This window comes from Miniopterus natalensis, chromosome 6, assembly GCF_054644295.1.
Source record: "Miniopterus natalensis isolate mMinNat1 chromosome 6, mMinNat1.hap1, whole genome shotgun sequence".
NCBI classification, from domain to species: Eukaryota; Metazoa; Chordata; class Mammalia; order Chiroptera; family Miniopteridae; genus Miniopterus; species Miniopterus natalensis.
Window position 1 is genome coordinate 91,530,666 of NC_142086.1, and position 72,089 is coordinate 91,602,754.

At 47.7% G+C, this 72,089-nt stretch overlaps 1 protein-coding gene across 3 annotated transcripts; it reads right to left on the reverse strand.

Annotated features, from left to right (window-relative positions):
- Positions 1-21,975: 21,975 nt before the first annotated feature.
- BACH1 (BTB domain and CNC homolog 1) lies at positions 21,976-53,669 on the reverse strand. 3 transcript variants are annotated; one of them, XM_087818496.1, is made up of 5 exons: positions 53,586-53,669; positions 35,834-36,127; positions 31,785-33,122; positions 30,048-30,254; positions 21,976-25,496 (listed from the first exon to the last, which is right to left on the reverse strand). In XM_087818496.1, exons 2-5 carry the CDS (start codon positions 36,065-36,067, stop codon positions 25,056-25,058), a joined length of 2,220 nt encoding a protein of 739 aa, XP_087674622.1. In that variant the 5' UTR covers positions 36,068-36,127; positions 53,586-53,669; the 3' UTR covers positions 21,976-25,055. The 3 variants fall into 3 exon arrangements, with proteins under 3 accessions (XP_087674622.1, XP_087674621.1, XP_016071986.2); XM_087818495.1 differs by having other exon boundaries at positions 21,976-25,499; XM_016216500.2 differs by lacking the exon at positions 53,586-53,669 and adding an exon at positions 39,063-39,079 and having other exon boundaries at positions 21,976-25,499.
- Positions 53,670-72,089: the final 18,420 nt, after the last annotated feature.

Below are 72,089 nucleotides of genomic sequence, written 5' to 3' on the forward strand. Positions count from 1 at the left end.
CGGCCACTGGTGTCCCCCACACTCCCCATCGCTGCCTGGGCCTCGCTGCTCAGCTCTCGCCCCCACCTCTGCTCCAGCCTCCAGGCCTTTCCTCCCATCCTCAGGCACACCAGCTCGTCCCGGCTTCACCTCTCACCACAGCGTCCCCCTCTCCACCCACTGCCCTGACCCTGGCTCATGTCGATGTGCTTTCAGATTCCACCGTAAGTCCAGCTCCTTGGGGAGAGGCCTGGCCTGACCACCAGCCTCGGCCAGGTCCCGCTGTGAATTGTTTACTGTGTTTCTCCTGAGGACTGACCTCTCCGGAGGCTGTTTCCTCTGAGGTCATGCTGTTTCCTGCACTCACCTGCTGGTGTGGGGCTCGGGGACCACACCTGGCTGTGCTCCTCACGTCGCTTGCTCAGCACAGGGCCTGCCAGACAGACAGTGTTGCCTGAATGAATGATCTTATCTAAGATTCAGGGCAAACCTAATTGCTGTGCCTGAGGACACACAGCAAGTGTAGCTGCAAGCGCGGACCCGGCAGAGTAACCAGCTCGCTCAGACCCCAGCAGCACCCAGGCGACAGTGGTGGTCGCTTCCGGAGAATCGCAGAAAGGCAGCTGGGCTGCAGGATCCATTCCCTTCTGAGTGCTAAAGAGAACGCTCACATGGCTAACGGAATTTGGTATTAAAGAAATAAACCAATTAGAAAAGGTTACCTTTGGTAGATTTTAATGCAGGAAGTTTCCTTGCCCCTCCATATATATATGATCTCACACCACCTGGAACAAATCCTGAGAACACTCACCTGCTGAGGACCCCTGCAAACGGCAACAGTGAGGACTCGGGAGAGCAAGCCTCTGCCCGGCGTGTTCAGTCTGCATCGTCTGAGAAACCGTTTCCAGGGGACGGTAAGAGCTGCTTTTCATTCCCAGTGTGTCCCCGGTGTTTGAATTAAATGAGAGGACAGGAGAAAAGCCTCCAAACCAACAGCGATTTCAAAGGGTAACTTTCCTCCAAGCGGCACTGACACGAACTGAACCAGAACACGCGACATTCAGGGCGTCGCAGGGGTTGGCCTCGCCGAGCTGACCAACAGGGCGCAACTGGAAAACAAACACTGTCGGGAAAGCAGCAGTTTTCAGGGAAAACAGGGGCCCAGAGACAAAACCTGCGATTTACACAGAAACAGGGTTCCCAGGGGCGCGAGCAGGATGCTGCTTCCGCGACACCTGCCACCACACGGCCGCTGCAAGAATTACAGCTGCTGGAGTCTTAATTTCAAAGATTTGATCCCCGCGACCCCAAAAAAACTACCCGTGAAATCTAGAGTCTAGAGATCACGGCCTGCACACACGTTTTTGTAAATACATTACGGCTTTAGTGGGAGATTGCTTATCTACGCCTCTGCCCATGAAAGCCTGAGATACTCAGCTTCCTCCAAACATTAGCAGTTAAACCAAGTTCCACTCAGATAATTGCTGTCTTCCAGAAAACAGACCACGAAGGAAAACTCAGGCCTCTCCATCATGTGCTATGCCATGTAATCCGTAATGAACAGAACTGGGGGTGTGGAGATGAGATGTCCGTCCCCAGTAGGAAACGCGTGGCCCTGGGAGCCAGCGTCCGGCCTGTTCTCTTCCTAACGGCCCCTGAGAGCTGCACACACGGAAACCGTCCTCTGACTGACGATGCCCCAGTGATCAGGTCACCACCACGCTCCCCCCTATTGTCTAATTACTGCCCTGAGCCTCCCACATCCACTCAGCTCATTACAGATTCCTGGGGCGCCCGCCTGGGCTGGCTTTTCTTTCCAGCATCTAGGGGGTGGACATTCATCACCAGGCCGCCTGCTGCTCTGCCCTCAGCCTCCACAGGCTCTGTGCTCATGGGGTCGAAATTCACTCACGGGGCTCAAAGTCCACCCTGCACCCTTCTCTGTCCCAATGAAACATATTCGATTCCCTCGCTCTAGCTTCTTCAGTCCAGTTACTTCCTTTTTATTGAATTTATTGGGGTGGCACTGCTTAACAAAATTATATAGGTTTTAGGTGCACGATTCTACAGCACATCATCCGTACACAGTATTGTGTGTTCACCGCCCCAAAAGATGCTCAACGGGTGCTAATCATCAGAGATGCAAATTAAAACCACAATGAGGTGTCACCTCACCTGTCAGAATGTCCGCTGTCCACAAATCAACAAACACCACGTGCTGGGGAGGGTGTGGGGAAGGGGACCCTGCGCGCGGCTGGTGGGAATGCAGACCAGGGCAGCCACTGTGAAAAACAGTTTGGAGATTCCTCAAAAAGTTAAAAATGGAACTGCCTTTAGACCCAGTGATCCCACTTCTGGGAATATATCCAAAGAAATCAAAACACTAATTCAAAAGAATCTATGTCCCCCGATGTTCGCTGCAGTGTTATTTACAATAGCTAAGATCTAGAAGCAGCCCACGTGCCTATCAGCAGGTGATGGATAGAAAAGCCGTCTAGTTACTTATCTACCCCCCCTCCCCCGGGGCCAATGACTCACCCGCCCCCTTTAATACCAGCGTCAACTGTCTCCTAACAGTCTCCTCCCTCACCTAGGGCTCGATTCTAAAACTGCCTTCATCAAGCCCGGCCGGCGAGGCTCAGCACTTGAGCATCAACCTAGGATCCAGGAGATGGAGGTTTGATTCCCGGTCGGGGCACATGCCAGGGTTTCGGGCTTTATTCCCAGTGGGGGTGTGCAGGAGGCGGCCGATCAATGACTTTCATCACTGATGTTTCTCTCTCTCTCCCTCTCCCTTCCTCTCTCTGAGATCAATAAAGATATATATTTTTAATAAATAAATAAAACTGCCTTCATTGAAATTCCACATTCACCTGTTCAGACAGCATCTGTCCTATTTCATAAATATTTATAAAACCGGAGAGATTTGTGACATTTATACAACTGGCCCTCACTATAACAGTGGAACAGTAAAGGATCATTTTAAAGAAATTGATTTAAAAGCGAACAATAGGCAACCTTAGTCTGATGAGTTTAATAAAAGGCTCATGATTTTAAATTCATGGTTTTACTATAAACTCATGACTTTATGAGGAATCATAACCAACTGTTTCCTTTTTTCCTGACAAGCAGAGGAGTCACCTCAGGTCCACTGTTTGTGAGAGAAGTTAAGACCCTGACAGAAAGTGTCGTTAGGTGTTAACAGTAGTTACCAAGGAGACTGACGCTCTGGGCCTTTCGGGATGAATTCGAAGAGAATTCTCATGGCCTGGAAGGGAGCAGGAAGGTTTCCATGACCTCTGAGTCTGATTCTATCCAATAGTATTATGCCCGAGTTGTATACAGGTTTGTTTTTCCTTAAGAATCAAAATGTGCAGCAGGAAACACAAAAGCAACTGAATATAAATGTCAACTGTTCAGAGAACATGGCTCCCGATCAACCGCCCAAAGGACTCACGTGACCCTCGTTGCATCTCACTCGGACTTCGTCTGAGATTAATTCTGGTTACGCATCCCTGAGGGGCAGTGCCGCCTACTCAGGGAGCTGATAAAAACTTAACAACCACTTCTCATTCCATTGGAGGGAAAGATCATTAAATCCTTATCGGACACGATTGCAAAGACTTAAGCCAGTTAACGACATATCCCCCTGTCGCTCATCTGCAAGTACATTCCACCTTCCTGGGGAATGTTTATCTCGCTTAACGAAACAGCCAATGAAGATTCGAAACTACTTATAATCAACAAGCAGCAATTTGGGATTAAGGAAGATTCCTGCGCGGGAGTGTAGGAAAAAACAGAGAATACCTGATGGTGAAAACTCAGAATGAGGGGAAACCGACGGAATCAGAACTCGCTATGTGGAAGGCAAGCTCTCGCTCAGCCGCCGACGTGTACTCACCCGAAATCACTTGTTTAGAGTCTAGAGCCCGTTTCTAATTCCCACGCAGCCAGAGGCCATCGGCTGGAACGAGCCTCAAAGATCATCTAAGTCAAGCTCTGCTCTGAGATTTAATCATCTCTTACGCCATCCCTGCCAGGCAAGTAATGTTATCAATGGCCATTAAGTCCCCAAATACGTTGCAGGACTGTGTTGACACCCTAAGTACCTTAACACATAGTAGGACGGCACCTCTCCACTCCGCAGCGTAGTGTTTCTCTGACAGCAGTGGGGCCTGACCGCAGCTCAGTTGCTCTGCCAGGACGCAGGCCCGAGCAGGGGCATTCGCGCCCACACCCTGTGCCCAGGCACCGGGGAGAGGGTGGGGCACAAGGAGCAAGGGCAGGGTTGGGAGTAGCAGGACCAGGGTCTGTGCTGTGGGGTAGGCGACGGATGGGCCGAGGGCGAGAGCGGAGGTGAGAGACCCCGATGCTGCAGCGTGAGGGGATCTGCGACTCCCCCTTCTCCCTCTGTCTTTCCTCGCTTGCCTTCAAACTCGTCACGGCCAAGAAGAAAAGCCGCCCCTCACAGGCCCTCCCCTCCTCACGCAAGGTGTCCATCGGTTGCTACTTCATAAAATGTTGAACATTAAATGAGTTCGTTGTTGTCCAGCAGACAGAACAATTCCTGGAATAAATACAGCAAGTGCTTGGTAAGTGCTGGGGAGCCCACAAAACAGGTTGAGGTCACATCTCCTGGTCTTCACGGGCATTCGGGGGGAAAGTCTCCTGTGCAGATATGCTTTATAACTCACGATTTTACATAACATAAGACAGAAGAGAAGCTACCTGCAACGTCGCCATCTATTTCTGTATTTCACAGGAACGGTGCTTTGCTTCTGCCCAAGGTGCTTAACATATCTCCTCTTTATATTAGAATCTAAAGCATAAAGCTCCCTCACTCTAAAGGCTTCATGAAAATCCATAGATTTAGGCTCAGAAGGGATTTTCTTTATTCCCAGGTAGTGTTTGCAAACCACGCTGATGCATTTCATCAGGAGTCACGCTGGCTCAAAGGACAGCGATAAAAACAATTTTAAAATAAAAACCTCATTTTTCAAGGTCTTAGCTTTAAATATGCATCCCCGGGATGGGAGCTGTTATTCTCTCCGCACCAGCCTTAAGCACCGTGCTCCGCGCAAGCTGCGTTACCCTGAGACGTGGGCCTGGCCACCGTCATCCGCTCTCTCACCACAGTTCTCTCTCTTTCATCTGCCTGGCGTTCCCCCTGCTACTCTCCGGGGCAGTCCAGAGCCCTGACCAGTTACAGCCATTGTGTTAATGAGAAAGATGGATGTTGTCATATTAGCAATATCTTCTCTCTTCTTTTTTTAAAAAATATGTTTTTATTGATTTCAGAGAGAGGAAGGGAGAGGGAGGGAGAGAAACATCAGTGATGAGAGTCATTGATCGGCTGCCTCCTGCACGCCTCCGACTGGGGGTCGAGCCACAACCCAAGCATGTGCCCTGACCGGGAATCGAACCCTGACCTCCTGGATCCTAGGCCGACGCTCAACTGCTGAGCCACGCCGGCCAGACTCTTCTCTCTTCTTGACCTTGCCCGCCCATCCCACCCGAGAATCAGATGCTGGGTTGTTGCTGAGAGTCTCTGTCACTGTTGGAATGTCCAACAACCAAATCGCCTCATGGGAAACATTGCTTTCTCCCTTGTCTCAGGCACATACACACAGGGGTGTCCTGGTGCACTGGCTGCTATCACAGAATCCCACAGACTGTGGTATTAATTCCGCACAGTCCTGGAGGCTGGAAGCCTGAGGTCAGGGCGCCGCCGTGGTGGGTGAGGGCCATCATCCAGGTGGCAGACTTCTCGCCGTGTCCTCGAGTGGCAGAAGGCAAAGGGTTTCTTCCTGATCCTCACCTATCAGACCATCATCCTGTTCACGAGGCTCCACCCTCATGGCTTAAGCACCTCCCAGAGGCCCCACCTCCCAAAACCATCGCCTGTGGGGTTAGGATTTCCAACAGATGAATTCTGAGAGAACACACACATGCGGACCAGCAGCAGGACATGATGGGATGTACTTGTGTACAGGACGGCAATTTGCTCCACTCAAAACGTGCCCCTTCCTTCTTGCCCTCACCAGCCATCGGAACACCATGTCCTAGACGATCAGCACTTTTCTAGCTGCGAGGAACAGCCCTGCTGATTAACAAGCACAGTCTCACTTGTCTGTGGTCCCAGGTGTCGATCAATATGCGAGGAACAGCAGCTGGAGAAACACGGGGCACAGAGACCTCGGGGCAGCCGAGAGCCGTGTGGCCTGGATGGGGGGGCACAGAGCCGGGCACAGAGCAGATAGTCAGTAAGTGGTACTGATACTGATGTTTTTATTTAGCCAGGAGAAGCCTTCATTTTCCAGAACAGCACTTACGAAGAATTCCTACAGGTAGAATTTAAGGTACGATGGGAGACAGGAAGGGGTTTCCTTGTTTTTGTTTTGGACCCATCCGATCGCATCATGTAGCAACCCCTTAACTGTGACTAAACGCAACTTTGACCTTAGGTTTGTCTGTATGAGTCATCTAATGGAGACAATGCTGGGATTAAGTGAGGTGGGTTCTCAGACCGATCGGGTCTGAGTCGGTGCTGGAGTAAAGCATTCCCGGGCCGCTGTGGGGCAGGAAGGGTCTGAGGTTCTCATTGCTCCACTGGACCTCGACGGGGATGGAGAGCTGGCAACACCCGCTCCACAGTTCATCACAAGCTCCCCAGAAGACGGCCCCACGATTTGGCAAAAGGCAGATATATTTCTTCACAAGCCTGAGTTTTCCTGACTCTCGTCAACCAAAGGAAAGAACAACAAGGTCAGAAATGCAAAGAATGAAGAGAGAACTGATGAGAAAACAAGGCTAACCGGATCTCTGCAGGAAATGGTTTTTTCCAAAGATGTTCAGAAAGAGTACAGTATGGGTATCTGTCTGTGCACGCACACGCACACGCACACGCACACACACGGAGACACACGCACACACACGGAGACACACGCACACACACGGAGACACACGTGCACGTTTCCATAAACGCCGAGGTTAATTATGCCTTTGGAAACTATCGACCTGGGTGAAAGTCAATACATCCTGATGTCGCCACAACAGATCAATTATTCTTAATAATTTACCAGGACGCGTGGGATTTAATGACTCTAATGACTGTGACGTCGGGTAAAACCATGACATGCTCTTCTGGGGACACCTGGTAAAGGACAGAACCCCAGCATCAAACGTCTGTAACCAAACTTGCAAACTCCTCTAAAGTAAAGCATCACCTTTCCCAGGACTGCCGACAACGACTCTGAAATTTGAGCAGAGAGAAAAGTCACAGGAAAGACCCTCAGGGAAGACAACACTTGTAAGGAACCTAACTCAGTGTTCAGACCAATGTGGGCATCCGTGCCTATGAATTAACCAGCAGCCCTCCTGATAAATACAATGTCATCCACCTTCTTAGACCCTGAACTGGCCTGATGTTGATTGTGTGCATCTTTTCCAAGTTTCTCATTTATCTCCAGAAAGTAATAAGCACCGGCAATCCAGGTGCCTGGATGATCTTAACCCCAATGCAAAGGGCCTGAGTGACAGACTTAGGAAAACCAGCCCAGCTGATTTCACATCCTTAACATCCCCTTAGTGTGCTTTCCACTTGGGGAAGGCAGAAATAAACACACGGCCAACACTCTGTAGAGCAAACATTGTGAGAAACTGGGCCAGCGTGGCCAGTCCTCGCAGTCATTCAGGCTCAACCCAGAACGGAGAAGCTCTCGCTGAACTGTGAGAACATGTGATGTGAACTGTCCGATAAACCACTGAGTGAGTTTAGTTTCCCAGTGCCTCTGGTGGTATCCGTACATCGAGCTCTGGAAATGAAAGCGGATGGAGGTCAAAGCAACCAATAGAGTAAGCAGAAAGCGGGCTCCCTACAGAATAAATGTCTAAGGATGAATTTCCCTAGAAAATCGCCAAACTACCTTTTGCTGAAACTATAGAAAAGAGCTCTGGCTCCCATCGTGTAAGATCCACACAGGGATATAAACAAATGTGGGCTCCAGAAAAGAGCGGCCGATGATGTTCCCCTGGAGAGAACAGAGATGAGCTGTTCTTTGCAGACTTGGCCAATAGACAAGGCAGGACATGCAAGAAAAGGGTGAGAAGACCAGATGCAGCTACAAGATTGAAGATGCCAAATTAACCACCCCATGTGACCCCAGTTTACCAATCACTGAAATGGTCCTAAAACAAGATTGTCACATGTGCCCTGAATTCACAGCAGGGACCATCGGTGATGGTGAAACTCTCCAATGTGTTGCAATGTATGTTTTTCAGAGATATTGCCCATGAATCATTATTATTGAGCCTTACACACACACACACACACACACACACACCTTTTAAATGCCTGGAAAGACATTATTACCCCCTCCGAATAAACAAGAAAATCTACAAGTAGAAACATGTAACTAGTCCAAGGTCACACAGTTATACGGGACAGAGCTAAATTTGGACCCAGGTCTTTTAACTCCAAACCCAAGGCAGGTCTTCAGATGTCAACAGAAGCTTTTGTGGAACAAAAACAAAATGTATCGGGTTTTTTGGTCAAGGTTATCCAAAGGAGCAGAACAGTAGGGAATATATTTATGTAATGAGAAAGATGGGGAGAGGTTTTAAGTCTGCAGAGCAGCCCAGCAGGCTGGAAACTCAGGCTGAATTCACATGTTTCAGCCTCCCCTGCACCACGGAAAGTGCTCTCCCACCCACTTCTGAGGACCCTGGAAAGGACACCTCTGATAGGTAACATGCCTCCTTGCTGGGTGCATGGAACATGTATATTTAATAGCATCTCAGAGGCAGAACAGATCCTCTGCTGACCTCTCCTCTGCCCTGTTTTCTCTTTACTTAAAAATGGGTAGAAGACAGAAAAAACCTTGGCTTTCTACTGTAGCTTGGAGAGGAAAACCAACGCTCCTCAAACGTGATGAGAAGAGGGTTGAGAAGTCACTGGCTCTATCTTAGGTCAAATGCAGTGTCAGCTCAGGGAAGATGAAATGCAACAGCCAGCAGTTCTGCAAACATGAGCACAAAAGGTGGGAGCGTAGAAGGTGCGGGATTTCAAAAAGACAGAGCAGGCCTAGAAGGAAGAGTCATACAGTGAGCAGAGGGAAGTTCCCCAACAGACTGTTATGATACGAAACAACATATTGAACTGATACAGTGAGATGATACCGGGAGAAAATGAGATGAAAGAAGCTCGTGCAGCTAAGATAAGAAACAGGCTCAAGTCAAGGTAATTTCTGAAACAAAAAATACAGGGTGTTGCCCAAATGGACACGCAATTCAGCAGCTGACAGCTCACTTAATTTTCACTCCTGTTCAGGTTTGACCGATTTGAAATAATGGGTGAAGCCAGACTAAGCTTTGAATAAAGAACAATTATCCTAAAGGGACACTAGGTATTTTTTATGGAGACACATAAGAAATAAAGTTTATGGTATAAAACCAGCAACAGGTGACGCATTGAGGGAACACAAACACCGCACAAAATGATCCTTGATGCTGGTGATTCCGCTGCTTCATGTTATCAGCAGGGCCTGGACCAGAACAGTTATCAGCTTGAAAACAGGCGTTGACAAAAATTATTCATTTCTGCAGATTCTTTTAAATTTTGAAAATGAACCTTATATTAATAAACACTGACTTTATAATCATTCAAAGTGCATATACATTTTTGAGGGGATGCCCTGTATATTAGAACTAGCAAGGAACTGAACAGGCAATGCTACACAGCAAGTCCCTGGCAGGTGGAAAGTTGAAAGTAAAGGCAATGAATGCAGATAAAAAAGATACAGACATTTGAACAACTGGAGAAAAACTCAATCTTATGGAGAACAAAGTTGATCCATTCCAATAAGAATCAATGCCCCTCAGATAGAGAATCCAACAAACTGACCTGAAAAACATGTTGTAAGTTACAGCACAAGAAAAAATAAACCCTGAAATTAAAAACAAACAAACAAACAAAAAACCTGACACATCCCAGTGAAAGAGCATATTGTGATTGAGCACCTCAAATGTGAGAGAAGTCCCTCAACACTGATAGGATATCAAACGTCAAGAATAAAAATTACACAGGCATCAGGCAAGTCACAAAAATCACCCACAGGAATTAAAGACTGTTCCTTTGATTTATCCACTAGGCCAATGAAAGCCAGATGACGATGGAATAACATTTACTGTGTTCTTAGGGATAGAAAATGTTTTCCCCAGGGTATTATCTCCAGCTAAGAGGTTGTTCACAATTAAAAGTATCAGGCAGACATTCTTGAACATAAAAGAAATATAGAATAAAAAAAACCACAAAGTCCTTCATAATCACAATAAAATCTGGTCAATTAACAGATGAATCACATTTAAAAGCTTGAGAATGAAGAAGCCACAGTATAAAAAGTGGTGTTAAGCCTTGTATTCATTGTACTATTTTTGTCAACATCCTTGTATGTTAGAAAATGTTCATATTAAAAAATTGGAGAAAAAGACTGAGATACCACATGTGATAATGTGTATTTTAAGTACCATGTTTTGCAAAGACGGTTGAGCTGGGCCTCTGTCACTGTCATGATTTGTATGTCAATATTACAAAATAAACACCAAGGACATACAACGTTCCGTTCCATGTTTAACACTTCAAAGACATAAACACAAACCTTGAGCAAAAATAGATCTGGGTTCTATTTCTGATATCACACCTCAACCTGAGTTTCCCGTTGATGAAAATGTGACAACAGCACCACTAAGATTTCTGGGAAGGTTAAATATGAGAATGATGCCTCTAAGTGCCTAGCACTTCATAAGACACAAAATAGATTTCACTACCTGTTTTCTCTCCCCTTCCTGCTGTCCCCACAAAACACACACATGAACATATACACACATAAACGTGAACGCACATGTACATGTACAAACACACACATACATGAAAATTCAGGGATATAATTTAATCAAACAAAGCCCAGCGCCACTGAGAGCTGAGGGGAAATGGCAGGTTGTGCTGCAATGTGCCTGAGCATTGAAAGGGGTTGGGAGTTCTCCAGCTACGAACCACCGATGTGAGGAAGATGGAAGATGGCACTGAGGGCAGATCCAAGGACCAGCCCAAACCAGCTGCACCCATTGCCAAGGACAGGCAGCCTCCTCCGAGCACCCGGGCTCCATTGTAGAGAAGCTTAGCACACTGACAACCACTTCTAGCAGCGTCTGGAGTTGCTTAGGACTATTTGATTCACCCAGCGGGTCTGAGCTTTTCACTGACTTGCACCTTTAGGCCATTTGTTTCCCACTAACCAGAAGATAAGCTCTCAAGAGGAAAACCAGATCAGTCGTAGGAAAAAGTAATTCTTTTCCTCTGCACGCCACAGCAGTAGAATGAGATAAAATCTGTAGATGTTGCATGTGAAAGCTCTCAGAAAAACCTAACAGACAAGCTGATTTCAGATATTTTTAGACTTATTCTCACTGCTAATAGCTGTTTGTTATTATTCTTGAAATGGCAGCAAAGATTATTTCTCGAGCTCCTCACTTATCTTCTCTTACTGTTCATGAAACCAGATGTCTGACCACCACACCAACCTTCGTGATGGGCGTCTCCTTTCTCTCTGCGCACAGAGGCCCTCACAGTATAGTCAGAGCTCCCATTTCGAATCCCTGGCTGAGGTTTTCTAGCCTCTGCTGTTGCCTTCATTGTGCTCCTGTTTCCTAATTGCCACTTGTTTCTGCATCCTATTTATAGCTCCATTTTCCCCAAATGGTTGGAATGATCTCCAGCTGCCAAATTCACTCTTTCAAATATTTGTGTGGGGGGGAATCTCATCTTCAGAAATAACCAACCTCCCAGCAACTCACTTTATTGTCCAGGCCTTTGTACAATTAAAAGGCCTTTTCATTTTTTCATGAATCTAAATGGATTCATCCCCATAATCTAGATTTTCAGCTTTTGAGTTAAGGACCACAATTTCCCCGTGACATTTTCAGTGCTAGGGAGCGAGGCTGCCCTGAAACGGCTCTTTCATAAAAAGGAAATGTTAGCACTTGCCCGGCCTCGCAGCTTAGGCTGCAGAGCGAGGGGAAGGGGGGGCTCTGTAAGGCGGGAAGGACGCGGTGACCGCCTGACGTGACTAAAGATGACACGGGTTTGGGCGCTAATGGATTTCTGCTTGATGAAACCAGCCCTGGGGCAGCGCTTGGTGCGGGGTACCCCTCTTTAAAACTCTGTCTCGACCATTCTGAGGTAATTGGTGCTCGTTACGGAAAATAACAAGGGGACAAAAATCCACTTGACTCCCCCCCACTACACAAAACGGTGTTAATGTAACATCTGGCGATTGATTTTCTTCCTTTTTTTTAATCTAAATAGAATTTGGGGTCAGTTTTGCCCTTTTTTACATTTTCATTTTACAAAATAGAGCTTATTCTGTGCGTGGAACTTAATAAATGCACGCTTATATTTACGGAAACGTACGCCTTGCTCCGGGCACTGTCTGCACAATCAGCGATTGATTTCTAAAGACTTAGCTCATCAACAACAGCTGTTCCTCAGGAGTCGATTAGCAGGGCTGCCTCCTGCGGGCTCCTGCGGGCTCCTGCTGCTATTAGGTCCCGGGCCTCGCCACGGCGGCCCTGCCATGAAGACCCGTCCCGGTGGGTTGCCGTAGGGTGGCGGCAGCTCTGCCCACGGGGTCGCCTTCCCGGGGCCACGCGCTGGGCAGCCGGCGGCCTCCTGCTCTGGCTGTGTCCCTCTCTGGAAACCTCTGCAGTTTAACGGGCACCACATTTCCTTCGGGCCTGGCATCCATTTTTAAGCTGATTCCCATGCCATCCGCTCTTAGACCTGGGGAGAATTTGGCAAGTGGGGCTATCGACCGGCTCTCGCCTGAGGCATCCAGAGTGTCGTCCGTCCCCTCTTCCCGCAGACGGAGGGCAGTTCGTTCCCCCGGAGTGTCCCTTCAGTGACCGCATCCATCACCCCTGCTGCAGCCCCGCCCCTCGCTCCTGCTCCCCGAATCCCTCCTGTGGGCAAGGAGAGGGTGCAGGCCATGACCAGCGGCCTCCGGGAGGGCAAAGGCCACTCCTCCGAGAAAGGGTGACGAGAATTCACTGTGCCAGGCCGGAGGGACCTGTATGCTGAGGTGACGACCAGACGACACACACCAGGCAGGATCCACACGACGCCTCATGGCCTGGGCCTGAGCAGCAGCAGCTCACGGATTCATTCAAATCAGGACACACTCTGACCTCTCCTCTGTCCCGCTGCCCTCCCGTCTCTGTCTCTGTCTCTGTCTCTGTCTCTGTCTCTGTCTCTCTCTCTCTCTCTCTCTCTCTCTCTCTCTCTCTCCACAAACCTGTGAACGACTGGATAAGACAAGGCAGCATACAAATGACTCGTTTTATGTGCAGAAAGAGACAGCCAGCAAGCTATTTTCCCTGGCCAGTTAATTGCTCAATAACTGAGTACTGTGCAAATAGAATTGCTGCGAAAAGATTGTTCAAGAGGTAATAACAGTTATTGGTTACGATGGGCAGAAAAATTCACCTGTGTAGGTCTGAAATCAATGCTGGTGGAAGGTGAGCTCAGCTATCAGGAATCACATCCTAAAGGAGTATTTATGGGACCGCGATGTGCCATCACCGCGCCCCATCAGAACAGCCGCGTGAAAGCAAGACGAGGGTGTGGGAACACTCACGCCTTCTGGTGGGGAAGCAGGAGGGGATGGCCGCTCCTACATCACCTGACTTGCCATCGTTTCTTCAGAAACAAATCAAGGTAAACACATACGACCCACTCAGCACACTCCTGGAATATATACCAAAGAAATGATAACTTAGGGCCCAGAAAAACCTGCACGGTTGTTAGTGTGTACCAGCAAGCACCTGGAAACTGCCGAGCTAGCCCCCTAGGGCTGGATGGCTGAAGGCTGTGATGAGTCCCCACCACAGGCACCGCTCAGCATCGAGAAGGACTGAACGGCTGACACGTGCAGCCACAAGGATGGGGCTCAGGGCACTGTGTTGAGAGGCAGAAACAGCCAGTCTCAAAGGTCCCATGCCCCATGGCTGCATTTCTACAACAGACGCAAAGTGACAGTTATAGAGATGGGAACAAATTAGTGCTCAGCAGAGGTGAGGGATGGCAGGGCCGGGTAGCAGGTGTGACTGTAAGAGTGAGACGTTTATGGTGATGAGTGGTTCTGCGTCTTGACTGCGATGGTGGGGACACACATCTGTACCTGTGATGAAATGATATTCACACGTTGTACCGATGTCCACGTTGTACTGATGTCCACATTCTGGTCTTGACATTTATGATAGTTACGTAAGGTACAACCACAGGCAGACACTGGGTGGAGGGCACATGGGACTCCTCTTTACCTCTGTGAATAAATAATTATTACAAGACAAAAATTTAAAATGGCACTTAGTAATATGAGAAAATGCTTGCTGAAAGCAGGATACCTGGTACATATACACACATGCCACTTCCAAAGGTGGCTGAGCGGAAAATCACCTCTAAGGGTGTAATAGCGATTGTGCCCGGGAGGCAGAATTTCAATTTTATGTTTCTTTCTTGTACTTTCCATAATTTCTACATTGAACACGTGTTAATTTTATAATCAGTTCCCAAATTCCATTCCCTGTGCTTCCCCAGGACAGCACTTCCACAATGGTAAGCTATATACGCTCTGCTAAAATTAATGAGCTAGAATTTGCTCCTGGGAGAAAACTGCAAAAATAAAAGTCTTCCCCCAAGAGGATTGAGTAGTTCTGTCTTCGTGTGGGCTCCCCAAGAGGGAGACCCTGAGACAAGGCCAGGCACTCACAGGAATTAACCCCCCAAACAGAAGCAAGGGCTGGAGAACTGAGTCGGGAAAATTCTCACACATGGTGTTTGATGAGCTGGGCAGCAGCCGTGGTTCAGTCCCTGGGATGCTCTGGGCAGCAGGTGCTGAGGTATCGCCCGCTGTTCTTACCTCTAAGGGTGCTGACTCCCTGACCTTCTGGCCACACCTGGGACGCGTCAGGAGTCTGTGGCTCTTCCCTGTCTGGCTTCATCAAAGAATCCACATCACCACTCAACGGAGTCCCAGTGGCTTCACATCCAACGTTTCCCATTTGGGGAGACTGTACGTACTCGGGCCCCATCGGAAGAGGTGGGGCCTCATAAAACGGGCCCCTGCATGCTCCCTGCGCCGTCAGGCAGGAGGCAGGGTCTGCACAGAGCTTCCCTGGATCTACACATTTTCTTGCAACAAGTGACACATTTAAAGGGCAATGGGTCCCACTCCTCATCAGGAAAATGCATTTGTTGACTCTGGAACCGAGTCTGGAACTCAGGTTAACTTTTTCCTTTCTGGTCCTTTTATTTCTTTAAAGTTGTTTTATCGTTACTAGGCAAGCTTGTGCCTGAATTAAAGGCAATAACAAAGCAAATTTTATTTCTCAGATACCGTCTTCCTAGTGGAGTTATTAATCCTGCCCACTCTCCTTTCTCGGGCTTCCAGGGGAGCGTGTCAGGGGCTCCTCCAAGGGAGACGTGTCTGCAGTCGGCCACAGGGAGTGTTCACATAATTACAGGAGTGATTAACGAGGCGTTTTCTAAAACAGACAAGTGCCCTGCACTTGAATATGTTTCGTGACAACACATAAGACGAGGGCAGGTCACCAAAATAAATACCTGTGTGGAGGCACTGAAATGAATTCAGTTATGGGGACAAAGAGAAACTTCAAGGGGAAATGGGCTTTGATTCTTGACAAGAGAACTGTCTGTGACCTGAAGGAGGACAGAGGACTAGGAGAGGTGACTGAGAGCCGGGAGGGGAAGTCTCAGATGATGTGCTCTAATCCCAAACTGTAAAGCAGCTTAGCGTGAGGGCGGGGTGGGGGTGGGGGTGGGGAACTCTGATGAATTCCAAGATTGGGGCTAAACCTTATCTCATTTGACTCACGTTATCTAATCTTGTGTCTGTGCCTCCTTCATAACTCAGAGGGACTTTAATCTCACGTATGAGACACAGGCTGCTACCTGCCTCCTGCTGCTTCCTCCTTCCTAGTTTCCTGGCACCTCCTACTGCTCTTTGTATCTCCCCCTGGTCCTAGGTATATAAATGGTGTTCTAGACTGTAGGGGAATGAACGTGGTTCTAGACTGTAGGGGAATGAACACGGTTCTCTAGATTGTAGGAGAATGAGCATGGTTCTCTGGATTATAGGGGAAAGAATGTGCTTCTAGACTATAGGGGGATGAACATGGTTCTAGGCTGTAGGGGGAATGAACATGGTTCTAGACTAGAGGAATGAACATGATTCTAGATTTGTAGGGGAATGAATGCGGTTCTGGACTGTAGGGGAATGAATGTGGTTCTGGACTGTAGGGGCATGAACGTGGTTCTCTGGATTGTAGGGGAATGAATGTGGTTCTGGACTGTAGGGGAATGAACGTGGTTCTCTGGATTGTAGGGGAATGAATGTGGTTCTCTGGACTGTAGAGGAATGAACATGGTTCTAGACTGCAGGAGAATGGACATGGTTCTAGATTGTAGGGGAATAAACATGGTTCTCTGGATTATAGGGGAATAGATATGAGAATAGTGAAAATGTCCCATGTTCGACCTGTCACCTATTCCCTCATTGATTCCCTTCTCCTCAGGGGTTAACAAGCATCTGTTACGTGGCAGACAATGTTTTACAGGTTCACTCACAGCATGGACACGAGCCATCCAAGGAGGACCTTCTCACCCTTCCTGTGCTAAGCAAGCAAATGCAGGTGACCCAGGAAGACGACTCTAAAGGACCAGGTGATACCACAGGAGAGTTCTCTCTCTCTCTCAGTGACCTCAATGTGCAAACTGTTCACTGAAGAAACTCAGTCATCTGTCAGGCAATGTCTGGGTGTCCTTAGAAGATTGATAAACAGGTGATAAATTCATCAATCCAGCATCACAGGATTTCAACAACCAGACAAATGCTTTCAGTGGTGCCTGGGGCATTTTTGTGCACATTACAAAGGGCCCCAGAGGTGAGTCCCTCACCTTCGTCCCATGGACACAACTGTGAGGAGGAATATCTCTGAGAACAGGGGCAGAGAGGCTGACACAGCTCCTGCCACACATCCTGTTGCACACGGGCCACACCGCCCCCTACAGCCATGTTAGAAAGCACACATTTTAATAATGTTAATAAACTCTTCAATTCTTCAGCTTCCAAATTCAGCTTCCACAGTGGTACTAAATTGAAACGATCAACATCTGAAAAAAACCAACAGAAATCCCACAACCATGAAAAATCCTAAATTCTTAGGAACACATTTCCCTGCCACTGTGACTATTATAAAAAATGGGTTTTCAGGGGAGAGAAGCCCACTGTTAGTTTCTGAAAGACTTTCCCAGGTTGGATCCTTCTAACTTCGTGTAAATAAGGGGTGTCAGCCACCTTACTTTCCCCCCCTTCATCTTTCTCCACAAATAATGAGGCTGTGACTCGGGGCGCTGGGAAGAGGACAGGCTGTTGAAACTACACAGGAAGAGTCACATTCTGCACTCAGGTCTGTCCCGTCCACTACAACTAAAACACGGGCAAAACCCACTGAGGCAAAGGAACAAGTGACGACATCCACAGCCCAGACAGTTTCTGCTGACATCTGATGAAAACACCTCCCTCTCCAGCTGTGCTTTTCAGCTGGGACGACAAGCTCCCAGACTGCAATTTACTGCCCGTCTCCACGACCCTTTGGTCGTGCGGAGGAAAGTCCGTGCTGTGTGCCAGTTACAATTTACCCGTCAAAGGGTTTGCTCACTAAGAGCATGCTCATGAAAGTCACCCTAGAAAACAGTAAATCAAACACAACTTGTCCAACAGAGAACACTGGAAACCACAGCGACTCTGCGAAAAGAGGCATCCTGAAAGAGGCTTGTCAGGCCCGGACGGTGCCAGGGCCTCAAGAGGGCGCAGGAGAGAGGAAACTGCTTGCTGGTCAGCTGGGCAGTGGCACACCCCAGCTGCAGGCTCCCAGCCCAGCAGCTCTGGTCCGGCCTGAGCACTAAGAATAGTTTCCACGTGTTTTAGATCAAAGTGTAAATATGACTGTTCGCCTTCCAGGGAGAACAGGTGCTTGAAGAGCTGAGGGCATCTCCTCGGGGCTCAGGAAGCACAAAGCCTGGAGTGTTTACTCGGCCTCTGAGGGGAACGCTGGCCAACTCTCGTGCAGGAAATGACAGTGAATGGACTGGGCGGTCACATGTGGGATGGGCAGCAGGGAAGTGTGGGCGGGAGTCCACTTAATCCTCGCACAGGTAACTAGTCATCACCAGTTTCGGAGACTCGTCAGGTTTCCGGGAGGCCAACAGCTTCCTCCAGGTCACACCAACAGGAAGTGGTGGGATACAGACTTCCTCAGCAAACACACACATACCTGGGATTTCAGTTTCCTTCCCGTCTGCCAGCTGAGGCCCTCCCCTCCAGCCTTTGCCTCTGTCACTTGAAGGTGCTGCATACAGACCCACAGTGCATCTGCAGGGCCAGGGGGACCTAGGGGCCGACCCCAACTGCTCCGGCTGGTTGCTGGCCATGAACAAGGGATGCGACATTCCCAAGGCTCTGTTCTCCTCGGCCCCGAGTCCGGGGCTCCCCGTGAGAGTCCCTACCCTTCGCACAGACAGACCGTGACTCCCCAGCGCGGTCACGCCCAGGTGGGCGGTTCTGCTGGGTGCACTCTGACCTAGTTTATAGAGGAAGCCCTCAGTCCCTGAATGAAGACGTGAACTTGCATTCGCCTGGTCTGACTGCTCCTGAGCTCCCCACCTGCAGCCCGATTCACACAGCCTGGTTTTCTCATGGTGGGTGGTGGTGTGCTGCCACCTATGGGTAGGAAAAATAATGTGCAGCAAGTTCTGCCAGAGCCAGCACTATCTGAAAAGAGTTACAGGACCAAAAAGAAAATGGCAAAACACACCCCACAGTGCACAGCTACGGACCTTTCCCAGCTTAAAATCATTGAGAACTCAACTGACAGGTAAGCAAAATGAAACCTGGATGGCCCTGGCCAGTGTGGCTCCCTGGTTAGAGCCTTGGCCTGTGCATTGGAGGGTCCTGAGTTTGATTCCGGGCCAAGGGCATGTACCTGAGTTGCATGTTCAATCCCCAGCCCTGGTTTCAGCGTGTGCAGGAGGCAACCAATCAATGTGTCTCTCTCACATCGATGTATCAAACTCTCCCCACCTTCCCTCCCTCCACTCCACTTTCTCTAAAAAAATCAATGAAAAAATATCCTCAGGTGAAGATTAACCAAAAACAAAAAAGTGAAACCTAGATGAAGCAATCCCTGTAACGTCCCAGCGGCAAAGCCTGAACCCGGTTACTCAGTGGGCAGATGTGTGAAGATCCTGACACGGCGTCAGTGTCAGATGGTGTAAGATCTGCTGTGATCACTTCCTAAGTCAGCTGTTTCATCACCCAGAAGCCACTCTGTGAATCTCTTTCACTCTTCAGTCCTCTCCCTGCTCCAGGACGTGGCCTCAGCAACATTCAGCAAACATTTTGGAGATGCTCCTCCATTCCAGCATCATCCTGGGGACCTGAGATGTGGCATGGACCAAACAAACGTCCTGCCCTGGAGACGCTCACCTTCTAGTGGAGACGGACAATAAACAAGAGAAGCCAGCCAGATCTGCGGTTTGTGGGATGGCGACAGGTGTTACAGAAAGAGGAAATGAAGAGCAGAATCTGGGGGCAGGGCTTGCGCAGCAGGATGGAGGCATCACTCATGTGGTCACTGAAAAGGTGGCCTTGGGCAAACGTCACCTGGACACGGGTCATAGACCTGGCCAAGGCCCCATGGAGGACAGTGCCTGGTGTGTTGAGAATGGGCTGGGGACGCAGGAGAGGACTAGGGCTGGGGCACGAACCCCGTGAGGAGAGGAAGCCCATCCCGGAGGCCTGGGATTTCGGTTCTTAGTGAGACATAACTTCCTGCTGTTAGATTTCTGGCTGCTATGCAGGTAGCTTTTTTTCTTAAAACCATGTTTGACAGTTTCCTGTTTAGTGGCTGTTGTCTCAAGATTCACGTGTACTGGCGAAAGCAAATTCGAACAAATAAGAACTGTTCACCTTTGACAGACATCTTTTCAGTATTTTTTTATTCAGAGAGGTTTTAATATGCATAGTTACAACCATTTTGGATGCATAAGCGTCTCGAGTCTAGGTTTAGCATCTGTCACTAGCATGTTTCATGTTATGCCATGTTTATCCTGCAGTTTACTGAATAAAACTCTTGAAGGAGGCAACAGTACCTACCTTTGAAGATTACTTTAAAAAGTAATCTTAAGTGAAAAATTCATGGGAAGACATGAGCACAGCCTCCGCAGGCCCCTGATGATCCCAGCTCAGAGTTCACGGACAGGAAACTACCTTTCCCACCCAAGGGCTTGTTCACTAGCCGCTGCACTCACTAATGCTGTCATGAGCATCTCAGCACGTCCTGGAGTTTCTGGGATTTTCCTTTGGGATGGAGGATTCCCCCTCGGGCAACAGGCCTGTCCCCGGTAGCACGGCTGTGCCTTCTGCAGCGACAGCCATGGTGTTAGGGCCAAGGCCGGCTGATGACAAAGCCTGCCCGGCATTTCCAGAGAACTAAAGTGGAGGAACACGAAGGGAGCACCCTTCCCTCACCCGGTTTCCAGGACCTTCCCAAACTCCCTCCTGCCCCTGCGGCCCTTTTCTCCCACTGGCCCTGGGGAGGGTCCTTGGTTCTGATCAGTCAGTTGTAACAGGTGGTCATCCCCTAGTCTTGGGGTCTACCCTCCCATGGACACATCTCCCTGCTCCTCTGAGGGATCTGCCCTCCCTGGGCAGGAGCTGGGCGACTGGCTGGGGTTCAACCACATTTAGCAAATCCACTGGGCTAAGCAGCTGCACAGCCAGGTCCTCCTACCTGGCCTCCATCAGCAATGTGGACGGCACTCATTACCTTACTCTCAAATGGTCCAAAACTGGAACCAGGGTGGGGGCGCCACTTACTGGTTCCCGTTGGAGACCGAAGCATCTACCCTTCACACTTTTGTCCTCAAAGCCCGATGTCTGGCCTCAGGCCTCCCATGTAGGGTTGGTATTTGCAGGGCACTGTGTAAAATGGTGGGGAGGCCATGGTAACCATGGTAACCACACTCATGGGTGGGCACCCTCATGGAGCTGACAGTCCACTGGGTCCCCACTGTGGCACTGCCTCCTTTGACCATTTACAAGCCAAGCTTATTGGTGCCATGTGGCCTCCTCCCCCAGAGCCTGACTTATACTGCGGTCTCTCCAAGCCTGGAGAAATCCTCCCTTCACCCCCTCTCCTCGGACTCTCGCAGCCACCACCCTGCCCCACATGACTGAGCACTTTCTGTGAGTCAACCTGGCCCGAGCTGGGCTGGTGGGCGCCTCAGCAGGGCTGGCATCTCACGTGGTCAACTCTCTGCCATGAGGGCCGCCCTATCATTGCAGACATCTGGCCATGGCCCTGGCCTCTGTCCCCTCGATGCCGTATCCTATATCCTGCCCCCGCTGCTTGTCTCTCTGGAAACTGCCAAACACAGGCTGTAGTTGCCCCTTCTGAGTCAGAATTCCCGGAGAGGACAGCAGGGGATCACAGCAGCTCTACGCAGTGGAGCCTGGGACAGGGCTGGCTAGAAGCTGTCACACAGGAGAGGTGAGGCAGCAGGTGACTGTGAAACCCAGGGACTGAGGCAGTCTCCCCTCAGGAAGCCCCACATCTCTATCCAAAGAATGAAGTAAATCAGGAGCAAGGTAAAATCTGTACTCCCTCAAACCCGAGTGTTGGGAATATTGTTTTTCAGGCAGGATAGTCAAATAATGAAAGATTCCCGCAGACAAATGCCACGGTCATACTGATTACTGCTCAGAAGACTAAGACCAGTAAATTCACGTAAGAGGTGGCAAAATGGAAATGGAATAGACAACTCTATTCAATTAGAAGCAATTTTAGGGAATTTTATTTGACTGTCCAGTTATCGCCAACATCTAACATGTATCATTTTGCTACATTTGGGTAAGCACATACAGGAGAAAATATAAATTAAACACTATGGAAGTTTACCTTTAATGAAACATGGCCTTAATAGGATATGGGTATATAAATTTAGTGGTTTTATTGCATCGTTAGAAAATTATATTAAGAAAGATACAAAAAATCAATAGATGTTTATTTACAATTAGTACACCACTGTGGCTTTCCATTTTCATTTACCCAACAGGTTTCAGAGAACAGTTTATTACAAGCCTTAATAAAACACTTACAAATATTTACAAATTCAAAATAGATGTTTTATAACTGAAAAAGTTCACCTGAGAATTCATCATCACGTTGCCATGTCTGAATTTTTCCAAGTTGTTGATGGGGCCATGTGCACAGGCGCCCTGTATCGTCTACCACATCAAACATATGAAATTCCTAACTCAACATGGGCTAAGCATTAAGCTACAGAGAATGTGTTGTAAGTTACAAAGGGACAGCAAGGATTATATCCATGTTTGCTTTGAGCATAACAACCAAACAACAAATCATGTGCTACAGGTGAAGTGAAATAATAATAAATTTAAGGTAATGTTATTTTGCTGAGTTAGATACAGCAGCTTTGTAAAAGTCATCGAGCACTGGGAAGCCGGCTCACAAACCAGGGGACCGTGACTGTGTGAATACACAGCAGACATCCTGAAACACCCCCATGGACTGCTCAGGAAGGAAGCATGTGCACTATGCACACACGATACACTTGTTTTCACGCCCTCAGAACATCAACTGAAACACACGTTTAGAAAAACACTTCTTTAGAAGTTAACTTTAAAATAGGCATGTGTGTAACCCTGTGCAATATATAGAAAAATTTCCCACCTTACAGCCCAAAGACAAAGATAAAATGTTTCTTATCTTCCTGTCCCTCTGTTACAACTTGAAAATCATGGAGGTATGAGGTAGTGTAGTTTCTTGTACTACATGCTGGCTATTAAAACAATGCTATGTTTTACAAAATGTTACACTTGGCCAATAATCAGAATGTCATTAAAATAAACCCTTAATGCTAAACTGTTTATAGGTAGAGATAAATTTAAACCTAGTGCCTTAAAAAGCATGTTTAAACTCTGGCGACAATTAGGTTTTATCATAAAATAGGAAGGAAGCTTTCAAAGTCGTTACTTATAGGGGCAATTAAGCAAAGGTCATGTGACACCTGCACACACCTGCGCACACGCACACACACAGGCACATGTGCATGCACACACCGTGCATGCACACACCTGCTCACACACGCAGGCACACACTGGTATGACAGACAGCTGAGTGTCCACTGAGGTAGGAAATCAAGGATTCCATTGGCTTGTATAAGATTTTACATTTTGTAAACCAGAAAAGTTTTTATATTATTTTATATTTTGAAGTTAAAACTTAAAATCACAAGTATCAAAGAGACAGCTACGTGGGGATGTTTTTGTGTACACACGCACACTTATTTTACAGGACGGGATGCATTACCACAGAGTATCATTCTTCCTGACACATTCATGAGTATTTATAAAAGCCTCTAGAATATAAACAAGCCCAGCTAGTTTTCTCTTATAACCACTAAGTCAGAAACAGAGACAACATAGGAGCCACTGGACATACACTGGGAACACCTGCCCAACCACCACCCCATCAGAAGGGTCCATCTGACAAATGCTTCTGAAACATGCAGTGGTCCCCGCAGCCTCACAGCAAAGGCCTCCGTGTTCAGACTCGCTCCCACAGGACTGCAGCATCTCCCACACAGGCCACACAGGCCTTCGCAAGCTTCAGGACTCACCTAGGAAGCTCCCAGGTGAAGCACTTTCTAAACCAAACACCCTAAATTACTCCTTTGTACCCTTTAAAACTGGGCTCTGCAAATGTTTCTGTGAATGAGAATATATGCTTTTCTTCTCTTAATTGTAGGAGGTCAAGTCTAGTTTTTATTTTCAAACAAGTCTGTAACAGCAGGCTGCCTAACCTGTTATGGGGGAGCACACAGATGATGAAAGCGGTCCTTTAAACAGCACTGAATGAACACAAAGATGACTGTAAAATGCCCTGTGTGCCTGATATGCCAGACTTGGAAGACAGCAAGATTTGATCTGGTTTCCAAATTCAAACACACAATGAAACAAGATCAAGTATCATCCTGTTTCACAAACCTACACAGTTGTTCTAGAGGCATTTTATCCACAACAATGCTGTTTACAAGTAAACCACAGGATCTGCCTCTCCTAATCATGTGGGCATCCCTCTCCCCTGACGTCTGGCAGGCAGGCCCTCACAGTCTAGGGAGCCTAAGTAACACTGCCTGCGCTCACTCAAGCCCCTGAGCCCTGAATCCTATTTCTCCCTCCAAAGGGAAAGAATGGCAGGAAAAAGAAAGATCTGGTGGACCCAGAGGTGGTGGAGACTGAAAGGAACAAGGGGACAGGACTCTCACCCACTGTTTATGCTCCAGAAAGTCCAAGGAACAGAGCCTCTGCCTCAGGCCACCCCCCCGCCCTGTTTCCCAAAGTCCCAATGGAGCTCAGGGGTCACCATGCAGGCAACCCACTCCTGGCTTAGCAGGAGCTGAGAAGCCAAGCTCCAGACTCAGAAGCTCACAAACATCCCAGGCAGCTGACCCTGCTGATGAGCACATTAGCATCCAGGGCCTGCCTTCTTTATACCTGTGCATTGCAGGTCAGACCACTGAACCTTCTCTGGCTCCTTCCTCCATGGAAACCACCTGCAGACGTCTCCAGGTAGTCATTGCTCTCGCGTATTCTGTGTAAAGGGAGCGTTGTTACTACTCTTTGAAACAGGAGTTCCAAAGCCTGACTATGTGTTTACATGTGATCTCTAAGTATCCAGGAGGGAATTCATTTCTGCATCACTTGTGGAGTCAAGAAGTCAGGGCTGGCCTCAGAGGAATCCCCTACAGCAACTACGAGGGAAACAGTACTGTGAGGAGACAGGTGGCTGGATGAGGCTCTCAGGACACATCAGAACTTCAACAGAAGCCTGGGTGGTTCGAAGGGAGGGAGCGAGGGTCACTCGTCAGTAGTACATTTATCTGTCATCTGCTGGCAGAAGTCTGAGATGCCCGCACTCTGCCTGCACTGCTCCACGCGCCCCGCGTGATCCAAGGCCACCCTGGAGCCCGGCTGTGACTCCGGGCCCTGCGCACTGCCCTTCCCAACAGGGTAGCAGGGACTTTGTTCCCCTGCAGGCGGTGCAGCTGGAGGTCCCTCCACTAAACTCAAAAGTGGAGGAAACACAGGAGCACCATCAGAAGTACTTTTTTCTTTCTCAGAAATTAAGAAGGAGAGTGGGCAGTCCGAGGCCGAGTACTTGGCGAGTATCTGTATCTGTTCCTGGCTCAGAGCTGCCTCTCTGCAGACCTGCTGGCAGAGCCCAGTGAGGTTCTGCTTCGTCTCGCCCAGCGTGGACAGGATGTGGTCTCTCTCCTTCAGCAAGCTCTCCTTCTCGCTCTGCTGTGGGCATGAGAGAGAACACAATGACTCTTGTGGATTAGCTCAACCAACATTTCTATCTGTAGCTGTAGTGTCTGCTCACTAAACAAGGTCACATGGAATTCCTTTCAAGTCACATGAGAAATGGGTTCACTAGCTCAGGCCCGTGATCCCTCATCCAGAGCTCTCAGGCTGGACGCACGTTGGGATCCAGGGTTTTTCGATTTTAGGAAGATTATGTGGATGCACATCTTCCCTCTGGCAGGGTCTGGGGCAGCCCCACTGTCAAACATCTCTACACCTCTAAACAAAACACATTAAAATATCAAATAATGTGCAAAGTACAAAAAACAGACTCTACATGGCCCCATGTCACTTGCATCAGTTTTTTTCGCCAAAACAGTGTGTGACCCACCTGTAGTTCCCAGAACCTTCTGGATTTGTGGACTGCAGGTAAACAAGTGTGCACTTGACATTCTGCACAGAATAGAACCAAAACCAGTACAAGCACACCCATCGTAACTACTGCGGCTCAAATCACCAAGATGCTAATAATCACTAAAGTCGTTGAGCATTTACTTTGTGCCAAATATTGTGCTAAATGTTTTCAAATTCGCAGTCTCGGCTGCGTAATTCATTCAACTGCTGATGTAAGTAACATTAAACCCATTTTATAGGTGGGGCTCGGTGTTTAACATGCCCAGGGTCAGGAAGCTAATGCATCAGTTACGGAAATGTGAAGAACTGGGGGGGGGGATTTCTGTTTGCCAATTAATTTTATTATTATTAAAATTTTTATCTCTACAGGAAAGTTTCCACAGAGTTTTCTCAGGAGGTTTGCTGGCTCCTGACTGACCGTCCACCACCACCTGCTGCTGACAGCGTGGCTTTTCCCCGCTGCTCCTCACCCCTCCTGCTGCACCTGCACTGCGGCTCTAACCCAGCCGGAGCCAGGGACTTACAAGGGAAGTGGAAACAAATGCTGGGAGCAGGTCAGAGGCTTCCCCTGTGAGATTATGACAGCGCTCTTGGATTTCTGCTCATTGGCAGGTTCTGAAGAACTGAAGCTATGGTTAACAGTTCATAGTGATAATCCTCTAAATAGATCCTTTTCTGGACCAAAATTAGTTAAAAGGGTATAAAGGGAAATTTGCTTTCTACAAAAGTACTATTACTGTTTTATGTAAAAGTTTTCTAAAAACTGTGTAAATCCAACAATGGTAGTTAGTTTTTAAGTATTTCACAGCATCTAATATTTTGAGAAAATATACAGTGACTATAAAGTATAAATTTTTATATTGCAAAGTATTCTCCAACTTGTTCAAATTTTTACACAATTGTTCTGTTTTAAAAAAATAGGTAAGGGTCAGTATATTTACATATATATTTATAAGTGAATAAATAAAACTAAAGTCAATGTTCAACAGATACGTTTTTTTCTTGCAACGAATGTGTCAGTTGTAGTTTTCTGACAGGATGAGTCTGCAGGTGCCTAGAGGGGGGAACAGAGCCCAGACTCCCTGTCCAGAAAGGACACGGTTAATGCAGTCAGCACCCAAGTAACCCATGGGCAACATGAACACTGCAAATACTGCATAACCTCTGCATCTTCAGATAAACATCAAAATGGTCTTAAATGTTCTCACTGCTCCTGCCCCACTAAATAAATGATGGCATTAGCACCCTCTTCATGTGTGACCCACACAGGAGAGCTCGCTTCTCCACAACAACTGAAACTGACAGGCACCCTGACACTCCATCACAATGTTCCCATAAACTAAATGCTCCATCCCGCTCCTCTGGACGTGAGGCCAACTTCTACTTGAACATGTTTCCAGGCAGTTGGCTGATTTTTCCATTTCACTCTAATTTTAAAACACAGATTCACTTCAATAGCACTCAGTTGCTCAGTTTAATAACTGATGGTTGAATAAATAAAAGTAATTAAATGTAATCACTTCATGATCATTATTAAACTAGACACCTCTTGAACATACCACCAGTGTCCTGCTACCTATTTCTACACCCTATTTTAATTTCTTACACTGCAACTATGTAAATCATAAGTTTGAAGTGCTGTAGCTTTAATCATAGATTTTTAAAAATGAGTAAAATTGGTGTTCTGGTAACATTTGCATGCATTGTGCATTTTATGATAGAACAAATTTACATTCCAATCTACATTTCAATGGCTAGTGTCCAATATTCATTCAAATATGAGAAGTTAAGAAGATTTTAAATACAGCTCACCCAATAAAGATAGAAAGTGGAAGAATTTGGCAGCAAGAGCAGATGGCTGTGACAACATACTTTATGACAACATACTCTGATGTTTAAGAGTGCTCACTGCTAGACAAGGGTGGCTAACAGTTCCCTACGATGTAAAACCCCTGAACACACAGCTGAGAAATATACAAATGACCCTTAAAATAATAAAAATGCTCAAGTTCACTCATGAGAGAAAAGTAAAAGCTATCAAGAGACACCAACTCCGCCCAGGCCAGTGTGGCTCAGTGGTGAGAGCATCCGCCCGCAGACTGTAAAGTCCCGGGTTCCATTCCCAGCCAAGGGCACGTACCTGGGTTGAGGATCAATCCCTGGCCCCGGTCGGGGTGCATGCAGGAGGCAACCCATCGATGCCTCTCTCTCTCTCCACTCTCTCTGAAAAGCAATGGAAGAATACCCTGGGGTGAGGGTTAAAAAGAAGACATCAATTCTCACAACAGACAAACAGAAGCTGACAACAAAGCCCTTGCTGAGGCTGTGGGCAGACAGGCACACAGACACAGAAGGAAGGTGAGATGCTCCCACCTTCCTATGCTCCCACCAAATCTATGATAGAGGACAATCTATCACCTCTAACAAGATTACACATATATTTACCCTTTATCCAACAACCCTACCTCTAGAAATCCATCTTAAGACAACTCCTTAAACCTGAGAAGACCAGGACCACAGGCACTTGCTAAAGCACCAATGCCCACAGGGAGACACAGGTGGGGGCAAGCTATGCAGCTGTGAGAAGGGCAGCCTCTCTGAACTAAGAGGAAGTTTCCTGGAAACCACCCCTTACTGGCTAGAGTAAATACAGGACAGTCTGTACAGAAGACGTCTATGGAGCAAGAATGGTAGCAATAATATTCCTAAAGCCCAGGGTGCTGGCTCAGTGGCTGAGGGTCAACTTATGAACCAGGAGGTCTCGGTTCGATTCCCAGTCAGGGCACATGCCCGGGTTGCTGCTGGATCCCCCGGTCGGGGGCATGCAGGAGGCAGCCCATCAGTGACTCTTATCATTGATGCTTTTATCTCTCCCTCCCCTCGCCCTTCCTCTCTCTGAAATCAATAGTCATATTTAAAAAAAAGAATACTCACAAAATATTAACCTTTTATTTTAAAAAAGAAACATAAATTAAGAATTAAGAATTCAGAGAGTAAAAACCTGGTTACCTAAGGAAATAGCTATGCACAGAATGCAGGGTGAGGGAGAGATCAAGACTTTGGACTTAATTGCTACACCACACAAATGTCTTATATACGGGGTGGGCAAAAGTAGGCTTACAGTGGTTTCTGTTTCATCTTTGTACAGTTATACTTCATCTTTTTATGCAATTACATGCCTTCCTCTTTTTGTACAATTAAACTATATACAAAATATGTAAATTTTTATTTTTCTACTTTTTTCAATGGCTTTTTTTCTAAATTGTCTAATTGCTATTCATAGCTAGAAGGTTCACCCTTGAAGATTTGCTACAATCACAACTTTAAACTCTCTCCAGTACTTAACAAAGACCCAAGCCTGCAGGCTGAAGGCCTGTTTTCCTGCCTGTGGGCACTGTTCCCTGCTGCCTCCAACCAGTCCTAGCTCCGCTGCCCTGCATCTCACAGTAGCTTTTCATACAATGTTCCTTCCACCCACCACCAGGGGACAGAGAAACATGGGTGCAAGTTAGTCCGTTTTCCAGTTAACTTGTGCTTTGATGCTGGAACAAAAAATAAGATTCGATAAGGTAAGCCCTCTTCACACGCGGGGTGTCATCAGATCTCTGAATTTTCCATCTGTATCAGCATGTGAATTTTTTCCCTTAGATAAAAGATCCAAGTGGGTTTGTTTTGGTATCAACCAAAACAAGTTATTCAAGTCTACAGTTAATTTAAACAAACAACTGAGCTATTAAGTGTTACAGATACCAAGCAGAGCACAAAGAAACGGAAATGCCTTACAATGTCTTTAATCTTTACTCAGCCACTAAGAATCAGGTAGACAGTAAAACGATCCTTAATTTAAATCATTAAAAAAGCATCCAGATACAGTTCTCAGCTTAGGTATTACGGAGTATTATGCGAGTGTATGTGAATATTTACATAAGTAAATAGTCTATGAACATCCTTTCTTTCCTACGTTTTCTAAAAATGTCATATAATTTATCCTCTAAAAATGGTAACTGGTAGATTATAAAATTAATGTATAACAACATTATCATCCAACTTTGGAATTAAAACACCCATTTCTTCTACAAAATGCATGGATGTGATGGAACTAGGAATTCACACAAGAGCTTGCACACTTACCAGCTTCTCGATCTCCGACTCTAGGTTCTGTATACAGTCCAGTTTCCTCTTACGACAGCGCTGGGCGGCAATCCTGTTCTTGCTTCTCCTTCGAATGTCATGGATGCAGTCCAGCTGCTCTGGAGTCAGCTTGTGCATTTTCAACAAGGATTGGAAATCATTTCGAGAGAGGGAAATTATTCGCTGTGCATTAAATGGCAGTTTTACCTAGAATGTGAAATAAACCTTAGTCATTGTTGTTGTATTTTGTAATTACACCTAAACCTAGGACACAGAGACATACATCTTTGTTTTCTAGACACCTTCACTCAGACTTCAAGAGACCTCTACTCCCAATCTGCCCACTCCCTCAGAATAATGACTGGTAACTTATTTGATCATCCCAGTTCCTTTTAGAGAGGGTTCAGAAGACAGATTGAGAAGCAGGTATTTTATAAGCAAATCAAACATATTAACACAAATATGAATGTATTTAAAATGAAAAACAATTTATTCTACGAGGGCATTCGATGAACCACAGATATCTTTATGCCTCTTTCTAAAGTGTTTTTACCCAAACCCCCCAAAACTCTACTTCATTCTTTGACATACAATTATCACTGTGTCACTCTGATTTAATATTAGTATAATTACACCAGTATTTCTAAAGCATTTCAAAAAATTTACTTTTTTGTCAGGAAATGGTGGTTTCACATAACTCATTTTAAAGGCTACACATCTTACTTGTCAGTGGAGAAATAATTAGGGAAACCTTGTAAATATGTTAAATTCATTTTCAACATACATAAATTTGGAAAAAAGAGGTAATTTTTTTAAATGACAAAGCTGTGGGACAGTTTAATTATATTAATGAACAAAAATGCAAATAAAATATCAGTCAGTTTCTCTGGCAACCTACTTAGTTTGTTACATAAATGAAACAAAATGTTTTAAAATTTCTTAAGAGTTTTAACATTCTTTTCATAGTTCCAAACGCTGGATTTATACATAGCATATGAAAATCTATAGCAATTACTCATGCACACATCTCATTTCTTAAATTAAATCACCAACCACCTCCTTCCGAAGCCAAAGGAAAAGACCTCTTACAGTCTCCCAAATCTGTCATCCAACAACCATAAAACCAAAGAAAACGATAAAGTACTAATAAGCCCTATTACTACTGGATGTTTTACAAAACAGCAGCTATCACGTACCAACTACATGCAGCACTTGCTAAATTATTAAGATATGCATTAACTTAATAGCTGAAGTGGCTAAGGAGAAATAAGAAAACAATAAAGGACATGAAAGACCAATGTAAAGAAAGCTCTGCACTGAAGGCCACATTCCCACAACTGGTCACCGCTCGCTAGTCCCTGCCAAGGGACTGTTCCAGGTCCAGGGACCATGTGGTGGTGAGTGAGACCATCTGTGCTACACTGTCCAGGAATAACCACAGTGACCACAGAACCACTGCTCTCCTCTGGGGACATGGCATTTGAGGTAAGCAGTTACAGCCAGTGTGGACTCCACACCATGGTTAATATACGCACACCTGCTTGAAACCTGTAGACAAAGAGTCCCAAACTTCACCACACTCTTTAGGGACAGGCCACACAGTGTCACATCTGTGTATGGGTTTCCTCCCCCTGAGCCTGTTCTCATCCCTACTGTGTGACAGGAGCTGACACAGTGAATCCTAATAGGTGGTGCAAAGCCATGACAAACAGCACCCCGGTGTCCCCCTCACCTCACCTCACACTCCTGTTCTCGGGCTGAACAGGGCTCGCTGTCCCCCTCGGTGTCTGTCTCAGAGTCGTCCCCCAGGCTAATCACACAAGCATACGGACACGGTTCCCGCCGAGGCTCCAAGACATAATCGTCGGCTCCAATTTCCAAACTGCTTGCATGGCCTTCGGCACTCAGAGTACTTATAAAAGGGCAGTTGACAGAACTCAATGTTGCAAAGGTCCTTGGGCCTGGTTCTGGGCTTTCGCTAATCCTGATCCCGAGCCAGGGGCACTCAGACCGCTTCTGTGTGTGGACCTGTTCTGACCCATCCTTCGCCACGGCAGGGGACAGCTGTGCTTGGCAAGGGGCATCCGTGTTGCAAATATCGCTCCAGAAGCCCTTGGCCAGGTGCTCGGCCACCTCCCGCTCCACGCTGCTCCGGTCACTAGGAGTGAGGCCACTCTCCTCCCTGGGGCCGGAGTCAGACTTCAGATGCAGATCATGACTTTCAGCAAACGTTTTCTCTTCTCCCACATGTGGGCCCGACAGAGGCTTTTCTGTTAACACTGTGGTATTTTGCATACCAGCAAAATTGAGGTCCCCATACTGATCATAGGTATGCAGGAGGGACAGCGAGTAGAGCCCCGGGGGGTCTGTGGAGGACCCGGGGAGGAGAGGTGCCCCTTCTGTCTCCTCCGAGGGGCACTGAGAGGCAGGTTCTTCCTTGATGTCTTCCTGTTCCAGCACGACTCCACTCTCTTCACATTTTAAAATCGCCTGCCCTGCACAGCCCTGTGTTCCTCCCAGACACTCATTTTCAGATGCCTCACTTGGCTGAACAGAAGTATGAGCGTCTTGGAACCCAGACTCCACTGCCCGGACTCTGTCAGTGCCAAACGCTTTCTGGAATTTTCTGTATTTGGGACACAGTGATGGCAAAGCCAGCGCAGGGCCCTTCTCCAAGCACAGGGACCCGCACGTCTGGCTGGCACTGTCCTGCAGAGACGGTGATGGCCTTGTATTTCCTGGATGTCCACAGGGTTTACACTGAGGAACCTGAACATTTTTATTTTCCAAAAATTCCTCTACCTCATTCGTTTCCAAATCCCTGTTGTCCAGAAGTGGGACCTGGAGGCCTGTCTTCAGGCAGTGTGGTGGGAAGCACACCTTCCTTGGACATTCTCGCCGGTCTGTGGTGGAGTCCAAAGACTTGAACTTGAGAAACTGAAAGCAGGACTCCTCAATATCATGGACACCGAGAAACTCCACAGACCTGCACACATCATCCACATTGTCCTGGCTTAAGGACAGCTTAGCGGTGTAGGCAAACTGAATGAGAGGCTCAAATCCTTTAACTGTCACCTGTTAATATACAAAACACAAGAGCAGAAAGGAACAGAGATGAATGACTTACCACAATCATTATAAAACAGGTACTTTAATTAGGTAGGACAACTGTTCCTCAGAGCATGTGACGGGGCAGGAGTGGGGAAAAGCAAGCTCCTTACACCCTGGTCATCCGGCCCACACCCTTCTCTACAGAGTCCACTCTGATCGACACGTGAGTTATGATTTACTCACATGAGGGAAATAAAGGGAAACAGAACCACTTCTCCACATTGGCTGCAGTAAATAATCCATGAGTACAGCAGGATGAGCCCTAACACACGGTCCAGCCCTGGAGTCTATGGCCAGCCCAGCACTGGGCAATCAACATTCCAAACAACTCCCACTGCTGAAAGCCCCAGAAGTAAACATTTTAAAGATGAAAACAATGTATGCAAAGTACTTAAAGTAGCTCTGACTCATGGCAAATGCACAGTAAATGGTGGCTTTTACCTTTGTCTTGTGCCAAAAATTTCTAATAAAATTTTTAAAGATTCAGATTTAAAAGTGAATAAAGTAAAGCTGTAAAAGTCACACATTGAGTGTGTCAGCAAAGGCTCATGGATTCCAGGCAGCAACCTTTCAGCAGCACCTGTACACTCACACTCGCCTGCAGAGGGAGGGGAAAGTGAACCTACTACTGAGTGAAGTGCAGAGAAAGCCTCGCTCTGGGTCAAAACACAAAATTAATTTTACAACCCTGGGCTCCTATAACAGTGATCAAGATATTGTTTCATGATCTTCTTAAAAACATCCTAGGCTGTGAGTACTGAACTAGCTTTTAAATGGCTTAGAACAAAATGCAGCCACTCCTCACACTGGGAGGATGCAAAGAGCAGGATCCCTCCCACTGGCCGATGGGAAGGCACAGCCTAGGGTTTCTTGTAAAACCAAAATCACAGCCACCGCCTGTTCTGGCAACTGTACTGCTGGCCTTTTGTTCCTAAGAAATGACCTGTACACAAATGTCCACAGCAACTTTACTTGTAACACTCAAAAACTGGAATTAGCCTAATTCCTTCAACAGGTGAACAGGTAAATAAAAATTGGTACGTCCACGCTATGGAATATTACTCGGCAATAGAAAGGAGCTACTGACACGTGCAACCTGGATGAACCTCAAGGGGGTTAAGTGGAAGAAAGCCAATCCCAAAAGGTCACACACTGTGTGATTCCAATTATATAGCATGTTTGAAATGACAAAACTTTAGAAAAGGCGGGCAGATGAGTGGCTGCCAGGATTAGGAGTGGAGGGTGTGATTATAAAGGGGCAGCAACAGGGCTCCCTGGGTGTTGGAACCACAGTCTCCTGACTGCGGGGGACACACGGACCTGTATAGGGGATGACAGTGTGCAGACTTCACACACACTCACCGTGCAAGTAAAACCAGAGACTCTGAGTCAGAGAATGAGTGTGTTCACGTCAGTACCCTGGCTGTGATATTACACCGTAACTCTGCAAAGTGTTACCACTGGAGGAAACTGGGTAAAGGGTACAAGGGATCTCTCTGTTATTTTTGTGACTTTACAATTATCCCAATAAAAATTCCAATTAACAGTTTTTAAAAATACTTAGTTAAACCAACCAAAAAAGGCTTTTAAGACAGTGATTTATATAATGATATTTTCAGTCTATCGCTACTGCAAATATTTGAAAACATACAGGGTTTACACTCAAATTTGAATAAAAATGAATGCACACACATATTCCTCCCGTACCTGTGAATCAAATTCCTCTACTTGGAAAGTACTGATGAACTGGATGGAGAAACAGACCACAGGAAGCATGTCTCCACCATGAGATGGATGCGGTGCCACATTTAGAAACAATGCTGACCTACAGTGGCCCTTGTCACTCTGCTGGCACTGCCTTCCTTGCTCCCACCTCTGCCACAGCACAGACATCCTGCAGATTCCCCAAGCAGGCATGCGCTTTCATGGACATGTGCAGCCACAAAGCCCACCCAGGCCTGCTGCACACGAAGAAGTTTTCCATGCACTCAACTCCCTCTTAACAAACTTAGTCTGTCCCAACACCACAGGCCCGTGGCTCTTCCCACTGCAGCTCCAGCTAAAGCAGTTGTTCTAAGGGTCAGAGCCACCACACCCCTGGCCCAAAGCGCGTCTCCCAGAGGCAGGACATCAACAAGGACCAAAAGTTCAGAACTCCACACCAGGCTGGTGGAAGAGATGTGTAAAAACACAGCTCTAGGTAGAGAGCACAAGAACTATCTTTTTTTACCAATGCACAGACACAATCTCAAGAAACAAGGAAGGAAAGAGAAAGAACACTCTCTATGGGGGATGTCTTAGGAAAATGAAGGACTCACAGAGCCCTAAGCCAGGCACATGCTCCACCACAGCACAGGGCCCAATGGGAGAGACGGTGCAGCTTGGTCCCTCCGAACACGACCCTTTGAACATCTCTAACCACTTGCTGTGCCCTGTTTTGCTCATTTTATTAGAAATAATGTAAGTTATTCATCTGCTCAATAAATATTTTTAACTAACATCCAAAATTAATAATTTTACATGTAAAATGTCATGATTTTATGAAAAAGGTTAAAGAAAGGTATTGCTACAGAACCTAGGAACTGTGCCTGAGCCTCAAGACAAGAGGGTTTGAACCACAAGATTTAATGACACTGGGTTAAAATCAGGGTGATTTCCTGAGCTGGGCCCCTCACCTCTCCTGGGAGAGAAATGCTGAGCTCTGCGTCGGCCTGGCCCACGACTCGTGCGTGGAAGTAGGAGCTACAGGCCGCCAGCACGGCCCGGTGGGCACGGAACGGCTGTCCCTCCACGAGGACGGTGACGTCACACAACACATCCTTCCTCCGCTGGTCGTTGAGGCTGAGCAGGACGTTGGCGCTGTGCACCGAGGACTCATAGGCGAAAACTGCGCTCTCCCTCTGAGACATCCTGTGTCACACGTGGTGCTGGGCCGTGCAGTGAAAGCATTCTCCTACCTGTCCCCAAACCTGCAAGACACAGGCAAGATGTCACCTGAACAGAATCTCATCGAAAGTGGTTTAGAAGTGACAGTGCCCAACATAAACTACTCATCACTGAGACAAACCTGGAAAGGGTACCCTCCAGCAAGCCAGGAGCATTTTTTCAATTTCCCACATTTAAAACAGGGTTGTGATAGCACTTTTTCTAATTTTATGAAAAAGGCTCTCAGGGTGGGGAAGAAAGGATTTGTTGAACCAAGGATTACATGGACCTCTGCAAGTGAGACATTTCATACTGAGAAGGCACCTACAAAGAGCAAACAGATGGGCCAGGACATTCCTGGGTGGCACCCTACTCCTGCTGCTTTAAGACGTGAGTGGGCATGTGGGTCCCCAGAGGGTCTGGCTGGGACAGGACTGACCAGTGCAACAGGCACATGGTGTCCACCCCTCTCCAGGCCCATCCCCAACCTCTGACAGAGGGCAGGAGGGTGTGGTGCTTCCTAACAAGGGACAAGTCCACAAAAGGCAAAGTCCCTCCAGCACAAGACGAAAAGCACTTCTCGGAGAAAGGACGTTTTCTGAAACAAGTCTTGCTCTACACCACCAGGTGCAGGCAGCACGCACTGCTCCTCCACCACTAAGAACATGGGTCACGCGCACAGAAGCTCCCGGTTTTCCCAAAATGTTAAAACAAGTTATCGGCAATGTATATTTTTACTATATAAACAAACATATAGCAGCCTCCAAACATTTTTTATCATATGTACACTACTTGCAAAGGAAGGGCAGTCCCAGTCTATGCATGTTTACTGTGCATTTCAAACATGCACCAGTGTTCTCATGTATGTTTTCAAGCCCACAGAGCTGAAGGGGAGAGGTGAGACATTCTTGTGTTTCCTTCCAGACCCACGCCCGTGATGAGCCCTCCAGGGTGTGTGCACACACCCCCATGGCATGTGATCATGTGACGGAGGCTGAGAAGCTCCTCAGGTACCATTCCTGTGACATGCACCTTTGCCCCTAGGACACTGACTCACTGCCTGAAACGTGAAAGTCCCCCAACATTCAGCAACTAAGTAGATGTTCCTGTTCTCAGTCACTGTCCTACACACACTCTACTCCTCTACATACTCTACTGTGTCTGTTTTCAAAGTGCTTGCTGTAGCTGAAGTGTACGTTCCTCAGAGCAGTGAATGAAATAAACTCTCAAATAATGTGATGAAACTCTACACAACGTAAACAGAACATGAAGGGTCGCGACCTATCTTTTACTTCTCAGCAGACCACACAAAATCAGGGCAACTCCAAATTACATATTAGAACTACCTCGACTTTTGGGGTGTGCCCATACAAAACAGTACATTCCCTTTGACAACTGGTCTTAACATTTCAGCCAACAACATGGGGAATTAGTGTTAGGACAGTAAGGAAGAACCGTCATTCAGGGAAACCATATCCCTGTGCGTGTGTTCCACAGACAGCGCCCTCCACCTTCTCTAAGACGGTCACCCTCCCAGCCAAGCAGGACTTGGCAGCTGCCCCCTGCCCCACTGTGTCTCTGCACCCAAGTCCCAGCCTCCCTGCTCTTTGCTGGCATCTGCCTTGCAAACTCCTAAAACTATACGAACCTTACTTTTACATCTCACTGTTCTGAACACAGCACGGCCAGGACAAACTCTAAGAGCAGCGTAAGAGCGTGCCAGCTGGTGTCACCCTAAGTCAGTGGTGTGCAACCCCAGGGTCTGGGCACTGCTCACCATTCCTATGCATGTCCCCGTCTCTGTCCACAGTAGCCTTCCAGCCACCACCTTCCTCCTCAGTGCGCGTCTCTCCCAGCAGACCATCGTAACTGGGATCCTACCACCTCCACGGCGCCCTCTCCAGCTGAGTCTGACACCTTTTCTGAACATCCTCTCCCACCATGGCCACCCCTCTGCTGGCTCCTTGCCATGGGCTTTGTTCACAAACATGTTTACATCTCTCCAGAAATTGTCCTCAAAACACCAAAAACGAACAGCAAATACTCACTATGCTCTCACCCTGCGCTGGGCCCTGACCTGAGTGCTGGATGCGACAGCACACCTCACCTACTCTCACGGTCACCCAACTTCACACATGAGGAAACTGAGGCTCACCGAGAAGTACCCTAACCAAGGTCAAAAGACCAATAAAGCACTTACTCCACATCCTGTCTCGCCTGGGTAATGGGGAGCTGGGTATCCCTAACAGCCAGGCCTGAGAGTAGCCAGAAACAAGGAGTGGCGCCTGACCTTCAGAAAGAGGGCGCTGTGTTCCTCACACTAGACCTCAAGGTCCTCTGGATTCCAGGGACTGCAGCAAACATCCCCATGCCCTCATGGTGGCTCTGCCAGGCACTGCCACCAGGTGGCTCACCACGTACCATAGCTCCAGAGAGAATTTATTTCTTGGCTCAACCCCCGTTTAGGCAGTTTGAGGGGGCAGCTCACTCAGTTCAGAGCCAGCTTACAGATCTGCTGTAAAATACGGATGTGGGTGACATGCCAACCTCAATCCCATCAGCAGCCACTGAGAGAAGCTAGAGAACCAGGTGATCAAACAGCCCAGAAGGCCCCTTACTGTGTGCACTGAGCCCACACACACCTGGACCCATCCTCTCCCAGCAGAGACTTGGGTATGTCCTGACACCTCCCACAATGACCATTGCTCTCTGCAATGGTTTACCAGCTCGCACAAGCACAAAGAACAAAGAGTCTTACAAAATAAAGTGAAACAAAGCTTCACATATCAATATTTTACCTTTACTAGTGCCAAGTACTCTAGTTTCTGTTCTATAAAATTTCCAGTTGTGATCCACTCAATTTCAAGAACCACTAACAGACCATCACCTCCTGCATTGAGAGCACAAGCCAGGTGGCTTCCAACACAGGGTGTCTAGAATCCTCACTGTCTGGGTTCAAACCCCAGTTCTGCCACTTACTGACATGGCCTGGGGCAAGCTGCTTATCCTCCAGGGTCTTGGTTTCTCACTTGTGAAACAGGGACAACAGCACCCCACTGGGCTGTCAGGAGGTTTACCTGAGACAAGAGTAAAGGGATTAGCTCACTGTCTAGCCCACAGCAAACAAATAACAAATGTAAGCTGTTATTAAAGACAATAACAAAAGCTTCACTCCCCTCAACCCCCTTGACCCCTCTAATTTATTCCCCACATCAAAGTCAGTGAGTCTCCCCTGCTGAAGTCCTATGGTATCTCTTCCATATTTCTTATGATCAATTTTAAAGCCTCAGCGTGTCCTCCAGACCTGCACGGTCAGATTACCTACCTGCTAACCCAGCGTTTCTCAAGCCTTTGTCTCCCTCTCTTGCTCTTCCCCAGCCTCACTGTCCTTCCTCCTGCCCCACAGACTCCTCAGGGCCTTTGCCACACCCACTCCCTGGACTACTGCTCTTCAGCTGGCTAACTCCTCACCTTTTAGGTCTCAGCTTAAATGTCAAAACCTTGCCTGGCTCGTTTTCTGCCCTCAAGCATGTAACCAAGTACCTGGTCCAATGCAGGTACTTGCTTCTCAATGAATGACCTGGTATTTTTAGTAAATCCTAAACCTAGAGCATCTACGTCTCCTTCCAAACATGGCACAATGGATGTGCCACTGAGATAAGCCCTCAGAGAAACACCCCCAACAGCTTTCCCCAGAGACACGGGAGAAAAGGGGGCCCTAGCTCATCCCTCTGGGAGCTGGAAATACACCTGCAAGACAATGGCCACAGAAGAGCAACGGCTCACAACTATACGCAGAGCCATCTTGCTGACTTGTGTGAAGGAGGATCCTCACCCCTGGCCTCACTGGCATGGGGCACATAGGAAGTTCTTCTGAGAATAATTTTTCCTAATTCTGAAACCATCTAAGCGGTCAGGAACTCATTTCTACCCAGCAGTGTAACTAAGCAATGACCAAATCAAGTAAGAATGGCACCCGTCCTTCTAACATCACAGAGTCATCTTCTAATATTTCTCAGACCTAAAGAATAAGATATGACCCCCAAGGAACCTTCTGGACCTAAAACTCTATTAACTGATTAACACCAAATTTAGATTCCTATTTTACACGATTTTTTCTATATATACTATCGTCAAATTTCAAAATAAAGGTTTGTTGCCCTTAGCAAACTGCTGATTCACCCAGTAGTGCTGATGAAGGATGAACAAGCATTTTAAAGCTTCCTGAACCTCAGTTTGGAAATAACCTGCTCTCTGCCCAACATACACAATTTAAGTTTTAATGCAGGGACTGTTTGATGTTTGTCTTTCAAAATCATGAAGAAAATGAAAAATGATGCTGTGGCCTTATAACATTTTAATACAAGTTACTTGAAGGATAATTTACTTAAAAAGCTTTCAAAAGCCTCAGGTAACTCTCAGATCATGAGGCCAGGCCACATGCTTCAGAGCAGAAACTCCGAAGAAAACGTGGGCGTGTGAGGGTCACATCCACAAGTATGGAAGAGCTGCACTCATCTACCTCACGCCTCACAGGACTGCGCTGTCCTTTCAGTTCTCAACGCAGGAGGGCACACAAAATTACCTAACACTGAGACTCATTTAAAGGAAGACAACTACCATCCAAACATCCTGTATCTGCACTGAACAGTGACAGCTGTCGTTTCCTCATTGAGACCTGGAGTGTCAATCTGTGCCACACAGCAAGGGTAGGCGCCACAGGGACAGTCCCTATATTCAAGACATAACTAGAGATGCTCAATCTAAAAATGATGCCTCAGGGTGAAGGAGGCAACAAGGATCTTCATAATCCATCTACGCCAGAGGGTGAACATTTCTGGAGATATATTTATAAGTCTTCAGACAAAAACTACTTTCTGGTCAATTCTCACTTAACCATGATATTCAACTAAACAGAACCATGACTTCCAAACAGTCCTGTTCGCCGAGGGAGTGTGGGGGTATGGAGGTGAGGCGGGGGGAGCATAAGTGACCAGTGCCCTAAACATCAGCAGTGGCTCAGCAGCTAACTGTCTGGGCCTATCCATTAAAGCAGTGCCCTCCATCAGCAGCCTGGCGGAGTCCATCTTTCTAGTAGCCACTGGAACTTCCCTCCTCTCTCCTCACTGCTTCTGCCTACCCCACTCGCAGCAAGCAGCCTGTCCATTCCTTCTGCCTGACTCAGCTGCTCAGTCACAGGGCAGGGTCTCCAAAGGCCTAATTAGAAGAGGCAAATTCCTCTCACCAGGCCTCCTTCCCGGCTCCCTCCTACACTTCAAATCCCCCACACCAGTGCCAGTCACAATGCACCCAAGGTACAGAGTGTAAGTGCTCTTCGGACACTAGAGGACCTTATCTTCTATTTTCAAGTGGAAGCAAAGACGCAGCAGTGTCATGTGTGGACACCTCAGTCCTTTGTCTGTCCTTCAGGGTCTTCACAAAAAATTTAAGTGGAGATGTGCACAGGAAATAATTTCTTTAAAGACATGGTTTCTCTTGCCACCATTACCAAATCTGAAAGAACCTTAACAGCAAAACATCTGTGGGGATCACCCTTGCCAGTGTGGCTCCGTGGTTAGTGCGTCAGCCTGCGCACCGTAGGGTCTCAGGTTCGATTCCCATTCAAAGGCATGTACCTCAGTTGCAGGTTTGATCCACAGCCCCGGGTCGGGGCGCCTGTGGGAGGCAACCAATTGATGTTTTTTCCTCACATCAGTGTTTCTCCTCTCTCTCCCTCCCTTCCATTCTGTGTTAAAAAAAAAAAAAAAAAAAAGTCTGTTGGAATTTAAATAAAAGACAATAATTTGTCAGCCTCCTTTCCCACGTTCTGAGACCCAACTTGCCTGCTAGGAAGAGCCAGGAAGAAAGACTCGGTGACCACAGTTGGCTATTTTCTTTCACCTTTGGCAGATCTTAAACATCACATCTGATAATCACATTTCCTAAATCTGTCTCTCAGTCTTATGGAAAACCTTAAGTATAACTGGGTAAGGTATGTGGATCAATGTATCAAAAAAGGCTGAATGAAAATGGAAAACAAGTTTGAACTAAGCTAAGTAGCAGAAAGGCTGACAGCAGCACCAAGAACAATGACACTGTTTATTAGGAGAACATTTACAGTGATATATGGGAAAGTGACCTGGAAATCTATCAATTGATGTTAAAATGATGTCACTAAGGATGCCATAATGTTTCTTAAATGGCGGGGGTCACTACAACTTTTGCAGCTCATGATTATTACAACATTATGTGAGGTTTCATAAAGAGAAAGTTAGATTTTTTTCCATTCACTCTTCCTAATATTAAAAATTATATAATCAGGATCTTTTGTTATTTTTACTTGGTATAATTCCATATCTAAAATTATAAAGCTAAAGGTATACTTAGAGGAGAGCAGTGTGAATGGCTAGAGAAGTCTGATGAAGCTGTTTACACACTCACCTACTGAGAGGTCAGAAACAAAAGGTAGGTTTTTTTACTTCCCAAGTCACAAATTCAACTTTGAGAATCCCGGGTAGTAAGTTTACAAGAGCTTGGAAGAGAAGAAGGAAGAAAGTAGAGAAGGAGCCCAGGGAAGCAAGCTCCAGAACAAAACAAGAATAACTGATTCCGCCTTCTTACTACAAAGAGCGTAAGAAACAATGAACTCTTTTATTTGCTGAACATATTCAGAGCTCCTTGATCCTAAAAGGACTATTGTATCTCCACGGAATAGGACGGTAAGAAAATATGAACTAGCAAGTGCACTTGGCCCACACCAATAAAGCTAATTTACCAAATACATATTTTTTTATCATGTACTTGTCGGTCACTATTTTATTTATCAACTTTGAGGTTATAATTACATGGAACGAACTGCACTATTTACAGTGTACAATTCGGTGAATTGTAACACTTGTGTATGTGCACAAATCTACCACCACGATCAAGACATAGAATCTTCCATCCCTACTCAAAATCCCACAGGCCCCTTAAGGTCTCTCCTTCCCTGTTCCCCTGGCTCCAGAGAACCAATGATTTGCTTTATGCATTTTCTACAATTTATATAAATGAAATCACACATTACGCTCTCTGGTTTCAGGTTTCTCTCAGCTTAATGACAATCATACTGTGTAGCTCTGTTAAATAACATTCCACTGTATGGTGATTCCGTTTGTTTATACATCTAACTACTGCTGGGTGACTGTATAAACATGGACAATTGCACAGAAACACTTCATTCTCTTGGGCAGATAAATATCTAGGAGAGCTGGGTGCTACAGTAGGTTTACGTTTAACTTCTTTGCATTGCTACCAGCAGTGTAGGAAGAGTCCAGCTGCGCCTCATTTTTGCCAACCCTGGTACCGTCGGCCTTTTTAACCTCTTCAGCTACCCTAATAAAGGCACAGGCATCTAGCCTGACTTTAATGTGCATCTCCTACGGCTAATGAAGTTGAGCGTCGCATCTTTACGTAGGTTTATTGGCCATTTGTGTATCTTCTTTCGTGAAATGTCTGTTCAACTTTTCTGTTTTTAACTGGGCTGCTTTCCTCTTTCTACGGAGTTGTAGGAGGAGGGTTCTGACTAGGACAACACTGAGTCTCCACACCCACACCCACACGGGAAAAGCTGAGTCTAATACACTGAGCCTTCTGATGCATCAATGTGGCATCTCTCCCCATTTACTTAGGTCTTCTTTCATTTCTCTCAGCACTATTCCAATATTTCTCATAAAGAATATCTTCTGTTAAATTTGCTCCCAAGTATTTTATATTTTTGTGTAGTTACAATAAATGAACTTGTTTAACTTCATTTTCTGGGTTTCTACTCCATAAACATAACACTGACTTTTTAAATATTAACCTGTTTTTGAGTAGCACAGGGAGACTGTGGGGAAAAGGGAACAGCATGCTGCTCGGCTTCCCAGTGCCCAGGACTGCAGACAATAATACAAGCACCGTTAACTGGTTTTCAGAATAGGCAGATAATGTAGGACTTAATTACAGTTACAGACATCAATACTATTAACCTTGACACAATAAAAGTACAACTGACAGGCTGGGAGATGGAATCAGAGAGAACTAAAAGGAATGGAACTTACAATATCCAAAGTCAAGAAGGTATTTCCTTAGATTAATGAGACTAAAGTAAAAAAATAATAATAATTTTGAGTTGTAGAGGTGACCAAGAACAGGAATAAAATAATTATAAGTGGGAGGGATGGTTGAAGCAAACAAAAATCAACACCCAGGAAACCAACAGATAATGTCTTAGGTTCATAAATAAACTGAGGTGTAAGCATCTTAGAGACACAGAGGTAAGTAAGCACCACAAGAAACAGAAAATGAATAAACATAAATATTAACCATGAAGCTGAATTAAAGGTGGGATGGGGTGCAACAGATAAGGCTGCTTTAACATAAATCTCTGTATTTTTTAAAAAACAACATGTATTACTCTGACTAAAAACACAAATTTAAAAAGACGTTTAAATAGATAGTAAACCAAAAAAGTAACTCGGTTAAGTCTAAATTGTTGATAACCTGGTTGTGAGTCCTAATGCAACTTTTTAAAGATTCTACAGATAGAAAAGGAATTTGATGAAGTGAAAAAAAAAAAAAATCAACCTTTAAAACCTTAGATACTGACATAGAAACTAGGAGATGGGGGAGATAGAAAACAGAGTCGGAGCTCTCGTTTGGGATCAGTGTCACACACACTACATAGTATTTATGCTGACAGCATGCTCGGTGTCCTGTGAGGGAGGAGCTGCTGTGCTGCCAACCCCAGAGCAGGTGCCGCCTGCCAGAACCTGAGGAAAACTGCACTCGCACTGAGAGCCACTCACATAGTAAAACTGCACATCTGCTTTTGGTAGAACTGTTCATTAAACCGTGAGCTGATTCTCTGATAAGACCAATAAAATGGACAAATGTCTGCAGTCTCATCAAGACAAGATGAGGAAAAAATTGAATACACAGAAATTTCCATTATCATATAAAACATACTGCGATGACTCTTTCCTTTAAGGAAAGTGTCCTGACCCTTCCCAGACCCTGCTATCGACAGGAAAACTCTCTGCTACCCTTTAGTGAACTCCCCAAAAACAGCCGTTTGTATTCACAGCACCCCACTTCCGTCTTCCTGATGTAACCTGAGCCCACCTGCATCAGGATGTTCCCTCCACACCACGAAAACCACTCTGTGAGGACCCATGGACTCCACTCTGCCCAATGCAGGCTGCCAGTCTTCCCACCAGCATCTCAGTCACAGTCCCAGGTGACTCGCCCCCCTCCTCCCTCGAATCCATTCTTCACCGGGCTTCCCAAATACCATCTTCCCTGCACCACTGGCCAACTTCCTTTGGTGGACCCTGCTCCTCTCTCAAACCTCTAAATGCTGGAGGGCCTGCGGCTTAACCCTGAAATTTCTCCTCTTTTTCATCCTCACCTGAGGATATACTTACTGATTTTAGAGAGAGGAAGGGAGAGGAAGAGAGAGACAGAGAAACATCCACCAGTTGCCTCCTTTACCACCGAGAGGAACTCGAACCCACCCCCTTTCGGTGTACAGGACAATGCTCCAACCAGCTGAGCCACTTGGCCAGGGCACTCCTCTTCTCTGCACACACATCCCAGGTGAACTCATCCAGACCCACAGAGAGGACATGCTCACCCATGGGCTGCAGTACACTCTCCTATCTGCATCTGGTCCAACCACGACTTCAGGTAGCCAACTGCTCACTCAAATTACTCCTTGTATATCTCGAAGGCACCTCACATTTAACATATCCAGAAACCTTGGTTCCTCCATCTTTAGTCAAGATATATATCAAAATATTAACAATGGTTACACCTAGGCAATTTTTGTTTATTTCTGCATTTAAATTCTTAACCATAAACACCTATTACTGTATAATCAGAAAAATGTTAAAATAGGCAATAACTATAAACCAAAAAAATGTACCTTCATTAAAAATGCAGTTCACATTTATTTCAATGTCTTGAAGGCTCCCAAGAAAAGCCAATTACTATTTCCTCCTGTTATGGGTGGGTATTGGCTTGTCACGATGCAGAAAACTCATGGGCAACTCTAAAACACAAGTAGCCTCCACTGATATCTTCACAGTAATCACAAAGAAAAAATTAAATTGCACAGCAAGCAACAACAGAATGACAAGAGGATCTGGAGAAATAGACCCTGTTAAAGAGAAAGACCAACTGAGTCAGGTGTAGCCCTATGGACAAGGGAAGCGTGCACCCACAGGCAAGTAGGTAGCTCCCACCCCCACCTCAAGCCCTTTGAAAAGCATAAAGTACTAAACAAACACAGAGAAGTATGAAATGCAAAAGAAAACCAATTTTAGGTTGTTTTAACACCACCAGGAGGACAGCATGGGAAGGAGCAGGAGCACTTGGACACAACGAAGGCTCTGCCAGTGCTTCTGACTGTGTCTTCAAAAGGCACCTGACGTCCCATGCAGTCCCCTAGAAAAGCACCGCCACTCACTCTAAGGACTGGATGGTTTGTCATATTTAACAGCACCCACCTCGGCACAGGGTAAGTATTTTATCACTATTACTGCCATTACTGTGCAAGTGGTCAAAAGAAAACTGCGTTTTAACAGGTTCTACAAACCCAGGAATTCAGTTACAAAATGCAGATTCCTAAACCTTTAAAAATACTCAGTAAGCCTAATAAAGATCTCAACAAGGTAAAAAGAAAATATTAAAACTGCACAAGTCTGCTCAAGATAACTGATAATTTCACAAAGCTAAAGATTTTCTAATTAAAAGAGCACACTCAACCAGCATGACCCACTTCCCCAGTTCTTACAGATGAAGAAACTGCAGCATTTGAAGGGTAACTTAAATAAACGTTGAAAAGGTCTTCTGCCCCAGGTCCAAATATTACATTTCAAGTCATGTTCCATGACCTAAAAGTGACAGTGTACATATGTGTGTATATGGGGGGGGAGGGGGGCTTGTGTGAGAATGTGGGGGGGTTAAAAGTGAAGGGAGGTGGAAGAGCAAGGAATAGAGGGAAATGTCTCAAGTGCCCTGTTTGTGACAAGAACAATGTTAAGCAGATTAAAAGGGCATTTAAGAAATAGCAAAATTTCCCTTATTACTAAGCATTTGGTCGATTAAAGCTTCTTGGGTTACATAAGCAATCTCAAATTGTGCTAAGAGGAACCTGACACTGAACTATGCTGAACTTACATTGAATTCTGTGGTTATACCCAAACTACACATGAAAATTCGAAGACAGAATGCTAGGAGACATTTCACTAAGTTACCTTCAATACAGAGCATTAATGTCCACGCCCTACATTCAAATTAAAATAGTGAAGATTCTTCGTATGTCATTTGTTTTCAAAATGTAAAATTTAAACCATATTCTAAATTATTTATTTCTGATTAACCAGAGGGAGCGGAAGCCCTAAAACAGGATCAGAATGAGCCTCGGTAGACCTAAAAGCTGACAGGTCTAGTATGCGTATAGTATGCAAAGTAACCAAAAAAAGCAAGACAGAACCACCACCAAAAAAGAGCCCTTCAAATTCCCAACCATGCCTTAAACACCATCTCGCTCCAACTGGTAATAAATTTGAGTTACAAAAAAGAATGAAGAGTAAAAAAAAAAGTTAAGTAACAACTTTAAGGCAGAGGTTAAAGTGGAGCAATTAGAACCTTGCATGAATCACAGAATTGAAACTTTTTAATTTAAGCTGCTCAAAAGAGTTGTCAAAACAAGCTGTTTGCTCCACTAAACTATCCTGTATCAGTGACATTCCCGGTGCTTTGCTGATTCCCAGCACTTAGGCTTCTCACCTTGGAAGGTTCCAGGGCGGACTGGGTGCTGCCGTTACAGCAATTAGCACAGGCTACAGCGATGGTTTGCTTGTTATACCATAACTTCTGAAAAGCTCAGTACTGCCAAGTCTACAAAAGCTCCTGCACAGAAAGGGATGAATGTCTGCTTCATCAATCAAATGCAGACCGAACACTAAACACGTAAGCACCCCTCGAACGCAGAAACGAAGTTAGCAACCCTACTCCACACACTGAAAGCTGACGTGTGTGTAAGGATGAGGAGAGGTGCGGCAGGCACAGGAAGAGGTGAGACTGAACTGCCTTGAAACTCAGACACCTGAAACTCAGACACAGCCGTTTTTACTTTCCAGGGATTATTGAGCTGCTCAAAGTCCGCTCAGGAGAAGCGGGAGGACGTCTCCACTGCTCTCAGTGGAGCAACGGCAGAGAGGGTGCTGGTATCTGAGTTTCCAGCCCTCCTGAGGTCAGAATCAGACAACTAGGCCAAGACAACAGGCATGCCCTCAGAGGCAAAACACATCCTTTCCAAACGTGAAGAAATGTATCCAGAGTTTTAATAGTATTTGTGACAGTCCTTTACCACAAAGAGCCAATTAAGTAGGCAAAACAACAGTAACTACACACTCACCCCTAATGGCATTTCCTTTGAGTTCTCTGGGTGACAGATGGGAATGAAGGCTTGCTACCCTAGTAATCTGGACAAAATGCTTTTTTTCTACTCCTTTGAAAGCCTTTTACTAATTTGGAAGAAGTAATTAAAAGGACCAATAGCTTTTTTTCTTACTTCTCCTAACTGAAGTGATAAATTCTGTCTTGAGAGCCCTGAGCCATTCTGGAAATACTTCTCAGAAAAACAGAGTAAATAAGAAGACATTAGGTATCTTGAGAATGAAAAGTGTCCTGGGCCAACATCTGGTAAGTACTTTACATTTTTAAAATAATACTTAAGTGCAAAATACACACTAATGAAATTACTAATCCTACCCCCGAAAAAAACCACATTACAAAATGACAACCAAAATTACAACCTAATATATGTATTAAAAGACTAGTAAATCTTTTATAGCCACATATGTTATAAGGAATTCTCCAATGGATGAGTAACCTCTTCACTGATTTTTGACTAACAAAAGGAGCCGGCCCACTTTAAAGGAAGGATGAGGCACTGAGGGTATGAGGACACCAGTAAGCGGACTTGAGTGGATTTCGTAAGAGTTCGCCTCCTTAGGCCAAACACATCTACAGTGGGAATCCGAGATGATGAAGACAAGTCAGTAAAAAGAAATCCATGAGAAAAGGAGAGGCGAGGAGGGCAAGACATTTCCCTTACTCTTCAGGCTATAACCTTGGAGGCAGGACGTTGCCAAAAGGAACTGAAGAAAAAATGACCCCTATATAAAGCATTTTTTCGTGTAATTCCACTTTCATGAGGGATGGGGAAGTGGCACAAAACTGTCCACTATCACTGATCCAATCTATTAACTTTACCAGGTAGACAGACGCTGGGAATAATTATATTATTACAAAAATATTCTTTTAATAATGAGTTTCCTAAGGCATGAGTAAGATGATCTGAATTTATTTTTACAAGAACGTGATGTGCACAGCTTCAGCTGCAGCGAGGTGACTGAGCCGGGCCAGTGCCGAGGGAGGGCCCAGCAGCCCACCTCTGCTGGCTGTCCACTGTGGCCCTGAGCAGTCAGCAACAACCAGGACACTGGCAGCCGCTGGTTTTTTGCTCCTGTTTGCTTAGGGGCAATTTTTCTTACCCTATTAATGTTCTCTCAACTGTCCCTGGTCCTACACAAAACACAGGACCTGTTCTGGAGCAGCAATGAGAGTAAAGGAAAAATATTGGATGCATGGGAGGTTTAACACCTGGACAATCCAAATCATGTTTTGTTCAATTCCACTCTAGGTCAATGACAAGTAAAAAAAAAAAAAAAAAAAAGTCACAAGACAAATCTTCCTTCTATCTCAGGAGATGAGCTAAAAGAATAATTTAAGTCCAGCAGCTTCCTCAGGACTCACACCAATGATGAAAACAGAAAGAATTCTAACTGATCAAGAGTTTCAACTCAGTACTAATTTAACACAGCTTCATAGATACAACACATGATGTTCTCTCCTTCACTTTTAAAAATTCCCAAGTTTCAAACCACAGAACCAAAATGAATCCACATTGTATAACCAGTGCGGAAACCAACAGTTCACTGAACACACACAGCCGAGGCACAGAGCGTTCCACGGGAGACAAAACAGAAGACATCCTCACGGCCAGGAAACTACACTCCAGTCGAGAGGATGGCCAAACGTTCGATACCGCCTCTCCCAGTCCCTAGCAGGCGCAGGCAGCCATATGATAAAACCACCACTGCTCATCACGGGTAACTTTTCTGTATTCACACAGGAGTATCATTTAAAGAAAGTACAATACCTAGAAGTAACTGGCAGGTAAATTTACAACCCAAATGTTCCCTGCAAACTGCCCAGGAAGGAGAATCAAGGAATGAGTCCAGTACAGATGTGAGGAAGCAGGAGGGAGTGGGCAGGTTACTGATCCTGCCAGACCCAATGTCCTCCACCACAGCGTGGAGAAGAGACCAGATGCAGATGGCCAGTGTCTTCATTTCTTCAAAAGCCAATTCCAGTTGCCTGGCAAGGGCTCATCGAGAGCACATCCTGCGGCTGTAGACTCCTCCTGGCCTTCAGAAGCTGGGTGTCTGACTTACAAGAAAAGAACCCTCACCTGAGCTGTTTCTCCAGCAGCAGCCCTGTGGCACCTGGTGCTCTCCTCCCCTGCCCCTAACAGATAGCCGCAACTCGCATTGGAGGCCCAGGCACTTCCCGGACTTTGAAGCCAGATTGTAACATCTAACATACAGGGATGTTCTAACCACTTAACACATATTAACGCATTTAATCTGCAAACAATCTCTGCATATAGATTCTATCATCATTCCCGTTTCACAGGTGAGAAGTGGAGGTACAACTACGTACAGTAATCTGCCCCATGGATTCACAGCTGTAACAGCGCCAGGACGTGACCTCAGGAAGCCTGGGCCCAGATCTCCCACATTTTTCTCTTTTTAAAAAAAATATGATTATTGATTTTTTTAGAGTGAGAGGAAGGGAAGGGGACAGAGAGAAACATCGATGAGAGAGAATCACCATCGACTGGCTGCTCCTGCACCTGCACCGTACAGGCAAACCCTGGCTTCAGTTCCGTTAATACTACACACTGAGGAAGCCCAGAGCCCGGGTTTCCTTCCTGCTGGTCAAAGTCTGTATTTTATCTACAGTCCTGAAATATCTACTCTCTCCAAGGGTCCTGAATTTGGCAAATAGTGTTTTCAAATCACCGTATCTTGAGCTCCAGTTGATCACCTCGTTTGGCATTTTTTTTAAATCAAAAGTTTCATCATTCATGATTCCACCACATAAAACACACCCTCCACTTAGTAGAACCCTCAGGAAACGCAAGCTTTAGAGTTGAAGCAATTCTCCCATTAACAGAACACCAGTCAAATGGTAAATACTCATCCCCAACAGGCCTACAAGGTTGATTTTCTGAGAAAAGCACATTCTCTTAAGGAGGGAAATGTCACTTGCCAAGTAATTTTCTAAATATGTGCTCTTATTAATCACTGTTAAAAGGGGTGTACACACGGCCCCCAAAAATGCACGTTTACAAGAAATAACAGATATGGAGAATGTTAAAAAAATTTTTATATCTAAATTGCACTCCAATGTGTAGATCATCTTCAGGTGTTCCCACTGGATCCTTGCACATGTCACTACGCCTCAGATCACATACATTAAGCAAACCAACCACCTGGCTTGTCTCCAAATTCAAATACACGGTAACAAATGATGGGCAAATCTGTCTTTTTTTAATTTTCTTTCCCAATATCAACAATGTAATAACGAATATATACTCAAGCTTCTAATCTTTAACATACAAAAAGAACAGAACCACATATGAAATAAGAATTAAATGAATATTAAGAATATTTCGAAAGACTTAGGGAGTCAGGTTGTTTAAAAAGAAAAATACTCCAGTTGTTGAATGTTATTGGCAGTGACTCATGAACTCTTTATGTACAGAAGGAAAAAGTGGGTCATGCACCCACATTATATTCGTGCACGACTGTTAATCTGTATCTCGAAGTTAATGTCTTTATCTTACAGAAAAGTAAAATTTCGCAAGTTAAAGTTTTATTTTCTTCCAAATGAATAATTTTGCGCCTCACCTTAGAAACCCTAACACAAGTAAATAAATAAATCATGATGTCTAATCTCCTGTAGTCCCACGCTTAGAACAAAGTTAAACTCTTCCCCACGTGCGAATGTTTTGGTGAACTGCCACCCAAGACGCGGCCGCTCCTCGGCACCGGCGGCGGGGCCCCTCCCGCTCCCGACCTGCTCAGCGGCCGCGCGGAGCCGGTCACTCCCGGGCGCGAGCGGCCGTCTGCGGCCCGAGGCCACCGCCCCCGACGGAGAGGCCGAGGCGGCGTCGGCTTCTGGTCCCGGCCCCCCAGGCCCGACCCCGAGGCCGCTGCCCCCGCGCCCCGTCGGCGCCGGAGGACGCCCGGCTCGCGTTTCGAAACGCACGAGCCACACGACACGGCCACGGGCGAGGCAACCGGCTGCGCGCAGGGACCTGCCAGGCGGCCGCCCGTCCCCCGCGCCCGTCGCGGCCCCTCAGGCCCCTGTCACCGCCACCTGCGCGCCGCCGGCCGCTCGCGCGGGACCGCGCCCCCCCCCCCCCGGCCCCCGCGTCCAGCCGGACGCCCCGCGGGTCCCCCAGCCCTGCGGGCGCCCCCCTGGAGGAAGCACGTGACGAGCGTCCCGCACCGGCCGCGCCGCCTCCGGGGCTGGGACCGATGACTCAGCAGCGCAGCCTCCCCCGCCGCCGGGCCCCCGCGCGGCCGGACCGCGGCGAGCCCCACGCGGCCGGGCGGAGCAGCAGCCGCACGACGCGAGGCGGCGCCGCACCGGGGCCGTCCCGAGGCGCAGCCGCCCGCCCGCCGGCCCCGCGCCGACCCGACCGAGGAAACCGCCGCCCCTCACGCGCCGCGGCCCCTCCCGACCGCCGCCGAGGGAAGCCTCGGGGGAGGGGCTGGGGGCGAGCCGGGGCCAGTCCCGCACCGACCCCGTCCCGGTCGGCGCCCCGCGAACAGCCGCTGGTCCCCCGGCTCGTCCTTCCAGGCGCTGCGCCGGGCCCCCGCGCCAGGCCCCTCACGCCGTACCAGCGACACGCCGGCGGCGGGGCCGAGACAGCCCGGCCCGCGGGGTCCCGCTGCGGCCACGCGCCCGCCGTTCCTCCGTGACGCCCCGCGCCGCGCACACCGGGAGGCACCGGGCGGGGGGCAGGAGGACCGCGCGGAGCCGGGCGCGCCGCGGGCGGTGTCGGGGTCCCGGCGGGCGGACGGGCCGCACCCGAGGGTCCGCGGGCGCGCTGGGAGCGGCGCCCCGACCGCGGCCCCCGCAAGGACCCGCCCGCCCCCCGGACTGAAGGACGGCGCGGGCCGGGCCACAGAGGGCCGGCCGGTCCCCCTTCCGGCGGACGCGGCCGCTTCCAGGAACCGGGGCCCCGCCGCCTCCCCCGCGGCCGGCCCCGCGCCCCCGCCCAGCAGGCCGCCGCCGGGACCCCGGGAAGGGCGCGGACGGCGAGCCACTCACCGGAGCCGAGGCGCCGCGCGGCCCGACTGACGGCAGCGAGCGAGCCGGGCGGACAGACGGCGGACGGGCAGCGGTCAGGTGACTCACGGCCTCCCCGCGGCGGCCGCCGCTCCCCCTTCTCCTCGGCGCCGCCGCCGCCGCCTCCCCGCGCCGAGGCCCCGCCCCTCCCGAGGCCCCGCCCCAGGCCCGCCTCGCGAGACCGCGCCCCGCCTCCCTGGAGGCCCCGCCCCGCAGCCCCCGCGCCCGGCTTGGCGGTAATTCCGCCGCTCCGTCCGCGCCGCCTGAAGGCCACGCCGGGGTCGCGGGAGGGGGCGCGCGCGCACCGGGCGGGCGGGGCTCGGGGGCGGCGGCTGCGGGTCCCAGCGGCGCGAGGGGCCTCCTTCCCCGCCGGGCGCGGCGGAGACGAGGCCCCGGCGCACGTGGCGCCCGGACGCCGGGAGACGGGCTGCGGCACGAGCGCGGCACCGCTCCTCCCGCGCGGCCCCCGTGGGGCGCCCAGGTTCCCCGGGAGCTGCAGCCCGCGGGCGGGAGAGCGGCCGCGCACCGGGGCCCGGGCACCGCAGCGCCCCCGGGCCGAAGACCGCCCTTCGCGCGGCGGGTGCGGGACCCTCGGAGCCCCGCCCAGCGCCCGGGTCCTCAGCCGCCGGCTCCGGTCGTGCCCCGGGTTCGGGTTCGGGCTTCGCGCCCAGCCTCCGTCACCCCGCAGGTCGTCGCCGTCGCCGGGGGACGCACGTGGCCCCGCGCGCGCCCACGCGTGTGGAGGAGGAGCGCGGGCGCCCGGGTCGGTGGCGCCCCCGCGCGGCTCAGGCGGGGCGGGGTGGGCACGTGCCCTCGGGGGTGGAGCCGACCCTGCGGCCGCCCCCCCCCCCCAGCAGCCCCGGCTCAGCGTCGCCCCCTGAGTGTCCTGCAGGAGGAGGAGAGGCCGCTGGGGGGGGGGCTCGCGGGAGGAGCCGCGCGGGGCCCAGGACGGGCCGGGGTGCGGGGTGCGCCCCCGCCGGCAGGGGAGCCGCTTTCCCACGCGCCGCGTGGGGCTGGCCCTGGCCCTGCATGGACGGCAGGACAGGCGCAGGTGACCTGGCGGCGCTGGCCTGGCCTCGGAGGCTCTTCACTCCCCCGAAACGGCCGCCTGGGCCCCACTCGGACAGGCCACCGGCCGTGCTGCGAGCCCCGCAGGGGAGCCCGGGAGCCCCGCGGGCCAGCGTCCGGTGCCCGGTGCCGAGCGAGCCCCCGCGGGCGGGCCTGGCCAAGCCCACGCCAGACCCCAGCCCAGCGTGGGAAAGGCCGGCAGAGTCCCGTCCACTCAGAGCCACGAGAAAAACGGTGGTGGTTTTAAGCCGCTGAGTCGGGGGTTTGGGTTAAAGAAGGCACCGAAGGTGGGTTCGAGCTTGTGCATGCGGGTGGACTTGTGAGAGAACCGCGACCCCGCCACCGGGGCTTGGAGGACCGGCCCGTAGATAAACCAGAGCATGAGAGGGACTTGAACTTTGAACCGGAGCCAGCCTCCTGGATCTGGGGTGACCCCGGGGACATTCGCCAGCGCAGGTTGGTTGTACCCCAAGTTTCCCTCCTGTGTGTAACCAAGTAGAGAAAGCGCCCCTCAGGAGGAGCGCTGGAGGTCGGGCTTCGCGGAGACCTGGAGATACGCGCATCTCCTAGTAAGTGCTGTGGGCGGAGGGGGCCCGGTGGGATTTGGGGCGTAGCCGACTCCCCTGCACTCGGAGATGAGAGGGAACCGCGGCCGGAGCCGGAGCGACCACAGGCGCAGAGCCCGGGCCGGGTGAAGGCGGAGCCGGTGCTGACGCCTCGGGGGCCTGGGGGGCCTGGGGGGCACCTGCCGCGGAGCCGCCACGCGCTTGGCGCCGAGTCGGACCCGCAGCCGGACCCGCGCTGGCCGAGGCCTTGCCCGGGGCTGTCCCTGCAGCTGGCGATCATCCTTGAATTCATGCACAGGCCAACTTCTGCGGATCACGGATTTGCTTCCACGCCCGCGTTCTCAGGACGCCTTCCGGAGTAACTTGCAGTTGAGCAGAGGAGCCGTATTTAGACTCGTGGACTGGCTCCCCCCCAGCACTGCCACCTCTTTACCTGCCTCGGTGGTTCTCAGCAGAGGCTGGTCCCCCTCCCGCCAGGAGGTACCGGTATTGATTTGGGGGGGTATTGGTATCTAGCAGGCGGAGGCAGAGATGCTGCTGGACGTCCTACAGTGCGCAGGATGTCCCCACAGACAAACAGTGGATCAAGACACCTTATTCCCAGTCACAACAGCATCCTCTGGCCCAAAGCGTCATTGAGGCCAAGGGTGAGAAACCCTGACTTAGAGGTACTCATGCTCAGATACAAGAAATGTGGTTATAAATTAAAAAGGGGAATAAAAGAAAATACAGTGGAGTTAGAGTTAGGAGGAAGCTAAAGGTACACACCACAAAATACACAGAGGACCCACAGAATGCGCCATAGGTTCCTAGCTGCTGGGTAAAACGGGAAACTGAAGAGAAAGCCGTCCCTCCAGGAAGCTGCATTTCCACCACTGGCTGCTCCGCGGTCCGTGGCCAGCCCTCTACCATCCTCAGTGCCACGGGAGGCAGGCCTCGAGGTGTGACGTGGGCAGGTTGTATTTGAGCAATGGGAGGTGTCAGCAGGACCACAGCTGTCCCCCTACCAAGTCAGAGGTTGACTGTGACTCTACCAAAGGCCCCAGCTCCTCTCAGGTAACCACGTAGAGTTTCAGCCAAAGCAGTTCATTCTAGGGGTGGTGACACTTAACCTTGGTCAGCCCCGGGTTAGGTGCCCTCACCCTTGTGAATGATCCCTGTTTCCCGCCAGTTCCCTGACTGATTTACCAGGTCAAGGCTTAGGGGTAACCAGAGGAAAGAATGGGACTGTCAGAAAGAGGAGCTCATCGAAATTGGGAGCCTAGAAAGAGCCAGAGGCTCCGACCCAGGCAGCACAGCCCTGGCACTGCCCAGGGGTGCGGAGGCGTTGGCCGTGGACGGAGGATTTTGTTCCTGGTGCTATGACCTGCAGGACATGCAGGGCTTGGTTCCACTAGACTCGCCGTGAGAATCACCCCTTGGCATCTCTGCCCTGGCTTTGTGTGTGCACTTACCCACAGGGAGAGACCCTCCGGGGAGTGAGCATCGCGTTTGGTACACTTGCCAGCAATATTCTCACGGTAAACTCATTCAGCACCTTTCCAGTTCCTTGCTGCCTCCGCAGCTTCAGGTAGGTGTGCATCCGATAGATGGGTTCCCACCTTGTGTCCACAGCTCAGCCTCAGCACCTGCAAGTTCAGAGCCACGGTGGGTTTGACAAGGTGAAGCCCACGGCAGTTGGTCCAGGTGGTACCTACTCCACTTTGTATTCACCGTGCGAGCAGGGCCGCCCTCCTCCCGGTCACTTCCTTTCCCCGAGCCCCCTTTCGGTAGAGTCTGCTCGCTGGCTTCCAGTGTCCACTCTCCCTCTCCCTTGCTCACACGAAACACCTCCCAGACTTCCTCACTGCGCGACCTTGTTCTGGTCAACCCAAAGTAAGCACGTAGGCACTCGATGAACTTCCAGGCGGCTCTTCCTTTCCTGATAGCAAAAGACCAGATCAGCCTCTGGGCTTTCACCCTCTGCCCTCCTGCCTTGAAGGCCTGGAGCTGGAGCTCTTCTCTCTCAGCCCAGAGGCCGAAAGGAGCTCAAGTCCTGGTCGCTCCCTGGGCAGCTGACCGGCCCTGAGTGTGGTTCACGCCTCCCCCATCAGAGAAAGGAAACCTTCAGTTCAGCTTCTAGCGTGGAGTCTCTAGTTCCTAAGCCAAATGCAGTCTTAGCTGACACCCCTTAATCTCAGGGTGTTGACAGGGCCCCTCTCTGGTCCTGTTTAAACGCAGGCACCGAGAGCCCTGAAGCCGAGCCCTAGGTTATGTGGGAGTAAACCGGTTGTTAGGAAGATATGTGACCCCGAAGCTGGCAAATGACCAGCAGTGAAAAGTAGTTGAGGGTTGAGGGTGGTACAAGGGCAGAAACAGATCTTACTGAGAAGTTGTGGAGAACTGCCATCTCCCCTTAGATATACCAGGTCACAGATAAGAACTCGGATGCAGAGACGCGCATAAAACACTCCAATAAAATTCCAGGAGATGATTCTTTGGAAACATGGGACCGTTGCCAAAGAGGAGAAAAGGAAGGTTAAATCTTTCAAAACAATTTCATGGGTTTGAGCTGCGAAAACACTGGGAGAGCGTGAGAAATGATATGCAATTATTCTGATCATTTAAATTCTTCCTCTTTTGTTATGCATTTTATAGCTGAACAGTCAAAAACCTGCGTATGATTAACAGAGTGCGTGAGCTGAGAGCAGAGCTGCTTAAAGCAGCGAAATGAAATCTGTGTCGATGCCATGAAGCTACAAGAGTGAGGAGATGATGAGTTATATTTTGTGGAAGGAAATTTTAGTAATTTGCAGATTTTATCTAAGTAAAACGGGGCTTTAGAATTGATATTAAGCTTAAAGTTCTAAAAGCATCCATTTAAATTTATTGGAACAGCAGAAAATTCCCTCCTGGCTTTAAAAAAATAGAAAGATTTCCAGAAGAAATAGGATTGGAAATACCCTTTAAATCCTCAGGATAAACAGGAGAGGACTCTGAGGGTGTCCCTAATGAACCACTTGCCCCCTGGGTTCCCCAAACGAGCTCTAGGCAGCTTTGCCTGCGCCCTCAGCAGCGAGAGGCCCGCAGCGGAGGACACCCAGGGAAGGAGCAGAGCTGTCAGGCACGTGTCACTCTGTTGCTAAAACCCATTTTCAAAGCCGCTGCGGCCATGTCCAGGCAGAGCCGACTTGGCCTCTCTTTCTCTATTCGGCGCCTCGAGTCCGTCAGAGATCCATTGTTTTAGGTAAGAAGATTTTGCGTGTTCTCAAGTTCTCTGTTAAAATAAAAATAGTTTCAACCTGGACAGTGTGGCTCAGTCGGTTGGAGCGTCTCCCATGCACCAGAAGGCCATGGGTTCAATCCCCAGTCAGGGCACATGCCAGGCTTCGGGTTCGATGCTGGGGAGTGTGCAGGAGGCAGCGGATGGATGTTTCTCACTCGCTCTCCCCCTCCCTTCCTCTCTCTAAAAAATCAGTGGAGCCTGGGCCTGTGTGCTCAGCAGCTGAGCATCCACCTATGAACCGGGAGGCCCGGGTTCGATTCCTGCTCGGGGCACGTGCCCGGCTGTGGCTCGGTCCCAGTCAGGGCTGTGCAGGAGGCAGCCGATCCACGACTCGCTCATCATTGATGTTCCTATCCCTCCCTCTCCCTTCCTCTCTCTGAAGTCAATATTATATGTATTTCTTTTTAAAAAGCAATGGGAAAAATATCCTCAGGTGAGGATTAACAAGGACAACAAAAAAGGCAAAGCCCTTCTGACTTCTCTGGTGAGAGAAAGCAGGTACTAGCATAGGTGTTTCCTCGGCGTGAAGTGTCCTAAAGCCGCGAACTTCCAAAAGGCAGTGGAGACCTATGTGCTCATCTGTCCTTGGCTTGTGCTACGGAGTCTGAGGGTCAGAGAAGTGATTCATTTGTCCAACATTACACTGAGTGGGTATTTAAGTTCAGGGAAGCTAATACGGGATGTAGGATTATAAGACGAAACACACGGAAGGGAAGATGGCACCACGGGCAGTGTCGTGTGGCAGACACCTGATCGCAGATTCGCAGGGCAGGCGGCTGGGAGGCGCGGGTCTGCAGGAGACCCCGTCAGCCCTGCGGAAGGGCAGCGGGTCAGGGTTTCCAGAGGGGCGATGAATCAGGGTCTGATACAGCGGGCGGGAGGGAGATGGGGACGTGGGAGGAGGGCTCCCAATGTTAAAAAAAAAAAAAGGTGGGAAATTAAAGGAAGTCAGGAGCCATTGGAGGAATGGAGGGAGACTGAAAGAGAACACGGGTGCTCCTCACTGCCCTGAGATTGGGGGCAGGAAAAGTGTTTGCAATTTGGGATTAGCATGATTACCAGAGTAAACCAAGTAAGAGCCCAAGTGAGTTACTCCAGGTCCTCCAAACAGCAGAGTCCCGACAGGATCGAACATGCAGGCGTCGCATGGAGAGGAATGCATTTGAGAGGAAGTGGGGATGGAGCCAGGAAAATCTGGTGGAGTCCCGGGCCCCCACGCAAGTCTGAACTCAAGGAGAGAGCCAGAGGAGGCTGCTGAGAGGGCCCTGGACGTGGGGTGGGGTCCAGCGCGGGCTCAGTAAAGCTGTGAGGACGTCCTGAGCCTACGCCAACTGTGGAGGAGTCCCCGGGCTCCGTGGACAGGTCTGCCCTAGGCTCCCCCGCTGTACTCCCACCCACGGGAGCTCTGACCTTCCACACAGATAACATGGTGTTTCAGAGCCTACCAGCCGGGGCCCTTGACCCATGACCATCCCCCCTATAGCAGACAGTGTGGGAGGGACCTATCATGTTCCCAAAATGTCTCTGAATGTTATAAAGCAACATCCCTTTTATCTCAGCCGTCCAAATAAAAATGGCACAACTAGTCACCTTTCCTCATCGCTACGTGCACCCATCACTATGCTAAATGCCACGCGTTTCTTCTCCTACAGCCCCCGCAGCCCTGTGAGGGTGATGGTATTACCCTCACTCCACAGATGAAGAATCCAAGGCCTGGGGGGATTAGAGAACTTCCCACTAACACAAGGTTATAGGGGTGATGGCAGGATTCAGACTTCGAGTGCTGATCGCCATATTGTAACTTACAAAAACAATATGGGCCCGTCAGGGAGGGTGGGCGTGAGAATTCAGTGAAATAGTCCACGTAAAAGCCCTAAGCACAGAGCCCGCCCGGGAAGTAAGAGCCCAAGGAAGGTGGTGGTTGGGTAGTTGAGCCAGGACTCAGGTCCAGCCCTGCTTGGCCACTGACGCTCAACAGCCAGCACAGTCAGTCAGCATTCAGATCAGATGGTGCTGGGAGCAGCTGAAAAGGCATAAAAAAGAAAAGGGCCAGAACTAAACCTTCTTTCAGGAAATAGTATCAGTCACACTGATAGAATTCAGTGATAGGAGATACTAGAAATGCAAGGTATGCTTCGTCGGCTCCCCGGGGAGAAAACACAAGGTGTGGCCTATTTACTGCTGATTCATAAATTAAAAATGTGAGATTTATAGGACTGCAGTGGGAAAGGATGAGACAAGTTGCTCTCTACACACTTTTTTTTTTTTTTTTTAAAGCAGAAAGGAACAAAAGAGTTTGCAGAAGAAGACATCTAGATTTCTGCTTATGACCAGTATTGACCCTCCCACCAGAAAGAGCCAAAAAATAAGAAAACAGTATGAAACAATTATCTTTGGATAATGGATTCTGACAACATAGGGCAGTGCTCCCTGAGAGCGGGAAGGCACACAAGGTGAGTCCTATGCGTGCCCCAGACTGTTACCTGGAGAGAGTGAACCCAGGTGGGGCCTGTGGTCAGCCTCAGTGGAGATGGAGATGGAGATGGAGATGGAGATGGAGATGGAGATGGAGATGATGGAGATGGAGCTGGAGATGGAGATGGAGATGGAGATGGAGATGGAGATGGAGATGGAGATGATGGAGATGGAGATGGCAGGCTGGAGAAACCACGGCAGGTGGAATTCACAGAGCTGAACAGTGAGGAAAGGGGGCTGCACCTGGAGAAAACTCCAGCAGTCTGCCCAGTCCCCCCAAATCCTCAGCTCAGTAATGGTCAGTGTATACCTGTGAGGGAAATGCTGGAGGATGGGGGGGACACCTGAGAGGAGCAAAGGGAGCAAATACCAGAGCTGATGCAGGGCTGGGGTTAACTCGGGTTAACTCAGCCTTCTACAAACCGGAGTGGGCAATCTCTTCATTTACGGGGCAATGGGCAGAGCTCTCAGGGTATTGCCTCTGTAGTGGGCAAAATATGTTCTACACTAAAGGCTGCTCTTCTAAAAGCAAATCTTGAAAGAATCAGACTTTTCATAACTTCATCTCAATAAAATTCAAGGATATTTATGAGAATTAAGAAAAATATCCAGCACCCCAACAAGGTACATTCAGAATGAATGACACGTGATCAAATATTACTAAGGACACAAAGGAGCAGGAACATGTGGTGACGCATAACAGAGAAAACAAACCACAAAACGACAGGCATACAAAGAGCCTCAGTGGACGAGATACTGAACTGTTATTGTAACTATAGTTCATATATCCAAGAGGGTGGAGGAAAAATTAAATATTTTAAGTAGAGCTGTGCGATATATTAAAAGACCTCAATCCGATTTCTAGGGGGAATATACAATATTTTAAATGAAAATGTGATCAGTTGGATGGATGGAATTAACCGAAGATTAGACACTGTAGAGAAAAGGGTTAGTTAATGGGAAGACACAGTGATGGAAACTATCCAACATGAAATAAACAACTGGAAGGAAAAAGACTGAGCATCAGTATCTGTGGGACAACCTCCCAGTCTCACACACATGTTGAGAAAGGGACACAACAGAAAAAATATTTAAAGTTATAACTTGATGAAAACCATAGACATATACCCAAGAAACTCTACAAATCTCAACCACACAAACAGGCATCTTACTCCACAATGAAAACAGAATGGACTGAAGGCACAGCCATAAAAGTGCCCAAGAGAAGGCGATACGCCCCGAACCCTATTCAAAACAGGTAATAAGAGCTCTGAGAGGGAATCGGGTGAAGCAGGAAACCTCCATCCGATCAATTCAAGAACAGGTGCAGGGAATGAGGAAGGAGCAGCCGGACGGGCCAAAGAGAAAATGTTTACGTACCAGACACAGTGCAGAACAAAGTCAAAATGAAACTCACTGCGAGGGTAACGAAGTGTCTCCATCCCTAACCCTTCGCCCACATCAGGCCTTCCCTTTCCACTGCCCCTGGGCCGAGTCTTGGCCCAGAATCCCTAACTCAGAACTTACCTGTCTTACTCCCCACATCATTACATCTTGAACCAAACGCAAACTCCTCCTGTGAATACTTCAGTCTCCATCAATGGTATCGACCACTTTCTACCAGGCTGCCGACTTCTCTGGCTTCCTGAAAACCAATCACCAAATCCTGTAGATATTACCTCTAAAACATCCTTACTATCAAGTACTGTTCTCCCCTTCTCTCTATCTGCACTGCTTCAGGCTTTCATCATTTCTTTTATTTCAACTTAATATAAACACTTTCCTGAGATAAAGTACACATACAGAAAAATGCACAAGGCAAGTCTACAACTTAAAGCATTTTATAAAGTGAATACACCTATTTAACCACATCTAGATCTATGGATAGAATTTTTTCATTACCCCAGATGACTCCCTGGTGCACACCCCAATAATTACCCGAGTCCTCAGAAGATAACCACTCTCTATACTGAAAGCAAACACCACAAATTAGTTTTGCCCATTTTTTTGAACTTCATATAAGTGGAATTATATCATAAGAGAGTCTTCTGTCTTGTTTCTTTAGCTCACCATTATTTTTAAAACTTCATTCCTCTTATTATCACTAGTTGGGATTATAACATTCAACATAGGGTTATGTTTCCTTGTAAAAACAGAAGCATTCGATGAGAAAAATACAAATAAACAGGGATAAAAATAGTACTTTAAATTTTAAGAATTAGGTTCATCTTTTACAATTCTTTTATTCTCATAATAGAGTTGCTTGCTCACTCACTAGCCAATATTAATTGCCAAACTCCAAATATACCCTCCACTATGCTAAAATTTTAAAAACATAAGCTTCCACTTTATATTAAAAATGAATAACATTATAAAGGTAATTTTTTAAATTTATATATTAAGATATTTGAACAATTTTACATTATATAAACAGGGAAAAATAACAGAGAGATAGTTATTTTGAAACAATTTATTATTAAAATGTGAACATCAAGGTTCTTGGTATAAGAAAATAAGTAACTAGTGGAAGTGTGGGCTTAAAAGAACAACCAGTCCTGGGCGGTGTGCGCAGTGGTTAGAGCCTCGGCCTGCGCACGGGAGGGTCACCGTTTCGATCCCCACCCAGGTCATTGCACGTGTGGGAGACAACCAATCAATGTGTCTCTCTTTCATCCGTGTTTCTCTCTCTCTTTCTCTCCCTTCCACTCTTTCTGAAAATCAATGGAAAAAACATCCTCCGGTGAGGATTTAAAAAAAGAACAGCAGCCAGTTAACTCTGTATCTGGGGTATGTTGCTGTTTAACCAGTTACTGTGGATGGTAGCAGCTCAGACAACAATAAGCATTTGTTGTCTCACGGTTGCCGTAGGTCAGGAATATGGGAGCAGCAGGTTGGGAGGTCACTTGTGAGGTTGTGGTCCCAACACTGTCTGCGGCCACAGCCGCCTGAGGCCTAGATGGGATTTAGGATTTTTCCCAGATGACTCAAGCACCTGCTTCAATTTGCTGGCAAGAGGCTTTGCGCAGGTTCCTCTTCCGAGCTGCTGAGCATCCTCATGACACAGTGATGGCTTCCGCCAAGAGGGAGTCATCGAGAGGGAGCAAGCGTATGTAGAAATCCAGCATTTTGTAAATCAATCTTGAATTCCCTTACAGAGCTGAGTAGACAGTTCCTGGCAGATCAGGCCCGATGCTTTGGCTACTAAGTTGCCAGATGAAGGGTAATAATATTAATAATAAAAGCTAACATGGAATGAAACTGTATCATGTGCACAACCATTCTGTTTCCTGTCTATTAACATTTAATTGTTCCAATAATCTGACCACATGTTTACTATTATTATCTGCATTTTACTGGACACAGCAGAGAGCAAAGGGCCGAGAGACAGGCAGGGGCCGGATGGTGCTGCGTGACTCTGGGGACTTCCTTGAAAGATACTGAGCAGATGTGATCAGGTTTTCTCTTCAGGAAAAGGTTTCCCGGGCTTCCGTGTGTTAGAGAACTGCAAAGCGAGGCCCAGGAGAGTAAGTGGGAGGCTGCCTGTCATCTGAGCAGGAGGTTGTCATGGTCTGAAGTGAGTTGACCGTGCCCGACGGCAGATTATCATCCAGCGACATGAAGCTGGATGGCACAAAAATAATGAAGCCCAAACACTGTATTTATGATCAACAAAATAGTTACACACATATACATGTGCTGCAGATATGTTTTTAAAATAATTGTTCAAAAGCATCCAAGAGAAAAGCAGCCAAAAACAAAGGAACCGTATTTAAGAAGAAAAAAAAAATAGAGGCTACATCAGGACGAAATCCTCAGGAATTCATTAAATTGCAGTTACTGAAAGTAATCACGTACCAGAGGAAATCTCAAAGGATAAGTTCTTCCTGGCAGTGATAGAGCAGAGGAAACCCTAACAAAACAAGCAGAGAGGATTGCACAATTGGCCACAGTTTAGCAGGGGTGATTGATTGGAGGTATGCAACAGGCAAAATCACCAGGCACAGCCTCTGGAAGATGGAAGTGTGGGACAAGCCGGAGCCAGGAGGCCGCGCCCAAATTCCAGCTCCTCCCTCGACGTGAATCTTCTCCCGCCTTCCCTTGGCTGGTTCGGGCAGGAAGCAGGATGCCTGCCCTCAGCCACGCGTCCTCGGGTGGCCCCAGCCTCATCACCCATGTCTCTTCATGCCCCTAAACCTCTGGAACTGGATTTTAAATGCCTACTAAATCACGCTGACTGGGCGTCCCATGTGGGTTAATGCCACTGCACAGCCTCACTTTACATACACACAGTAGGACTAACAGGGCTGAGCACCTCCTGTGCCCGGGGCTCCCGGGCAGGTGCTCCTCATGTTACATCATTGTTTCGATGGTGACCCCGTGGAGGAGGCAGGATTCTCAGTTCACAGTTAAGGGAACGGCTCAGGAACTTCCCCCAAAGCATCAGAGCTTCAGTATCACGGCCACGCTCAGAGCCTCCGTCTGATTCCAAAGTCTACATTCCTCTTCTACATCACATTCTAAAGTCCTTTCGTCTAAAGTCCTTGAAAAAGAATGATATTTCTTCCTTCACACTTTATAGCCAGCATGAGTATGAAAGAGAAGTCTTAAAGAAACTAACCCTAAGAAAAGTGGCGCAATAGGAAATGGCCTATGACCGGCACCATCACTTCCTTCGGGAAATGCCAGGAACTCTGAGTTTTGCCCACGTTGCAATTTAAATAAGTATTTTTAAAAGTAACTTTCACTAAGAATTCACTGAGGCATTAAACAACTCACTCATGTGAAGAATATTGATGTTTTCAAGCAGAGGCAGGGTACAGAGAAATGACAGTGAGAGCCTTAGACAGAAGTCCTGCAATCCTGACTTTGCAATTTATAAACTATGTGACTTTGTTCTGCTCTGAAAAATATAGGTAATAGAATGAAATCACATAAAGTGAAATGACATAAAATCAAAGATCCATTCCCGATACAAAGCAAAACAGATCAATTCTTATATTTAATCACATCAAAAGCCAGCTTCGAATTCATGGTAAAAGTTTCAAGTCTCCATTCAAATTTCACAAACAATACAAAAGTGCTATCACCACTACGGTAAGCCAGCATTCTGGGAGAAAAGTCCAATGCCACTCAATAAGAAAAATAAATAAGGAGTCTATGTACTGGAAAGGACCAAGATGCATAATTCTCATTATTTCAAGATTATGTGATTGCATAAGAAGATTAAATAATATGGCTGGTTAAAATATTCAATTAATGAATAGTTTTCCTATATACAAATCATAATAATAGAAAAAAATAAAATAAAATCTTACAATAGCAAAACAGAAACAGATAATTAGGAATCATCTTAACAGTGAATATTCAGAACAAATATGAAAATATTACAACTTTACTGAGGAAACATAAAAGTTGAGTAAATGTTTCTATATAGAAAAACTAAAAGTCTAAAATTATCCATTCAACCTTCAAAAAATCAATTTAAAAAGGAATAAAACTTTGGAAGGTATATAACAAAACAATATTAAGTTTATCTGGAAGATTAAATATACCAGGATATCCAGGGGAAAAAGTCTGGAGAAAATATAATTAGAAAAGACTTCTTTTATCAAATATTAAAACATAAAGTTACAGGAACTGAAACATTTTGTGGCTCAGGACTAGTGCATGAGTCTGCTACTATTGTGTAACAAACTTCCCCAAAACACGTCCGCCTGAACAACACAGGCTTGTTTTCTTAGTTGTTGTGAGTCAGGAGCCTGGACATGGTTTAGCCGGGATTTCTGGCTCCGGGTGTCTCACCAGGCCGGGAAGTATCCTATCAGCTGCAGTCATCTCACGTCCCACCCAGGGAAGGACCTGCTTCCAAGCTCACTCGCTTGGTTGTTGGAAGGAGGTAGTGCCTTACCGGCTGGTGGCTGGGGATCTCCGCCATCACCCGGCCACGTGCCCTCCCACGGGCGGCGCACGTGGCAGGTGGCTCCATCAAAGCCGGCCGGGGGGGGGGGGGGCCGGGAAGGAAGGAGTGCTGGTAAGGGACAGTCACAGCCGTTGCTGTCTAAGGGCTGATGTGAAAGCCCATCACGTCTGCAGCATCCTAGTCATTACAAGCAAGTCACCAGGTCCGGCCCACATGCGAGTGGAGGGGAACATACATGGGCATGAACACCGGTGTTGATGGGCCGTCTTATAAATCCTCCTACCACAGACCAATGCAAGAACATGAAGACGTAAAACTTAACCTGAAGTCTTTGAAAATCCGGTGCACAGTCAGGACGGCAGCCATGTGCACAATGGGAAGCTGTGCTGGTTACTATGTCCTGGCCAGGTCAGAGCATCTCACATCAGACCGCAGAATAGCTAGCCGGCCACTGAAAGAAAACCTGCACTCCTCCCCCTTCCATACACAAATAATCCCCAGTGGGTCGGAATTGCACATGTGAAAAGAGCAATACGTGCAAGAGATGGACACAGGGTTTTTCAGTTACCATCTTAGAGTGAGGGGGGCGTTTCTCAGCCTGACACAAAATTCAGGAGCTATGAAAAGTTGATACATTTGCCTATAAAAACTCATAAACATCCACATAGAATGAAACATTGGAAAAGAACACTGGCTACACATGCCAAAGAGCTGGGTTCCTTAATATAAAAATAGTACTTTTAAATATGGAAAAAATTAACCCGATAGAAAAATCAACCAAGCATGTGGAAATATCCAAGATATAGATGGAAAAGCCCAGCTGAACTCACATTTAAAGAAATATAATGTCAAAGAGGAAAAGAGATATTGTTGTTACCTATAAAAACAGCAAAAAAAAATTAAAGTTTCACAGCCTACACTTGGCAAAAGCACAGAGAGAATGTAAATTCAGGCTAACATTTTTGAAAGTCATCTGGAAATTCAAAGTTAAAAAGGTATAACCTTTGACCCAGTAACTACACTGCTAATTCTTCACCCCGTGGAATTGATGGGAGCAGACAAAGACCACAGAGTCACACACACTCACAGTGGTAACACACACACAGTCACACACACTCTCACACACACAATCACACACATACACTCACACCCACAATGATCACACACTCACAGTGGTAACACACACACAGTCACACACTCTCACACACACAGTCACACACATACACTCACACCCACAACGATCACACACTCACAGTGGTAACACACACACAGTCACACACTCTCACACACACAATCACACACACACACTCACACCCACAACGATCACACACAGTGGTAACACACACACAGTCACACACTCTCACACACACAATCACACGCATACACTCACACCCACAACGATCACACACACTCACAGTGGTAACACACACACAGTCACACACACACACACACAGTCACACACACACACACACAGTCACACACATACACTCACACCCACAACGATCACACACACTCACAGTGGTAACACACACACAGTCACACACTCTCACACACACAATCACACACATACACTCACACCCACGATCACACACTCACAGTGGTAACACACACACAGTCACACACTCTCACACACACAATCACACACATACACTCACACCCACGATCACACACTCACAGTGGTAACACACACACAGTCACACACACACACACACAGTCACACACTCTCACACACACAATCACACACATACACTCACACCCACGATCACACACTCACAGTGGTAACACACACACAGTCACACACTCTCACACACACAGTCACACACACACACACACAGTCACACACATACACTCACACCCACAACGATCACACATACGCGCACCACTTTGGTTGCAACCAAGGCTGCCATGTGCTGTCTGGCTTGCGGCCTGCACTGCTCACCCTGACAAGGCTGCAGGGAAGCGGGGGCGACCATCTGCTCCAATCAGCAAAGCAAACATCCTGGGGTCTGACTGTATCTGTCAAGAAAAGCATTTGTCAGTTGGAGCCGTGGCAGGAAGTTGCTGGGCAGACAGAGTGGGCGATGTGAGCAGAGCTTAATAAACAGGCTATTTACAAAGGTACAGCCCAGGTCAGAGGACCTGCAGAGGACAATGCAGGGTCCTGGGCCCCCGAGGGGAGGAAGGGGGAGGGTATCAGAGGAGGGAGTGAGAGCTGCCGAGAGAGAAAGCCTGAGCCTCTCCCTAGCTTCTCCTTCCAGTTTCCTGCAGCTCCTCCCACAGGCTGAAGCGAACAAAAGCTGGACCAGGGAGGGAGCCCATGGGTGTCATCCACGGGCAGACCAGGGAGGGAGCCCATGGGTGTCATCCACCATCCACGGGCAGACCGGCCGCCGTGCACGGCAGGGGCAGAGAGCGGGCCGTGCGGGGCTGGGCGAGACGTCCCTCAGAGAGGACAGCGCCTTCTCAGCCACACGCAGGCCGGGCGGGCGCTGCCTTAGTGGTCATATTTTACAACTGCAGGTAAATATTTCCCACTAGGAAATATTAATGTACATGATACAACAGGATGCCACTGAGCTTATTTTTAAACAACTACAGAAAATGTGAATGGGCCAATCCAAAAAAGGAGCCCCTGAGGACAGCCAGGGATAGTGTTCTCTTGTTTTTAGTTTTCTCCCCTGTGTCTGCACATTTTAACTCTTCAGTATTTCCTAAGTGTGCCTAATAAAAATGCGGCACTTTCACGATGGAAAAAGGCAGTGCTCTAAAGAGGCGGAAATTATTTTCAAATGAACCCCAATCCCAAGGACACCTTTAAATAATTTCTGGCTGAGTTTTGAATGTTTAATGTTAAAAACTTTTGAGATCAGCAAATATAATAAAATATTAAAACATCTTCAATCTCATTACATAAAATCTATAGAAACATGGGTATTGTTATCACTGGACATTTTTTCAAATTTACTCATCACTGGTCTGTTCAAAACCAAGTTCTGATTTCTTAGTTTCGTCTCCATTGGACAAAGAACCAGATCACAGAAAAAATTTGAAAGCTTAGAGCTCTTGATGTTAAACATGAAAATAGAGAGAAATTCTAGTCCTAGCACAAGGTGAATACACAGTTTAGTTCTAAAGATCTCTACCTATTGCCTTTTTTACCAGAGGAGAGACAGATAGGAATTGCATCGCTTCGAGGGCTTGGACGCAGCCCCCGATTCTAGAGCCTGGGACAGGACCAGGGAGGCTGGACTGGCCAAGGCCGACTCGCACCCACACAGCTCCCCACGCAGGCCTCTCAGGCTCTCATCTGTGACTAAACAAAACTCCACTTGCTAAGGGAAGGTTAGCCAATTTTCTTCTTGGAAGAAGAAATGAAATCATCCAAAAAAAGCACTTTGGGAACTATTCTGAAAATGAGGAAATAAGCCCTTCTTGTGAGAGAAACGTCAGCATCACTGCGTCTGAGAGGGAGGACACTGGGAGTGGGAACCACAGGCGCACGTCGGTTCATGTAAGAAAGGTAAGTTACGTAGGATCTGCTGACTACCCAGATTAGAAGTTCATGTGACCCAAAGATAAAAATTAGTTTAATATGCATTCTACTTTTTTTTTAAATCCTCACTGAGGACAATCTGAGAAACAGAGAGAGAGAGGAAGGGGGACCGGAATCGAACCCGTGACCTTTCAGCGCACAGGGCGACGCCCAACCCACTGAGCCACGCCGGCCGGGCTGTATGCTACTTTTTACTGACTATTTTCTTTATGTAAACATAAGTCATTATCTAGCAGGGGGAAATGTCTAATTGGGTGCTGCATAAAATAAGATCGGGCAGTTTTTATTTTTAATTAACTCAAGAAGTGTAGAGTTAGAAATGGAGCTAGAGGCATAAACCAATGTGTTCTTCTGCTGGGAAATGGTAAAACCATTTTCATCAGCGGTCAAAACAGTTCACTGCCTACATTTCCTCACTTTCCTTATCATCAGGATTTTGAAGTATAAGAAACCTTCCTGTGGACATTCTTAAGACATGAAAATATATTTCCCATTTTCACTTTGTACAAGCCATTAAAAATGGGAATTTTAAATGTCAAATGTGAATATCACTGCAATTTCCAGTGTTATTTAATTTTTAGAGAAATATTTCAATATACTTTATTTTTAGAGCAATTTTAGGTTTACAGAAAAATTGAGAGGAATGTAAGTATTTCCCGAGTCCCTCCTGCCTGCCACTCACGCACAGCCTCCCCACGATCAACATCCCTCCACAAGCCTGTCACCGTGGTCACCTGCACTGACACACAGTCACCAAAGTCCACGATTTACATCAGGGCTCAGTCTCAGTGTCGTGTATTCCATGGCTCTGAACAAACATATAGTGACGTATGTTCACTACTATAGTATCATACAGAATAGTGTCAGTGTCCAAAAAATTCTCTGCACTCCACCCAGCCCTCCCTCCCCCCCCCAGACCCTGGTGACCACTGATCCTGTCACTGTCTACATGGCTTTGCCTTTTCCAGAGTGTCACAGAGTTGGAATCACACAGTATGTAGGCTTTTGAGTGGCTCCTTTCCATTGTAATACACATTTAAGTTTGCTCCATGTGTTTTCATGGCTTGATAATTTTTTGTTTTTCGTTGGGGGGGGGGGTTGTTGCTGTTTTTATTTTATTTTTATTTATTTTTTAACTATATCTTTATTGATTTCAGAGAGAGGAAAGGAGAGGGAGAGATAGAAACATCAATGATGAGAGAGTCCTTGATCGAGCCCACAACCCAGGCATGTGTCCCGACGGGAATCGAACCCCGATCGCCTGGATCCCAGGTCAGCGCTTAACCGCTGAGCCAGCCCGGCCGGGCTGTTTTTATTTTCTGTTGTGTTGTTTTCAGCCCTGAAGAATGTTTCATTGTCTGGATGGACCACAGTTTGTTTACCCGTCACCCACTGAGGGGCATCTTGGTTGGTTCCGGGTTTCGGCAATTATGAGTAAAGTTGCGATAAACATCCGTGTGCAGGTTTTGTGTGGACATGTTTTCAACTCTTTGGGGTAAATTCCAAGGAGCACAATGCTGGATTATATAATAAGAGTATGTTTAGTGGTGTGTGTTTTTTACTTGATTTTTATTGTTGACACTATTACAGACGTCCCCCATTCCACTCCCCTTTGCCCACCTGCACCCACCCCACCCCC

Bases quoted from the DNA above. Each gene is read 5' to 3' on its own strand.
- BACH1 (XM_087818495.1), bottom strand. From the start codon at position 36,067: ATGTCTCAGAGGGAGAGCGCAGTTTTCGCCTATGAGTCCTCGGTGCAC. The intron at 33,123-35,833 runs GTGAGGGGCCCA...GTATATTAACAG, and splicing joins GCATTTCTCTCCCAGGAGAG to GTGACAGTTAAAGGATTTGA. The intron at 30,255-31,784 runs GTGAGGTGAGGG...TTCACATTCTAG, and splicing joins CCCGAGAACAGGAGTGTGAG to GTAAAACTGCCATTTAATGC.